The sequence below is a fragment of the Pongo pygmaeus genome, chromosome 13 (assembly GCF_028885625.2).
Source record: "Pongo pygmaeus isolate AG05252 chromosome 13, NHGRI_mPonPyg2-v2.0_pri, whole genome shotgun sequence".
In the NCBI taxonomy this organism is placed as follows: domain Eukaryota; kingdom Metazoa; phylum Chordata; class Mammalia; order Primates; family Hominidae; genus Pongo; species Pongo pygmaeus.
This window is the reverse complement of record NC_072386.2, coordinates 97,898,947-97,970,301: the sequence shown is the minus strand read 5'-3', so window position 1 is coordinate 97,970,301 and position 71,355 is coordinate 97,898,947. Positions and strand designations below refer to the sequence as shown.

Below are 71,355 nucleotides of genomic sequence, written 5' to 3'. Positions count from 1 at the left end.
AATAGAGACGGGATTTCACCATGTTGGCCAGGCTGACGTCAAACTCTTGACCTCAAGTGATCCACTGCCTTGGCCTCCCAAAGTGCTGGGATTATAGGCGTGAGCCACCGTGCAGGGCTTTGTTACCCACTTCTAGGGCCCAAGATAGGGAGAACTGAATGGGTGTCCAGGGGTCTGATTCTAATGCTGCCACTACCTCCTTCTCCAGGCCACTCACAAGTCAGTCATAGGCCAGTCACAAGACCTTTACAGATGGGAGCTTTACAGAGGTGACAGTGACATGCCCTAAAGCATTAGGGCAAAGATATGCAGAGCTGAAAAGAGATTGGATGGCTGTCCCAAAACAAAACTAAACTTGACTCAGGATTAATGTATCTAAAGAAGGAATGTGCCCAGGAGTGGCTGGCGGAGGGTAGGAAGGGAAGGGACTTTGTCAGCCTGGGAGTCACAGAAAAAGCAGAGTTATTTATTTATTTATTTATTTATTTATTTATTTATTTTTATTTATTTATTTTTTCGAGATAGAGTCTCGCTCTGTTGCCCAGGCTGAAGTGCAATGGTGCGATCTTCAGCTCACTGCAACCTCTGCCTCCCAGGTTCACTTGATTCTCCTGCCTCAGCCTCCCAAATAGCTGGGATTACAGGCGCCTGCCACCATGCCTGGCTAATTTTTGTATTTTTAGTAAAGACGGGGTTTCACCATATTGGCCAGGCTGGTCTCTTGTCCAGGCTGGTCTTGAAGTCCTGACCTTGTGATTCACCGGCCTCGGCCTCTCAAAGTGCCGGGATTACAGAGTGAGCCACCGTGCCTGGTCACACCTGGCTAATTTTTATGTGTTTTTTAATAGAGACAGGCTTTCGTCATGTTGGCCAGGCTGGTCTCAAACTCCTGACATAGGTGATCTGCCCACCTTGGCCTCCCAAAGTGCTGGGATTACAAGCATGAGCCATCGTACCCAGCCATATTCATTCATTTATTCAACAAATGATTACTAAACTCTCATCCTATGCTAGGCAGTGTTCTCGGTATGAGGATATAGAGTGAGTAACACACACAGTTGGAACCCTGACCTTGCAGAGCTTATATTCTAGGGAGGAAGTCAGACAATAAAAAAGATAACCAAATATAATAAGTTATATGGCAGATGCAGGTAAAAGATACAGAGAAAATAAACTTGGCTGGATGCAGTAGCTCATGCATGTAATCCCGGTACTTTGGGAGGCTGATGCAGGAGGATGGCTTGAGTCCAGGAGTTCAAGACTGGCCTGGGCCAGGCATGGTGGTTCATGCCTCTAATCCCAGCACTTTGGGAGGCTGAGGTGGGGAGATCACCTGAGGTCAAGAGTTTGAGACTAGCCTGGCCAACATGGTGAAACCCCGTCTCTACTAAAAATACAAAAATTAGCCGGGCGTGGTGTTACATGGCTGTAATCCCAGCTACTTGAGATGTTGAGGTGGGAGAATTGCTTGAACCCTGGAGGCGAAGGTTGCAGTGAGCCAAGATTGCACCATTACACTCCAGCCTGGGCAACAGAGCAAGACTCCATCTCAAAAAAAAAAAAAAATTCATCAAGAGGAATATAGATTTCCAAGTTTGGGGATGAGGAATTGCAATTTTCTTTTTTTTTTGAGACAGAGTTTCGTTCTTTTTGCCTAGACTAGAGTGCAATGGTGTGATCTCGGCTCACTGCAACCTCCGCCTCCTGGGTGCAAGCGATTCTCCTGCCTCAGCCTTCCGAATAGCTGGGATTACAGGCATGCACCACCACAGCGGGCTAATTTTGTATTTCTAGCAGAGACGGAGTTTTTCCGTGTTGGTCAGGCTGGTCTTGAACTCCCGACCTCAGGTGATCTGCCTGCCTTGGCCTCCCAAAATGCTGTGATTACAGGCATGAGCCACTGTGCCCAGCCGGAATTGCAATTTTTAAAAGGCTGACTATGGCAGAAAGTTGGTACTAAGGCAAGACTTGAAGTTGATGAAATTCACTCTTTGGGTGTCTAGGGAAGAGTATTCTAGGTAGGGGAACCCACAAAGGCAAAATATTTGGGGTAGGAGGCCTGGAGCGCTGGAGCAACAGTGAAGAAGTCAGTGCTGGAAGGGACTTTGCAAGTGGGGAGGAGGAGATGAGGTCAGCAGGGGAACAGGGAGCTAGGTGGTCTAGGGCCTTGCAGGCCACTGCAAAGATTTGGCAAGACCTACGGCAGATCCCACTCCTGTTCAGGGGAGAGGGGTCTTCACAAGTGGATTGGTGGTTGTTGTTGTTGTTGTTGTTTTTGAGACGAGGTCTTGTTCTGTTGCCCAGGCTGGAGTGGAGTGGCACAATCTTAGCTCACTGCAACCTCCACCTCCCAGGTTCAAGCGATCCTCCTGCCTCAGCCTCTTGAGTAGCTGGGATTATAGGCAGCCACCACTATGCCCGGCTAATTTTTGTATTTCTAATAGATACGGGGTTTCACCATGTTGGTCAGGCTGGTCTCAAACTCCTGACCTGATGATCCGCCTGCCTCGGCCTCCCAAAGTGCTGGGATTACAGGCGTGAGCCACCATGCCCGGCCACCATTGGATTTTAAGCCTTCTCCCAATGGTGGGATGTACAGGGCAGGTTGCTTGGGACCAATACCTTTGAACAGTGAAGGCCCAAAACTAACCTGCCTGGATTCCAGGCCCACCTGGTAACCTCCAGGTCACACTCTGGCTTCCCAGGGACAGGTCTTCTAGAGGGAGAAAACCTGGGCATTATTCTCACTGTGAAACTTCTGCTTTTTAAAAAAATTTTTTAAACACATTTTTTATTAAATAGGGATGGGGTTTCTCAATGTTACCCAAACCAGTCTCAAATTCCCGGCCTCAAGCGATCCTCCTGCCTTGGCCTCCAAAAGTGCTGGGATTACAGGAGCGAGCCACTGTGCCCAGCAGGATCATGTTCTTATATATCATATTTCATTAAATGCAGCCTCCCAATACATTTTTTTTGAAGACGGAGTCTTGCTCTGTCACCAGGCTGGAGTGCAGTGGCATGATCTCAGCTCACTGCAACCTCCACCTCCTGGGTTCAAGTGATTCTCCTGCCTCAGCCTCCCGAGAAGCTGGGACTATAGGCGCACGCCACCATGCCTAACTAATTTTTGTATTTTTAGTAGAGGCGGGGTTTCACCACGCTGGTCAGGATCGTCTCGATCTCTTGACCTTGTGATCTGCCCGTCTCGGCCTCCCAAAGTGCTGGGATTACAGGCGTGAGCCACTGCACCCAGCTGCCTGCCAATGCATTTTCAAAATTTATTTTAATTGGAAAATAATATTCATAAAATAATTATATATATATTTTATATATGTATTAGAGACAAGGTCTCTCTGTGTTGCCCAGGCTGGTCTTGATCGCCTGGGCTCAGGCAATCCTCCTGCCTCAGCCTCCCAAAGTGCCGGGATTACAGGCATGAGCTACGATGCCTGGCTGTCATTTCTATGTTGCCCTGGACTTCTCTTACATGTCCAAGGCTTCCAGAATGACAGGGCAGTAGCAAGGCTGCACTGTAGAAGGTCATTCGGGAGGAGGTAGAGAGAAGCAAGCAGCATTGGGCCACAGAAGAGGACCTGGTATCCCACGAGAAAAGAGGACAAGGAGTGGCGTTGCTGTCGGGAAGATAAGAGGTAGATATGAGGTGTTTAAAATCTTCTGTTGTGATATATAGACCAGTGGAACAGAACAGAGGCCTCAGAAATAATGCCACACATCTAAACCATCCGATTTTTGACAAACCTGACAAAAACAAGCAATGGGGAAAGGATTCCCTAGTTAATAAATGGTCTTGAGAAAGCTGGCTAGCCATATGAAGAAAACTGAAACTGGACCCCTTCCTTACACCTTATACAAAAATTAACTCAAGATGGATTAAAGACTTAAACGTAAGACCTAAAACCATAAAAACTCTAGAAGAAAACCTAGGCAATACCAATTCAGGACATAGGCATGGGCAAGGACTTCATGACTAAAACACCAAAAGCAATGGCAACAAAAGCCAAAATTGACAAATGGGATCTAATTAAACTAAAGAGCTTCTGCACCGCAAAAGAAACTACCATCAGAGTGAACAGGCAACCTACAGAATGGGAGAAAATTTTTGCGATCTATCCATCTGCCAAAGGGCTAATATCCAGAATCTACAAAGAACTTAAACAAATTTCAAGAATAAAACAACCCCATCAAAAAGTGGGCGAAGGATATGAATGGACACTTTGCAAAAGAAGACATTTATGAGACAAACAGACAGATGAAAAAATGCACATCATCACTAGTCATTAGAGAAATGCAAATCAAAACCACAATGAGATACTATCTCACGACAGTTAGAATGACGATCATTAAAAAGTCAGGAAACAACAGATGCTGGAGAGGATGTGGAGAAATAGGAATGCTTTTACACTGTTGGTGGGAGTGTAAATTAGTTCAACCATTGTGGAAGACAGTGTGGCGATTCCTCAGGGATCTAGAACCAGAAATACCATTTGACCCAGCAATCCCATTACTGTATATACCCAAAGAATTCTAAATAATTCTGCTATAAAGACACATGCACATGTATGTTTATTGCAGCAGTGTTCAAAATAGCAAAGATTTGGAAGCAACCCAAATGCTCATCAATGATAGACTGGATTAAGAAAATATGGCACATATACACCATAGAATATTATGCAGCCATAATAAAGGATGAGTTCACGTCCTTCGCAGGGACATGGATGAAGCTGGGAATCACCATTCTCAGCAAACTAACAAAGGAACAGAAAATCAAACACCACATGTTCTCACTCATAAGTGGAAGTTGAACAATGAGAACACATGGACACAGGGAGGGGAACATCACACACCAGGGGTTCTGGGGAGGGATAGCATTAGCAGGGTTAGGGGAGGGATAGCATTAGGAGAAATACCTAATATAGATGATGGGTTGATGGGTGCAGCAAACCACCATGGCATGTGCACACCTATGTAACGAACCTGAACATTCTGCACATGTATCCTGGAACTTAAAGTATAATAAACAAACAAAACGCTAAAGCAGAAAAATAAATAAATAAAATATCAAAAAAAAAATCCTCTGTTGTTCAGCAGGATCAAGCTGAGACTATGAACTTCAGAGCACAAAACCTTGGCCTTTAGAAGTGTGTTTTTATGTATGGGTAGACCTTTGGGTTCCATGTCCAAAAACAGCAATGAATATTGTGTTCTGTGCTCTGTCTCCGGTTGCCCCACTCTCCCTCAGTGAAGCTCCAGCTGGAAAAGGGACTTTCTTTTATGAAGAAAGAGAGAAGGTGAAACAGTTATAACCTAAGGAAAGTAATTATACATCAGGCCAGAAACACCCCACTGTGTTTCCAAGTGAATGTAATTTTGTTTGAATAAGTTGAACTAAAATTTATTTTGGCTGATCTTGAATTTGCAGAACACACACACACACATACACACAAACCTTCACATGGGAAAAAAAAAAGAAGAAAGACCTCATTTCTTGCTGTTGTATTTTAAGTTTTGGTAAATGTAGGAGGCTGTACTCAAGCCCTGACACTTGGCTACCCTGAGCCTCACCCAGTGCACAGAGGAGTGTGTCAAAACTGGGGCAGGTTCTGGTCAGCCAAGATGTTGGACATCACAAGGAATAGAACAGACAGGAGAAGAAGGCTTCAATATGTCCTAGAAAGAGCTCTAGATTTGCAGAGAGGGGAACCAGGAGCTTGCTGAGTGATCTTGATAAGTCACTTAACCTCTCTAAGCTTCAGGCATAAAATAGAGTCTGTGAAACCCTCCCTATGCGCAGAAGTGCCAGTGTGCATTTAACAATCCAGATGGCAGGAGAACCGCAACAAGGGTACTGCCATAGGTTCCTGGTGGGCTTGGGGGAAGGTACCCAAAGTTAACCCTTTAGTAGCTGAACCATAGGGAGGACCAGGGCACTCCAGGAGAGGAGCCAGTGTGGTGGGGGACACTCAGTGGTCTCAGGACAGTGGCTATTTACCAACTACTACAATGTTGACATAATATCTCAGCAGCAGTTTCAATGGCACAGCTTATGCCAGTGTGTATCACATAAATGGCGCTTTGCCTATGGGCTTTCTGCAAAGATTAAGTGAGATCACACAGATGAATGAATGAGTGGGTGAATGAGTGAATGGGCATCTTGGACTGTGCTCATAAGTCAAGAATGCACTTAAAAACATTTTATTGAATATCTACATTATGGCTGTTTTCATGCCAGACGCTGAGGATGAAAACTCCTTGGGGCAGTACCTGATGGATGGGAAGGGCGTTGCCAGTGGAGGTCACGGTATGAACAAAGGCACAGAGGTAAAAACAAAAGTGAGCAAAAGCAAGCAAACAATAACTACAAGCAGACAAACAAATAAAAAGCAGCCTGCCTTGCTCAAGAAGCCACAAGGTGTCATGGTGCTCAGCATAAAGTTTGAAATTGGAAAGAGCAAGAGATGGAGTCATGGAGGCATAATCAAGACCAGTCTTGTTAAGAGTTGAATGCTGCCATAGAGGGACACCAAGGATGGGCAGTGACAGGTTATTTGCTAACTAAAATAATCAAGGCTGGGCGCGGTGGCTCACGCCTGTAATCCCAGCACTTTGGGAGGCTGAGGTGGGAGGATCACCTGAGGTCGGGAGTTCGAGACCAGCCTGAAAAACATGGAGAAACCCCGTCTCTACTAAAAATACAAAATTGGCCGGGCATGGTGGTGTATGCCTGTAATTCCAGCTACTCGGGAGGCTGAGGCAGGAGAATCGCTTGAACCCAGGAGGCGGAAGTTGCGGTGAGCCGAGATTGCGCCATTGCACTCCAGCCTGGGCAACAAGAGCGAAACTCCATCTCAAAAAAAAAAAAAAAAATCACCTCGGCAGCAGTGTGGAAAATGGTTCCCAGGTAGGGAGGCTGTTTAGGGAATATTGCAATAATCCAGGTTAATGAAGATGAAACAAAAAATAAATTGGCAGAATAAATTCAAAATATGGAGTATTATTGGTTTTGTTTTTGGGGGTTTTTTTAAACAAAGTCTATCACCCAGGCTGGAATGCAGTGGCGCAGTCTTGGCTCACTGCAGCCTTGACCTCCTGGGCTCAAGCGATCCTCCTTCCTCACCCTCCCAGTAGCTGAGACTACAGGTGCACACCACTATGCCTGGCTAATTTTTTTTTTTTTTTTTTTGAGGCGGAGTTTTGCACTTGTCACCCAGGCTGGAGTGCAATGGTGTGATCTTAGCTCACCGCAACCTCCACCTTCCAGATTCAAGTGATTCTCCTGCCTCAGCCTCTTGGGTAGCTGGGATTACAGGTGCCCGCCACCACGCCCGGCTAATTTTTGTATTTTTAGTAGAGACGGGGTTTCACCATGTTGCTCAAGCTGGTCTTGAACTCTAGATCTCAGGTGATCTGATGCCTGGCTAATTTTTGTATGTTTTCTAGAGACAGGGTTTCACTGTGTTGCCCAGGCTGCTCTCAAACTCCTGGACTCAGGCAATTCTCCTGCCTTGGCCTCCCAAAGTGCTGGGGTTACAAGCATGAGCCACACGCCTGGCCAATTTTGTTTTGTTTTTAAGTGGAAGAGTGAGAGAAAGACAAATAGGGTCAAAACTAGGCCAGTGAACACAGGGCTAGAGAGAAAGTGACATATTTAAGAAATTTTTAGAAAGGGAGATCAGTCCAACTGGAAGATTATTTATTTATTTATTTATTTATTTATTTATTTATCTGAGACTGAGTTTCACTCTTGTCACCCAGGCTGGAGTGCAATGGCATGACCTCAGCTCACTGCAACCTCTACCTCCTGGATTCAAGTGATTCTCCTGCCTCAGCCTCTCAAGTAGCTGTAACTACAGGTGCCCATCACCATGCCCAGCTAGTTTTTGTATTTTTAGTAGAGATGGGGTTTCACCATGTTGGCCAGGCTGGTCTTGAACTCCTGACCTCAGTGATCCACTGGCCTTGGACTCCCAAGGTGCTGGGATTACAGGAGTGAGCCACCACACCCAGCCTGGAAGATTATTTAAATAAGAGGTATAAGGGAGAAAGAGCAGTCAAGAGGAATGCCCAGGTTTCTGGAGTGAGTAACCCAGAGGTGACAGTGCTACTAAGATCAGAAACTGAGGGACCCAAGATGGTTTGGTGTAAAAATATTAGGAACATGTTAAGCTGGAGGAATCTCTGGGACATCTAGTACCTGAGCCTGACCCTCGCCCTGCAACATTAACAACAACAAAAAAAATGTGTTTGCTATGAAAGAACAGGAATCAGAGGTCCAGGTTTGAGTCCTAACTTTACAACTAACCAACTGTGGACAATGGACAAGTCAGTTAACCTTTCTGGGCCTCAGATTTCTTCCACTTTTCAAATGTCCATGATGCTCAAGCCAAGAGTTTTGAACGGGAATAAATAGTATATTAGCAATCTTGTTCTATTTCCACCATCTCTTATTTGGTATCCATTTATGTGAATCGAGACCGATGTAAAACATGTTTCTTTTAGTTGTCATACTTCACAGTGTAAAACTGAGAAACAGAGCGGGAGAGAAACAAGAGATGCTGAATTCTTCCTACACATGATACAATAAAGTTAAATAATGTGGGGTTTTAGCTGTTCTCTACAAGAGAGCTTGATTCAATAGCGTGGTTAGCAAGCTCTACATTGGGCCTCTCTCTTTCTCGGCAAAGGCAATGAGATATGTACTTTCTCAAGGGCACCAGCCAACCGCCCTACATCAGTCATTCTCTCTAATGAAGCTCGCTCCATTCGGACCCCATTTTCTTGTACACAATTCATTTTATTAAGTGGCTGCAGCTGCAATTAGGGGTGGTAGAATCCAGGCATGTTTTTGGGTTCGAGATGAGTACTGTGTGATTTTTCAAATACTTTGGGTTTGGCAAAAGCCAAGACACATTCTGTCAAGTTCTTTTTCCCCTTCGTTTTTAAGCCCGTGTGTATTCAAGAGAAATATGGTCCATCTGATTTTCATTCATTTTCGCTTAACTCAACAAAAAGTTCTCTCAGAAGAGCTAGAAAATGTCCAAGCAGCAAATCTAGCCTCTTTAATGGAAGCCTTGTTAGAATCTCTTTCTCTCAACCCCAGACAGCTTGACATTCTCCAAACAGGCCAAGCCTTTTCATTTCTCTGTGTCTTTGTACTTGCTCCCTAAACCTGGAGTGATGGCCTTGCCCTTTACTCTCTTCTCTGTCTATTGACTCCTACTTCTCCAATTCCAGCCCAAAGGCTTTCTCCTTTGTGAAGGCTTTCCCCATTGCCCAACTTGCAAATTCAGCCCTCTGGCCCTCCACATCCGCAGGTTCTGAATCCCTGTGGATGGAAAATATTCGGTGGGAAAAAACAATTAAGAAAACCAACGCAGCAACAAAAAATAAGGCAAATAAAAACCAAGACACTGTAACAACTAGATAGCATTTACAATGTATTAGGCATGGTAAGTAACCTACAGATAATTTTTTCTTTTTCTTTCTTTCTTTCTTTCTTTATTTTTGAGACAGGGCCTTGCTCTGTCACCCAGGCTAGAGTGCAGTGGCGCAATCTCAGGTCACTGCAACCTCCACCTCCCTGGTTCAAGTGATCCTCCCACCTCAGCCTCCCAAGCAGCTGAAACTACAGGCACACACCCAGCTAATTTTTGTATTTTTTGTAGAGACAGCAGGGGGAGGGGTCACACCATGTTGCCCCAGGCTGGTCTTGAACTCCTGCGCTCAAGAGATCACTTCAGCCTCCCGAAGTGCTAGGATTACAAATATGAGCCACCGCACCCAGCAGAGATAATTTTTTAGAAACAACAACAACAAAAATACTACAATTAAAAATAATACAAATAAAAGAATACAGTATAACAAACACAGCATTTACATTGTATTAGGTATTGTAAGTAGTCTAGAGATGGTTTAAATTATTCAGAAGGATATGTACAGGTTATATGCAAATACTATGTCATTTTATATAAGGAACTTGAGCATCCAATCTCCCATGAATATGAAAGGACAGCTGTAATTGCATGATTCTCTTGAGATCCTTTATACTTCACTTGTAGTGTTAACTAGTTCCTGATTCCATTCCGCTTTGGGTTACAGACAGTTGTTGAACTAGGTTAGCCAAGCCCTCACTGATGTCTGCTTCAGTGTTAAGCCCTTGACCTTAATTAAAGGCCTTCACAAGAAAGGGCAGACAAAAATTGGCAATTGTGGTAAGGCTGTTGCCAAAAACATTAATTATTGTGTCTATCAATGTCCCTCTGTGGGCTTACAGGTGAGAAGTGAGCTTAAGGTTTAAGGACCAAAATAGCAACGGACTTCTTCCTTTCTGATAATGAGAGCTACGGAACTTAGCTCGTTCCCTTTTTGTCTTGGCTGCCAGGAAGCTAAGTTGCTAAGATGTGATGCTCAATCATAGCAACTATATCACATGCTAGTTTCCTTCTTTTTTTTAATGACTTGGTTTTCTATTTCTATACTATTAACTTTATAATGGAAAAAAATATATTCTTCACTGTGAGTCACTTCAAATAGTTTGCAGAGTGGCAGAGTAAAGTAAAAATATGAAGAAGCTATTCATGCTGGCTTCATCTGCAGAACAGTTCTTTGACATTTCATAAACTGTTTGAATTTCTTTCTTTCTTTCTTTCTTTTTTTTTGAGACGGAGTCTTGCTCTGTCCCCACGCTGGAGTACAGTGGCACGATCTCGGCCTCCACCTCCTGGGTTCAAGGAATTCTCCTGCCTCAGCCTCATGAGTAGCTGAGACTACAGGAACCCACCACTATGCCCGGCTAAGTTTTTTTGTAGTTTTAGTAAAGATGGTGTTTCACTGTGTTAGCTAGGATGGTCTCAATCTCCTGACCTTGTGATCTGCCCGCCTTGGCCTCCCAAAGTGCTGGGATTACAGGCGTGAGCCACCGCACCCAGCCAACCGTTTGAATTTCTTAGTGTCTATATTAGTTAAAACAAAAGTAATTGTTTAAATGTAACCATTCATAATTCTGACTCTCCCAAGAAGGAGCTAAAAGCTTTCTTTCTTTTCTTTTTCTTTTTCTTTTCTTTTTTCTTTTTCTTTTCTTTCTTTTTTTTTTGAAACGATGTCTTGCTCTGTCACTCAGGCTGGAGTGCAATGGCACCATCTTGGCTCACTGCAACCTCTGCCTCCTGGGTTCAAGCGATTTTCCTGCCTCAGCCTCCTAAGTAGCTGGGACTACAGGCACCTCCCACCTCCACCAGCTAATTTTTGTATTATTACAAAATATGATATGTTGGTCAGGCTGGTCTCAAACCCCTGACCTCAAGTGATCTGCCCGCCTCGGCCTCCCAAAGTGCTGGGATTACAGGCATGAGCCGCTGCACCCAGCGTTTTTTCTTTTTTTCTTTTTCTTTTCTTTCTTCTTTTTTTTTTTGAGATGGAGTTTCGCTTTTGTTGCACAGGCTGAAGTACAATGTTGAGGTCTCAGCTCACTGCAACCTCTCTGCTTCCCTGGTTCAAGTGATTCTCCTGCCTCAGCCTCCTAAGTAGCTGGGATTACAGGCATGCGCCACCACGCCCAGCTAATTTTTTGTATTTCAGAGAGATGGGGTTTCACTGTGTTGGTCAGACCAGTCTCAAACTCCTGACCTCAGGTGATCCGCCCGCCTCAGCCTCCAAAAGTGCTGGGATTACAGGCATGTGCCAGCACGCCTGGGCTTTTATTTATTTATTTATTTATTTATTTTTGAGACAATATCTCACTCTGTCACCCAGGTTGGAGTGCAGTGGTGTGATCACAGCTCACTGCAGTCTCGATCTCCCAAGGCTAGGGTAATCCTCCTCTCTCAATCCCCTTAGTGGCTGGAACTACAGGTGCATGCCTCCATGTCCAGCTAATTTTTGTATTTTTATTTATTTATGTATTTATTTATTTATTTTATTTTTGAGATGGAGTCTCACTCTATTGCCCAGGCTGGAGTGAGTGGCGCGATCTCGGCTCACTGCACCTCTGCCTCCCAGGTTCAAGCGATTCTCCTGCCTTAGCCTCCTGAGTAGCTGATATTACAGATGCACACCACCACACCCGGCTAATATTTTTATTTTTAGTAGAGACAGAGTTTCAGCATGTTGGACAGGCTGGTCTCAAACTCCTGACCTCAAGTGATGTGCCTGCCTCAGTTTCCCAAAATAGTGGGATTACAGGCATGAGCCACTGTGCCTGGCGGCTATAAGCATCTTGATAGCACAGCTTATACCATTTATACTTATCTCTGGATCTCCCATCATACAGCAGAATACCTTCTACATAACTGGCATTCTGAAAATATCTGTTAAACGGATAGGGAAAAAAGTCCACCCAAGTGAATGCAGTCAGTTAGAAGCCAAAGAGAGTCCCAGGCTTCAAACCAAATAATTCTAAATTCAAACCCATCTCTGGCTGGTCACACAGCACTAACAGGGGCAGTCACTTGGATCTATCTGAGCCCCCTTTCTTTATCTGTAAAATAGGGCTGTATCTACTACTGTTTTAGAGTTGTTTTGAGGATTAATTCAGAGAAGACATGCTTAATATTGCAAATTACCTTACTTTTAATGAAAAGCGTTCACAGCAAGGAAAAACAGGCAACTGACCACCACAAGCTGCACCGCTACAGACCATGGGAGGAGGTACACAGTGGGTTGTCATTAGTATGGACAATGCATTCTTTTCAGCACTACAGAAATTGGACAAAATTAGATGAAAAGAGAGTCTCGGCCCAAAGGCAGAAAGACACAGTGGTCTTTATCTGCTAGTCATACAAACCAGCTGTTTAGATTGAAAAGATTTTGCTCAATCACTAAATATAATACATAAATGATGGAAAAAAATAATGAGTTTTTGTTTTTTAACATCTATATTGTCCTACAGTTGTGGTAGAATTTTTTTTTCTTTTTTGAGATGGGGTCTCGCTATGTTGGTCGTGAACATGTGGTCTCAAGTGATTCTCCTGCCTTGCCCCCCCAAAATGCTGAGATTAGAGGTGTGACCCACCATGCCTGGTATAATTTTTTTTTTTTTTAATCAAGGAATACAAATATCACTGATAGGATTCAAGGTGATTTAATGTGGCACACAGGGAAACATTTATTTTAATTGTTATGCATTTATTATATTATGCTTTACAAAACATTGAGCTAGCATATCCAAACTGCAATATTACACATATTATTATTAAATATACTTTAAAGTTTCAAAATATTTTTTAAATAAGTGGATTTAAAGAAAAATATTATCATAATATGACTAATCAACACACCTGTGCCAAAAAACTGAACATAGTTCTAGGATCACGGAAGTTGTGGAAAAGACAGCTTTAACATGTGGGTCTTTTTTTTTTTTTTTTTGAGATGGAGTCTCGCTCTGTCGCCCAGGCTGGAGTACAGTGGCGCAATCTCTGCTCACTGCAAGCTCCGCCTCCCAAGTTCTCGCCATTCTCCTGCGTCAGCCTCCCAAGTAGCTGGGACTACAGGCGCCCGCCACCATGCCCGGCTAATTTTTTTTATTTTTAGTAGAGACGGGGTTTCACCGTGCTAGCCAGGATAGTCTCGATCTCCTGACCTCGTGATCCACCCGCCTCGGCCTCCCAAAGTGCTGGGATTACAGGTGTGAACCACCACGCCCGGCACACATGTGGGTCTTGAGCAACTATTTGATTTAAGAGAAGTTGTGACCCTGGGCCTCTCCATTTCTGGTTCCAAGTGTCTTTTCCAAAGATTTACTTATTCTACCTACACACTCTATGCTGGCCCCCGTGAATTTTATCCTGGTCCACCTGCATACCCTGTACTCTCCCATCTCCGTGGCTTATTTATGCTGAATTTTTTGCCTGGACACCCCTCCTGTTCCCTATCTGCCAGGCGCACCCCAAGCAGAACCAATCCCCTGTGCCCTCTGGGCTCCTAGGCGTCCTTGCACACCCCTCTTGCTAGTATCACCTTGGCACTTTGTATTACAGTTTCTTTCAGGGTTTGTCTCCTAGGCAATGTCTTGTTTATCTCTGTGCCCTGAGTTCCTAGCTGGGGGCGTTACATGATTTTAAAAAAATCATGGAGACCATATTAGATTTAGAAATACAAGGGCCCAAATGCTTGTCTTAATCATTTATCAGCACTCAGAGGTCACAGAGAGAACATGACTTTCCTCTTCCCACCACTCTCCTTACGAACTCTAACTAGGTCAGTTTTCCCTATGATATGCTTTGCTACACTGTGCATCCTCCCTCATAGCAGTGATTGCAGTCTGGTTTTACTTTTGTGATTATTTGATTAATGTCTTTCTTCTGTCAGTAGACTATCAGCTCCTCGTGAGTAGGGATCACATCTATCTTTGTTCGCCATTGATGTTCCGAATGCCCAACCCTGAGCCAGACACATAGCTCGTGCTCCCCAAATATCACACGTGCGCGCAAACACACACACACACACACACACCAGAGCTGGTCTTCTAACTCTTACATTGTTGTAGAGATCATTGTGGAGGCAGATGGTTGAACACAGAGACCTGTGTAAACTTTCCTGTTTGTTTTTCAGGTGGATTACAGTGGAAACACGATGTTGGCCAACCAGAAGGGGAGAAATTCAAAATGGTAAACGGAGCACTCTCACTTGCAGGGCTCTCTGAAGCCTTGACAAACAACACAGAGCCAAAATAAATTTTTTAAAAGTATATCCCAGCAAAGGCATATTGACCGTGTCCTTTCAAGAATTTTCCCAACCATTAGAAAGAAAACCCTTAAGGATGGAAATCTGAAGGGAACTGAGGCAACCAGGTAATATATTATATACGCTGACAGCTTCTTAGAACTGGGAGAACACTGAGACAACAGAAACAAAGGAGAAAGAATCTGTGTTATACTAAAATAAAGGCAAAGCCACTCTAAGAACTGCTTTTGTTTAAGCAGACAACAGATTTTTTTTTTAAAGGATCAAAGCTACTTTACAAGCTCAATTTTCAGAAGAGTTGCAAGAAGAGCTAAGGAGATAGAATGTCTCAGCCTTGAGAGCCAGCTGGTCCACTGCTCTTTACCTTTCTAATGTGAGAATATCTAGACTGGGCCACATGCAGTGGCTCACACCTATAATTCCAGCACTTTGGGAGGCTGAGATGGAAGGATCACTTGAGCCCAGGAAAAAAACATTTTAATAGAATATCTCGGCGAAAGCCTTCCACCCAAAATCAAGAACTGACCTAGCCATCCTGATGAATCCTGACACTCTTAAGCCACAAAGACTGGCTTCTCTCCCTTCTCTTGCTACAGATAAAGAGCCTAGCCACTATGGGCTGTCACAACCACACTTTCAGGAAGGTCCAGAGCTGAGATTAAGTATCCCCCACCTGTCCTGTGTCTAGGTATGAGAGTCAGCACCTTTTATATGTTGGGTCCAAGTGCACAAATGACTATCTTTCTTTTTTGAGACAGTCTCACTCTGTCACCCAGGCTGGAGTGCAGTGGCGCAGTCTTGGCTCACTGCAACCTCCGCCTCGTGAGTTCAAGAGATTCTCCTGCCACAGCCTCCCAAGTAGCTGGGATTACATGCACCCGCCACCACGCCCAGCTAATTTTTGTATTTTTAGTAGAGACAGGGTTTCACCATGTTGGCCAGGCTGGTCTCGAAACTCCTCACCTGAGGTGATCCACCCGCCTGGGCCTCCCAAAGCGCTGGGATTACAGACGTCAGCCACTGCGCCCTGCCAAGAGTGACAATTTTAACGTTGTTGTATTGGTGTATGAGAGCCTCAATCCATTCTGCACACTGTGTCTCTATAGTGAAGTCACAGACTCACAGGTGTACTTAATCTTTGTCTGAGAGTCACCAACCCACCTGTGGACTTTAATCACATATCAAAGTCAATTTTTCAACTTTCCTTTTTTTTTTTTTTGAGATAGAGACTTGCTCTGTCGCCCAGGCTAGAGTGCAGTGGCGCCATCTCAGCTCACTGCAACCTCTGCCTCCCAAGTTCAAGTGATTCTCCTGCCTCAGCCTCCTGAGTAGCTGGGATTACAACTGTGTGCCACCACACCGGCTACTTTTTTTTTTTTTTTTTGTATTTTTGGTAGAGACAGGGTTTCACCATGTTGGTCAGGCTGGTCTTGAACTCCTGACCTCGTGATCTACCCACCTCGGCCTCCCAAAGTGCCAGGATTACAGGCATGAGCCACCATGCCTAGCCAAGAGTGACAATCTTAACGGTGGATTGGATTTGTATATGACAGCCTCAATCCATTCTCCACACTGTGTCTCTATAGTGAAGTCACAGCCTCAAAGGTCTACTTAATCTTTGTCTGAGAGTCACCAAACCACCGGTGGACTTTAATCACATATCAAAGTCAATTTTCAGCTTTCATCTGCCTTCGTGTAGAAGATTCAGAACCTCAACAGGTTCTGAACAGAGCAAACAGCAGACCTAAGCCTCCAAGTGTGTGGTAGCCAAGCTCAGACTACAGCCCAGGCCTTCCATCTCCGCAGCCAGGCCCTGTCCCTGCCTAGCCTGCTCTGTGGCTAGACAAGACCAAATGTTAAGCCTCTACCTCCCCACAACCAGCATGCCAGGCAAAGCTGACTGGCTGCAAGCTTTGCCTTCAGATCAGCCGTTTTCACTCCATGTACGCTCTTCTATGGTTTATTATCTCTTAGTGGCTTTTCATCCCCACAGGAATTCCTGAGAAATCTGCAAATAGTAGCAACTTGGAAAACAAGTAGTGAGTCTCTTGGTACTATCTTTTCTTCAATATTAACTTGTTTACAGGCAGCCTAAACTAATTGTGCTGCATTGGTCTTGAACACCAAGACAACAGTATTTTGGCTGGCCCCAAGCTCTTTGAGGGCAAGAACTATGTCTGATTTATTGGTGAGACCCTGGTGTCAAGGTACATGTCTGGCTTATAGTAGGATAACAAAATAAGAGGCTGTCCGAAACTCACACAAAATTTGAAATTGAAGCCAGGGAGAACTGGGTGAGAATCCTTAAGCAGAAGCTTACAAAGTTACCTAATCTCTATGGGCCTCAATTATTCTCATAATTATTCTCATATAAAATAAAACAGGCAGCCAGGTGCGGTGGCTCATGCCTGTAATCCCAGCACTTTGGTAGGCCGAGGCGGGTGGATCATGAGGTGAGGCACTCGAGACCAGCCTGACCAACATGGTGAAACCCCCATCTCTACTAAAACTACAAAAATTAGCTGGGTGTTGTGGCACATGCCTGTAATCCCAGCTACTCAGGAGGCCGAGGCAGGAGAATTGCTTGAACCTGAGAGGCGGAGGTTGCAGTGAGCCGAGATCGTGCTACTGCACTCCAGCCTGGGCGACAGAGCGAGACTCCATCTCAGAAAAATAAATAAAATAATACATGCCAGGTGCAGTGGCTCACACCTGTAATATCAGCACTTCAGGAGGCCTAGGCAGGAAGACTGCTTGAAGCCAGGAGTTTGAGACTAGCCTGGGAAACAAAGCGAGACTCTGTCTCTATGAAAAATTGAAAAATTAGCCAGGCATGGTGGCACGCACCTGTAGTCCCAGCTACTTGGGAGGCTGAGGTGGCGGGATCCCTTGAGTCCAAGAATTTGAGGTTACAATGAGCTATGATTGTGCCCACTGTGCTCCAGCCTGGGCAACAGAGCAAGACCCTGCCTCTTAAAAATAAAATAAATAGGCTGAGCACGGTGGCTCACACCTGTAATCCCAGCACTTCAGGAGGCTGAGGCGTCTGAGACCAGCCTGACCAACATGGTGAAACCCTGTCTCTACTAAATACAAAATTAGCTGGGCATGGTGACATGTGCCTGTAATCCCAGCTACTCAGGAGGCTGAGGCAGGAGAATTGCTTGAACCCAGGAGGAGGGGGTTGCAGTGAGCTAAGATCACACCAATGCACTCCAGCCTGGGCAACAGAGCAAGACTCTGTCTCAAAAAATAATAATAATAAAATAAAATAAACAGGCCAGGTACGGTGGCTTATGCCTGTAATCCCAGCACTTTGGGAGGCAGATCACCTGAAGTCAGGAGTTCAAGACCAGCATGGCCAACGTGGCGAAACCCTGTCTCTACTAAAAAATATGAAAATTAGCTGGGTGTGGTGGTGGGCACCTGTAGTCTCAGCTACTCGGGAGGCTGAGGCAGGGAGAATTGCTTGAACCCGGGAGACAGAGGTTGCAGTGAGCTGAGATTGCGCCACTGCACTCCAGCCTGGGCAACAGAGTGAGACTCCGTCTCAAAAATAAATAAATAAAAATAAAAATAAATAATAAATAAAAGTAAATAAAGGCCAGGCGCAATGGCTCACGCCTGTCATCCCAGCACTTTGGGAGGCTGAGGCAGGTGGATTGTCTGAGCTCAGGAGTTCCAGACCAGCCTGAGCAACATGGTGAAACTCCTTCTCTACTAAAATACAAAAACTTAGCCAGATGTGGAAGCATGCACCTGTAGTCCCAGCTACTCAGGAGGCTGAGGCAGGAGAATCGCTTGAACCCAGGAGGTGGAATTTGCACAGTGAGCTGAGATCGCGCCATTGCAGTCCAGCCTGGGTGACAGAGCAAGACTCTGTCTCCAAAAAAAAAAAAAAAGTAAATAAAATAAAATAACACGAATAACACCTACCTTATAGAATTGCTGTGAGAACAGAATGAGATAACAATGTATATGGAGCACCAGGCAAAGTCATAGCCCTGACAATGACCATGTCCCCCATCAATGTTAATGCAATGAAAGGATGAAGTCAAAGTCAGATTGGTTCTTTTCTAGGAGATGAGCAAGAAATAAAGAAAAAGAAGTAACGAATGCAATTACCCAGCCTGTGAGTGGTCAGTGTTTCTTTTGCTACTTGTTGTCTGAGCTTACAGCCTTCTTTTAAAGCTGGTCCTGCCTCCTCTCCCAGCTTTTGCTTCATCTCTCAGTGAAGTCATAACTCTGGGCTGACTCTGTCTGTCTATTGACACAGAGAGCCTGTGAGTCACAAATTCAACAGGATGACTTTGCTGCAGGGTGATTGACTGGAAAATGTTCCCTCATCTGAAAAAATCTTTTTTTCAAGCAAATGGACATGCTTATTTTTGCAGCATGGAGTGCAGGCTCTTTATTTATTTGATATTGGTTTCTCGACATTCAAGTTGACCAAGGGAGGGCTCACGATAGTCATGTTTTGCCTTGTGAAGTGATATATACTTCCCCCTCCCTCCCCTTCTCCCTTCCTGCTGACTATTATATCTAAAACAAACAGTCCCAGCACAATAGTTAGATTGCACTTGAATTTGGTGTTTACTTGACATTTACACACTGGCCATGCTGGACAGCTCAGTCATTCCAGAACAGGGCCCGGCCAGCAAGGATTGTGTTCAACCCTGAGCAGGACAAGATCCTGAGACAGCTAGACAGCGTCTTGAGAAAGTGTTTTTGCTGACTCTTATGCCTGAATTACTCTTACACCTGAGTAAGCGTATGTTAGGGGAGAGGAGAGTATCAGAATGTCTTCAGTCTTGCCAGAAAATCTCTCCCTTACCCACGTGGGGCAAACTGGTGGTACCACTCTGCCTCTTCTTAAATCCAACTCGAACACTGCCCAGTGCTAAATCTCCTCAGGACTGGCTGGAGATTACTAATTTGATCAATTTCATCTCCAGTTCCTTCATTTCCTCCTCTGTGTAATAGAATTAATAAACTTTATGTCAGGCACAGTGAATCACGCCTGTGATCTCAGCACTTTGGGAGGCTGAGGTAGAAGGATTGCTTGAGGCCGGGAGTTTGAGATCAGCCTGGGCAACACTGCGAGACCCCATCTCTACAAAAAACTTTTTTTAAAAGTAGCCAGGCTTAATGGTGGCTTCCTGAAGTCCTAGTTGCTCAGGAAGCTGAAGGGGGAGGATCACTTGAGCCTAGATATTTGAGGTTGCAGTGAGCTATGATCATGCCACTGCACTCCAGCCTAGGCAACAGAGTGAGACCTTGACTCTAAAAATTAATAAAATAATAATAATAATAATAATAATAATACCTACTTTGCAGGATTATTTTGGGTATAACATATGCAAAGTATATGGAGAAGTTTCAGGCTTTTTATAGGTTCTCTAAAAGTGTTGGTTCTCGGCTGGGCACCGTGGCTCACGCCTGTAATCCCAGCACTTTGGGAGGCCGAGGCGGGTGGATCATGAGGTCAGGAGTTCGAGACCAGCCTGGCCAACATAGTGAAACCCTGTCTCTACTAAAAATACAAAAAATTAGCTGGGCGTGGTGGCGGGCGCCTGTAATCCCAGCTACTCAGGAGGCTGAGGCAGGAGAATGGCTTGAACCCAGGAGGCGGAGGTTGCAGTGAGATGACATTGTGCCATTGCACTCCAGCCTGGGTGACAGAGCAAGACTCCGTTTCAAAAAAAAAAAAAAAAAAATGTTGGTTTTCACCCTCTTCTGAGGTCCATGCTTCTGGTTTCGAAAGGTAGATGGGCTCCTAAAAGTAAAGTGTCAGGGCCAGGTGCGGTGGCTTACGCCGGTAATCCCAACACTTTGCAGAAGCTGAGGCGGGTGGATCACCTGAGGTCGGGAGTTCCAGACTAGACTGGCCAACATGGTGAAACCCCGTCTCTACTAAAAATACAAAAATTAGCCGGGCATGGTGGTGGGCACCTGTAATCCCAACTACTTGGGAGGCTGAGGCAGAAGAATCTTTAGAACCCGGTGAGCCAAGATCATGCCATTGCACCCCAGTCTGGGTGACAAGAGCGAAACTGTCTCAAAAAAAAAAAAAAAAAGAAGTGATGTGTCGGGGGTTCCTGTGTCATTGTTCTCTGATGCAGGCAAGGAGGCTTGGACTTGGCTAGGAGTTAGGACATGTGTTTTCTCGTCCTAGCTCTGCCAATGTGTGGCATGGGTAAGTTACCTCTGTTCCCTAGGCCCCTTTCATCTGTGCAAAGGGGGGCTTCCAATTATATTCTAATAATGTACAATTGCCATATCTTCAGAGTTTCAAGGAAGTGCAAACTAACTGCCATGAAAGTTTCACCAGCCAAAAGCTGATTATGTAGATGCTAACATTTGAAAGATTAAGATCATAATATTCGGTACTGGTTAGAACGTAAGGAAACCAACGTGTTGATATCTTGCTGATGAGAATGTAAACTGATGTAAATTTTTTGAGGAACAATTTGAAATGGTTGAAATGTATTGTAAATCAATTTCTATGAATTGAGCCTGAGGAAATAAGTGAATAAGAGTACACATGGAAATTCTGTAGTAATGAAAAGTTGGAAACAATCTAAATGTCCATCTAAAGGAGACTGGGCTGGGCGTGGTGGCACATAACTGTAATCCTAGCACTTTGAGAGGCCAAGGTGGGAGGATCCCTTGAGCTCAGGAGTTCCAGACCGGTGTGGGTAACATAGTGAGAACTCATCTCTACAAAAAGTAATGAACCAGATGTGATGGCAAGAACCTGCGGTCCCAGCTACTCAGGAGATTGAGGTGGGAGGATCACTTGAACCCAGGAGGTCGAGGCTGCAGTGAGCCATGAGCCTGCCACTACAGTCCAACCCAGGCAACAAAGCAAGGCACTATGTAAATAAATAAATAAATAAATTTTATTATTTTCACATATGTATAAAAAATGTGAAGACTTATACAACAAACTGAATTGTGGTCATATCTGGAGAGGCAGGCTGTGGATTTTATTTAAAATACACATGTATTAATTTACTGATTTGTTTTTTTGAGAGAGTCTCTATCGCCAAGCCTGAAGTGCAGCGGCTTGGTCTCGGCTCACTGCAACCTCCGTTGCCTGAGTTCAAGCAGCTCTCCTGCCTCAGCCTCCCGAATAGCTGAGATTACAGGCACCCACCACCAAGCCTGGCTAATTTTTGTATTTTCAGTAGAGACGGGGTTTCACCATCTTGGCCAGGCTGGTCTCGAACTCCTGACCTCATGATCCACCTGTCTCGGCCTCCTAAAGTGCTGGGATTACAGGTGTGAGCGACCGCGCCCAGCCGTATTGATTTATTTTTTTAAAAAATAAGCACGCATTTTGAAACCAGAAAAAAAAAATGTACCTTTAAAAAATGAAATAACAGACCGGGCGCGGTGACTCACGCCTATAATCCTAGCACTTTGGGAGGCCAAGGTGGGCAAATTTATGAGCTCAGGAGTTCAAGACCAGCCTGGCCAACATATAGTGAAACCCATCTCTGCTAAAAAATGCAAAAATTAGTTGGGCGCGCCAGGCACAGTGGCTTACACCTGTAATCCCAGCACTTTGGGAGGCCGAGGTGGGCGGATCACCTGAGGTCAGGAGTTTGAGATCAGCCTAACCAACATGGAGAAACCCCGTCTCTACTAAAAATACAAAAAAATTAGCCGGGCATGGTGGCCCATGCTTGTAATCCCAGCTATTCTGGAGGCTGAGGCAGGAGAATCGCTTGAACCCAGGAGGCAGAGGTTGCAGTCAGCCGAGATCAGGCCATTGCACTCCAACCTGGGCAACAAAAGCGAAACTCTTTCTCAAAAAAAAAAAAAAAATATTAGCTGGGCATGGCGGCACATGCCTGTAGTCCCAGCTACTTGGGAAGCTGAGGCAGAAGAATCACTTGAACCCGGGAGGCGGAGGTTGTAGTGAGTTGAGATCGCGCCACTGCACTCCAGCCTAGGTGACAGAGTGAGACTCCCTCTCAAAAAAAAAAAATATTAGCCAGGCATGGTGGCGCGTGCCTGTAATTTCAGCTATGAGCGAAGCTGAGGCAGGAGAATTGCTTGAACCTGGGAGGCGGAGGTTGCAGTGAGCTGAGCTCATGCCACTGCACTCTAGCCTGGGCGACAGAGTGAGACTCCATCTCAAATAAATAAATAAAATTAAATATATATATATATCTCTCAAGCAGTTAGACAATCCATCCATCCATCCACCCATACGTACATACAGGCCCCAAGATTTCTCACTAGCCCCGTTCAGCTGTGTGACTGCTTTTCCCCCAGCCTGGACAGAAGGTTAGAGGTTTACTCTCTGGGGAACTCGATCCAGGGGTTCTGAACTCAGAGAAGCCAGGCACAGCTGAGGATAGGCTACTCAAAAAGCAGTCATACAGCAGGCCTCCTCCTCTGGGTGGGCTCCAGGAGACACTGGCTGACTCCCTTACTTAGCTGCACAACCCTGGGCTGGATTTAACCACTATATACTGCAGTTTATTTGGTTGTTTTTATTTTATTTTTATTTTTATTAATTTATTTTTTTGAGATGGAGTCTCCCTCTGTCGCCCAGGCTGAAGTGCAGTGGCATGACCTTGGCTCGATGCAGCCTCCTCCTCCCAGGTTCAAGTGATTCTCTGCCTCAATCCCAAGTTGCTGGGATTATAGGTGCATGCCATCACGCCCGGCTAATTTTTTTTCGTTTTGTTTTGTTTTGAGAAGGAGTTTCGCTCTTGTTGCCCAGGCTGGAGTGCAATGGCACGATCTCAGCCCACTGCAACCTCTGCCTCCTCGGTTCAAGTGATTCTCCTGCCTCAGCCTCCTGAGTTGCTGGGATTACAGGCGCCCGCCACCACGCCCAGCTAATTTTTTGTATTTTTAGTAGAGACAGGGTTTCACTATGTTGACCAGGCTGGTCGCAAACTCCTGACCTCAGGTGATCCGCCCACCTCGGCCTTCCAAAGTGCTGGGATTACAGGCATGAGCTACCATGCCCAGCCAATGTTGCAGTTTTTTTAAAACTGTAAAATGGGGTTTATGTATTAAACAAGTATGTATTGAGCACCTATTATGTGCCAGCAAACCGTATTACATTCTGTAATAAAAGTAAGTCAGTTACTTCCTGCTGATAGGTCAAAAAAAAAAAAGTAAGTCAGCCAGGTGAGGTGGCTCACGCCTGTAACCCCAGCACTTTGGGAGGCTGAGGCAAGAGGATTGCTTGAGCCCAGGAGTTCAAGACCAACCTGGGCAACACAGTGAGACCCTGTCTCTACAAAAAAATTTAAAAATTAGCTAGGTATGGTAGTACATGCCTGTGGTCCCAGCTACTAAGGATGGTGAGATAGGAGGATTGCTTGAGCCAGGGAGTTCCAGGCTGCAGTGAGCCATCATTGCGTCACTGCTCTCCAGCCTGGGTAACAGAGCAAGACCTTATCTCAAACAACAAAACAAAATAAAACAAAAACTTATGATTAAAAAGAAAGTAATGGCTGCTCACAGTGGCTCATGCCTATAATCCCAACACTTTGGGAGGCTGAGGCAGGGGGATCACCTGAGGTCAGGAGTTTGAGACCAGGCTGACCAACATGGTAAAACACCGTCTCTACTAAAAATACAAAAATTAGCCGGGCATGGTGGCATGCGCCTGTAATCTCAGCTACCCAGGAGGCTGAGGCAGGAGAATCACTGGAACCTGAGGGACAGAGGCTGCAGTGAGCCGAGATTGCGCCACTGCACTCTAGCCTGGGCGACAGAGCAAGACTCTGTCTCAAAAAAAAAAAAAAAAAAAAAATTAGCTGGGCAGGGTGGCGCGTCCTCTAGTCCTGGCTACTCAAGAGGCTGAGGCAGGAGAACCGCTTGAACCTGGGAGGCAGAAGTTGCAGTGAGCCGAGATCACACCACTACACTCCAGCCTGGGCGACAAGAGTGAGACTCTGTCTCAAAATAATAATAATAATAAATAAAAATAACATAAAAAATAAAAAAGTCATTCAACTGTGATATATCAGTTTTTAAAATATACACACACAAAAGAGTATATTTTAAAATATACACACACAGGCAGCATCTCTGCCCCTGAAGCCTGCATTCTAGCAGCAATGGCAGCACCAACCTCAGAGAAGTAATGTGAAGACAAGTGACTTGATGCATGAAAGTACTTATCACAGTTACCTGGTACAGCGTCTGAGAGCAGTGATGTTAATGAATTTGAAGGTCCCTGCTCCCTCCTTTTCCTGGAGGGAGAACCCAGCAGACCCTTTCAGTACCCTTCTAGGAAAGACAAGGTTAGAACTTTGCTAACACTGTCAATGACTATAGAATTCTTCAATGTTGAATTTGACTTTGAAATTATCTTTCGTCCAAGCAAACTCTTGACTGGCTTATCAAGGGTCAAGGTCACTGTCTTTAGGAATTTGACACAGACACAAAAGGCCTTTGCAAGTCATGGAGTGACCCTAGGAAGTGAGATTCCCAAGTTAATGTATACCTTCCCTACTTAAAACAGTGTCTTTGTGAGATTTTCAGTGAGCCTGGTCTTTGGTTGTGGATCTGTAGTGACCCTGAAATATTTTGGGGAAAGAAAATACTGTGACAAAGCATTTCACTCTTCAAACCAAGATATTATATCATCTTCCAGTGCTGAATACTGCAGGACCAATTTGAAGTTATCAAAGGGGGATTAACTATGTAAGGTTTCACTGGTAGAGGGGACACACTAACATTAATGCCAGTATCTCACTTAATGTTCACACTAGCCTTGTGAGGCAGGTACATTCGTAGACTCATTTTGCAGACAAGGAAAGTACAGTGCAACTAGATGATGTAGCTTGTCCAAGGTCACCTGGCTAGTAAGAAGCAACTCAGGGCCTGGAGTCCAAACCCTTGCGTGGCAGATCCCACCTGTGCCCCCAGAGTCTGTGCACTACTCATCCCTGTCATTTCTTCTCCCACAGCCCAGTGAATTCTGTCAAGTTCTCCTCCTTAATTGAGTTACGGCAAGATGGCTCTAAGAATTAAAGTCAGACAAGGACACTCTAATCTGCACTCAGATAGACCAAAGATATTGTCTTGTCTTTAAAGAAACCCAAATGAGCTTCTTTTCAAATGGAAAACTGAGTTTGCTGAATGAAACATCAGAACATTGAAATTCAACACTTTGCTCTGAGAACTTTGTTAGGTAAATGTAGCAATCAGAAAAATTCATCAATAACTGACACCACAGACCAAGTTCACTCTTTCACTAGATTACATTTTTTATTATCAATGATAATGCTGGGAATTCTTCTAAGATTTGGTAACTATTCCAGGGGTTTCCCCCTTTAAGAAGCTTCTGGTCATCCCTGGATATAAGAGGAGTTTGCGTCTAGATTTGAGTTTGAATAAGGCATCACACACTGTATGAGATATTTAGTTGCTGCCAGAACATTCGTTTGGCTTTTTTTTTTTTTTCTCCACATTGGCACTCGCTAGCCCCCTTCCCACTAGCCAGGACATTAAAATTGATTAACAAACACAATGTTTGTGAAAAAAAAAAGTCAACTACAGAGTAATAAAATGCATTCTTAATTTTTTTTTTAAATCATTTCCCTGGCTCAAAGTACATAATTTCAAATTGGCAAAAATAAGCTCCCCTCTTGTCCGGCCCACAGACTGAAAGAGAATTAAACACAGAATTGTTTTTTTCTTGTTTGCATTTCTCAGGGTGTGAAGCATTCATTTTTGTACCTTCAACATTCCTACATTTTCCATAAAACAAAAATGTTACCTCCAATCCAATCTAAACCTAGGGACTTTGTTTTCCTCAGAACGACATTGTCTTAGTCTAAGAATCTGAGGCACTGAGGCTTTTAAATAAAGGAAGTAGAATCTTGGTTCTCTTTTCAGAGATAATTCTCCCCCAGGGGAAGCAGGCAAAACTTGGTAAACCAAGTGAAGAAGAAAATTCCAGCAACAGGTTTTTCTCTGCCCACTGACTTCTTTGCTGGTTCATTTAAATACTTTTTTTTTCATTAAAATTTAAATACTTTTAAAATTTGCTAGTTCATTTACTTTTAAATGTGTTTCAAATGCATATAGTATTGGAGTCATGTTCTATGAAGATGGTAAATGCTAGCCCGTAATTTCTTTTACTAAGGAAAATATTACTGAGATGCCCCCCACTCTTACAAAATGTTTTGTTAAGGGAAATATTACCGAGATGCACCTCACTCTTAAAAAATATTTCTTTTTTTATTTTTGAGGCGGAGTCTTGCTCTGTTGCCCAGGCTGGAGTGCAGTGGTGCGATCTTGGCTCACTGCAACCTCTGCCTCCCGGGTTCAATCTGTTCTCTTGACTCAGCTTCCCAAGTAGCTGGGACTACAGGCATATGCCACCACGCCCAGCTAATTTTTGTATTTTTTAGTAGAGACAGGGTTTCACTATATGTTGGCCAGGCTGGTCTTGAACTCCTGACCTTGTGATTCACCCACCTCGGCCTCCCAAAGTGTTGAGATTACAGGTGTGAGCCATGAAAAAATATTTCTCTCTACTTAAACAGACATTTAAAAATAAGCAACCTGGCCGGGTGTGGTGGCTTATTTATTTATTAAAAAATAAATAAATACATAAATAAATTTAAAAAAAAAAGCAACCTAAAAAGAGGGATTTTTTTTTGTATCCTTTTTAATATCTCAGAACAAGTTGAGGACCCTGAAAAGCTGAATTTAATATATTGCAGTCAGACTACTTCAAAAGTCTTGAAGATAATTTCATTAATTTTAGATTTTATTTTTAAATAGCTTAAAGTATGTATTGGGCCTAAGTTTTTTGAGCTAAGAATGTAACTTAAGTGATCAAACCTAAGGGTTCACGAAAAAGATTCTAATGAAATTTCTGAGAATTGATTTTTAAATGTCTGTGATTCATTTTCTGCTCTAAAAACTTCAACCCTTAAGGTTTGGGTTTTGAAAGGCAATGAATTTGGCTGCAGAAAAGAGTGGACTCTTTCTCCATTTGGTTTTGGTTTGGATTTTGGTTATTTTTGTTTGTGTTTTCAAGTTTGTTTTATTACAATGCCTTGGCCAGCACTGTTCTATTACTTTGTCCAACTGTTTTTGAGAGTACAGTTATGAAGGATTTTATTTCCTTCATAACTTTCTTTGAAAAGTTTTCCTTCATAGAACTTTTCAAAGAAAGAGATGAAGTGGTGAAGAAAGAGAAGGGATGGAAAATGAAGTACCAAACCAACGACCCTCTCAACTAGAGAGAAATGCTATTGACAAGGACCAGGTCCCCCGACTCCCTGCCTCCATCTCATTAATAGTTTGCCAAGTCAGTTTTGCTCTCTTCATTCATTCTACAATTAATGGTCATTGGGCATTTGTCCTGAAGATGCCACAGGGGAACAGGAGCTACAAACAACCAGATCATGCAAGTCCACTGGGTAAACATCATAGCAAGTCATTACACAGCTTTGTTAGAGCTCAGAGGAAAAAGGACTGGCTTAAAAGGGAACTCATAGACCAAGGAACAATTAAGAGGGACTTTTTGGAGTTTGGGTACGATGAGGGCCCTGAGGGGAGAAAGGGCATTTCAGACAGGAAAAACAGCTGATGAAAATATACATCCTGTATTCAGAGATTTGAGAGAACATCCAGTTAAGAGTTTAGAGAGGGTGAGGTCAGTCTCTAGAGAAGATTCTGGAAAGTTTGTATAGGGCTAAGTGTTGGGTACATCAAGCCAAACAGTTTGGTTTTATTCCTCTAGGCAAAGCGGAGCTGTTGAAAGATTGGCTGGTGGGGAGGTGAGTAGAGACAGAACTGTGGTGGTCTGTGAGCAAAATGGATTAGATCTAGCTGGAGAATGCCAGTGGGGCTCTGAGGGAGGAGACAAGAGGACTATTTGGAGTGTACAGACATAATTAAATCTGTAAATGAGGCTAGGCACAGTGGCTTACGTAAGTAATCCCAGCACTTTGAGAGGTCGAGGTGGGTGGATGGCTTAAACACAGGAGTTTAAGACCAGCCTGGCCAACATGACGAAATCTCTATCAAAAAAAAAAGAAGAATCAGTGCCACAAGATACTTGCTACTCGCGAGGCTAAGGTGGGAGGATTGCTTGAGCCCAGGCAGTGGAGGTTGCAGTGAGCCAAGATAGTACCATTGCACTCCAGCCTGGGCAATAGAATGAGACCCTGTCTCAAAACAACAACAACAACAAAAAGCTGTAAATAAGGCAAGCTTAAACCAAAGCAGCCCGAGAGTAGTAAAAAGATAGTGGAGATATTTAGGAATGGAAATGGCTGAGTTTTGTGGATGTCTGGATGCTCAGGTCAAAGAAAATAAGGGAGGAGTTGAAGAAAATCTAGGTTTCTATCTTAGAAACCGGGGAGAGAATGATGAAATTTTAAATCTGGGTGTGTTGCGGTTCTTGATAAGAAAGGGGATTAATGAGTCTACAGTGGATTGCTGAAAGATGAGCTTCCTGCTAATGGATTATTCAAAAAGAAAAAGCACATTAAACGTGCATTATTCATTCATTCAACAAACACTTATAGGGTATTACCATGTGCTAGGTAGGCACTATAATAGGACCTGGGGATATAGCAGTGAACAAAACAATAGCCTCAGCCTCATCATGTTTATGATACCCTGGGGAATACTGGTGATAGTAATAGCTACTATGTATTGAGTGTTAAGTCTGTGCTAAATACTTTACTTTAGATTATCTGATTTGATCCTCATCACTCTAAGAAGTAGGCATTATTAATATCCCCATTTTACAGAAGAGGAAACAGGCAAAGGGCAAAGTGAGGTCAGTAACTTGCCCAGCTAGAAAGCAGCAGAGTCAAGTTGGGAAACACAGGGTCAAAGCCTACTTTCCTAACCTCTAAAGTCTACACAAGACAGAGGGTAAAAAGAAGCTGGCATTCTTATGGTTTTAGATCTAACATTTAAGTCTTTAATCCATCTTGAATTAATTTTTGTATAAGGTGTAAGGAAGGGATCCAGTTTCAGCTTTCTACATATGGCCAGCCAGTTTTCCCAGCACCATTTATTAAATAGGGAATCCTTTCCCCATTGCTTGTTTTTGTCAGGTTTGTCAAAGATCAGATAGTTGTAGATATGCGGCATTATTTCTGAGGGCTCTGTTCTGTTCCATTGGTCTATAATGAGAACACACGGACACAGGAAGGGGAACATCACACGCCGGGGACTGTTGTGGGGTGGGGGTGGGGGGAGGGATAGCATTAGGAGATATACCTAATGCTAAACGACGAGTTAATGGGTGCAGCACACCAACATGGCACATGGATACATATGTAACAAACCTGAACATTGTGCACATGTACCCTAAAACTTAAAGTACAATAATAATAAAATTTAAAAAAAAAAGGCTGGCGTTCACAAGCAGATGAGTGTGGAGGCTGAGAAAAGCTTTGCCACCTTGTGAAAGCTGCAAGCTCCTTTTACAGTTATTTATTAGCAGGGATTTCATTTCAAAGCAATTCGGGTACTTAAAATCATCTCTTGTTTTCACTTTTTTAAAAAGCAGTTTTTCAGGCCAGGCGCAGTGGCTCATGCCTGTAATCCCAGCACTTTGGGAGGCGGAGGCGGGTGGATTGCCTGAGCTCAGGAGTTGGAGACCACCCTGGGCAACATGGTGAAACCCCATCTCTACTAAAATACAAAAAATTAGCTGGGCATGGTGGAACACGCCTGCAGTCTCAGCTACTCTGGAGGCTGAGGCGTGAGAACCGCTTCCATCTCCACCCTGGAGGTGGAGGTTGCAGTGAGCCAAGATCACGCCACTGCACTCCAGCTTGGGCTACAGAGTGAGATTCCGTCTCAAAAAAAAGGAAAAAAAGCAGTTTTTCTTGAGTCCTGTGGCAGTTATGCAGAGACACCCAGCCAGGGTGCAGCCAAGTCATGGGGTGCTCTATGTGTCCAGACCCCATACCCAGTTATGGGTGCTGAATCTTTCATTTGAAACATGGATGCAGCTTCTTCAGCATATCACAGCCCTCCATGGCTCCACATTAATCCCCTAGCACTAATGGTGTTCATCACATCTTCTGCCAACTAATGCAGTTTGTGCTGGAAAAAAAATTATTTTATAACTCCAAGGACATTAATAATTAACTTCAAGTCCACAAAACTAGTAATATCAGTTTGCTGAAATAAAGTCACCAGTGAGTGTTTAATTCTTCTTTAAAGAGTGTCTTCTATTATTATTATTCTACAGTGCAATTTCGTCATCAAAGGTTTACTCAGCCTCATGTTTATAAATTATATACGGCAAGGATTTAAGTCTTCTGGCCCTACCTGTTCTGAAGACAGGGAGGGCCATAACCTCCTTGTCATACAGGGCACCTGCCTTGAAAGATGATTTGTGAACTTGAAGTTTCTTGCTTCTTTTAGAAATCTGGGGTGAATATACAGATTTCCCTTTATGATGCAATCAGAGGAATAACCAGCTAGTTGCCTGCCACGAAGAGAGACTGGCTTTTATCCTTCAGAAGGCCAGTTGGAGACAAGTTCATCTTTTTCAATTGAGTTCCAGAATCTTGTCTTGATTATATGACATAATAATGGTGGCTTTCCAATTCATCCGTGCAATATTGTTTTTTCATTGTGGTGGTTACAGATAGTTTTTTTTGAGGGGGAAGGGCTACTGCCTTAGAGAAATAAAAGTAAAGCAGAAATAATCTAGTGTGCTGCCTACCTAAGTTGGAAATTCCAAGTCCTGACCCACATGTTTACGTCCCAAGGGAGATGGCTGTCAATCAAGGGCTCATCCACTGTTCATTCAGGGTGAGGGACTTTGGCTTTCCTGAAAAAGTGGTGAGTTTCCCATGCAGCCCTCAAATCACAGCATCCCAAGATGTTGCCATCACAATTAAAGGAGTAGAGGAGGAAGTGGCAGGTGTCTTCCTTTTTTGGTTCCTCCGTTTGAAAAGGGCTTAAAGTAAAAATCAGAGTTAAAGTAACTGGCCTGATCCTATGGGGGTGGGTTTGAACTGCTCGAGGCCATAGGAAGGAGGACCTCGGTTTCCCTGCCAAAACACTCTCCTCCCCCAGCTGCAACCCTGGCAGCCCTTGGCCAGAGCCAAGCTAGAAGATGGAAGTCACACTCAAGGGCGTCCGACTCTGGATCTTAGAGGGATTCCTGGCGTTGGCAGGGAGGGCCGAGTCAATTCATTCGGGGCGAGATGCATTCCAAGAATGCTTCTGTGGTCGGCGAGGAGTGGAAAAATCAGGTATCACAAATATTCTGAGGAAACCTAATAGGTACCAGAATCGCAGGGTTCAAACAGGTGACAACGACAAAGGACGCTGGCAACTAGAACTCAAAAAGGGGTGAGTGCACTCTCTGCCCGGTGCCCGAGCTTCCACCCCTTTACCCAGTGTCCCCTCTCTTTTCTTTCCTAGGTTGACACCAGCCTGAGCGCCAGCGTTCACCGGTGAGCGGGCTCCGTGGAGAAGGGGGCGGAGTCCCGCGCCGCACGCCCGAATCCAAAGTAAACACCTCGCCAAACCTACGTTTAGAAAGTGATACCGAACACCACATCACGTTTAAAAAAAAAATACTGTTTGCTGAGAAGATGAGAGCAAAACATTTCCCAGCTGGAAAATTACTGATCACAAACCAAGGGGAGAGTGGCGGTGGGAGAGGCAGCGTTATAAGACTAAAGTAAAGATCGCCGTTTCCTATTCCCTTCCCGGTGGGCAAGGACGCCTGCGGCGGGCTCGGTGTGCACTTTTTGGGAGCTAGGATCCCACCGCATCGCTCCGCTTCCTGGCACATGGTCACTTCCCAGCGAAGTCCCTTTCGGGGGGCCTGACCTACCCGGAGCCTGAGCCGAAGGAATGAGTTGTCCTTTGACCTTTACTGGCCATTTCACCTCTTGATGACTCAGTTTCTCGTCCATAAAGTGGAAAGGAGAGTGCGTGGCTTGAAAAGTCACCAGTGAGTGTTTAATTCTTCTTTAATGGGTGTCTTCTATTATTATTATTCCACAGTGCAATTTAGTCATCAAAGATTACAGGCAGTGGCTCACGCCCGTAATCCCAGCACTTCGGGAGGCCGAGGCAGGCTGATCACTTGAGGTCTGGTGTTCGAGACCTGCCTGGCCAACATGGTGAAACCCCGTCTCTACGAAAAATACAAAAATTAGCCGGCGTCGTGGCGCACGCCTGTAATCCCCGCTACTCGGGAGCCTGACGCAGGAGAACTGCTTGAACCCAGGAGACGGAGGCAGTGAGCTGAGATCGTGCCACTGCATTCCAGCCTGGGCGACACAGCAAAGCTGTCTCAAAAAAAAAAGAGAGAAAGGAAAAAAATGAAAGTGCTTCGAGATGGCTGGTTGAAAACTGTCTCCGCGCCTCACAGTCCCTCTTATCTCCCTCACGCCTCTGAGTAAATATTAAGCCCTTTCACTCCCTTTCTCGCTATTTAAAGTATCAAAACCATAACTTCCCATTCGTGCCTCTTTCCGCCTGTTCCCGGCGGAACACTCCTCTGGCCTTCTCTTGAGGCTCCCAGTTCACGCTGCACACTGCTGGGCACCGCCTCCTCTCCACATCCCTAGCGCCCCCCACTCCTCGGCAAAAGGGCCCGCGAGGAACCGTGCGAGGTCAGGCCGAGCGCCGGCACCGGCACCGGCACTGGCGCTGAGCGGCGAGAGCGGACTCCTGCGAGCGCAGAAAGGGAGGGGGAGATGGAGGGCTGGATGAGTCACGCGGATAATCGAGCTCTTCTCCAGCGCGCAGACAGCGCGGCAAGCGCGTATGCTAGCAGGAGTGAAGACGCGTGACCGTCCTGACCGCTGACCCCACCAGTCTTCGCGGGCTTCGAACCCAGAGAGCCAACAATGGCGGTGAGTACGGCCCTGGTCGCGCAGCGACCGAACCTGCGCCCGGTTCCTCGCGCCCCGCGCTGGGGCGGACGCCGCCGCCGCCGACACCACTGCCGCCGGCGTCAGCTCGGCTCCAGCCCGCCAGCTGCCTGGCTGGCGTCACGGCCCGGCCCAGCCCCGCCCGCGCCCCTCCTTCCCCTCCCCCGCCCCCACGTGCGCCGAGTTTGTTGATTTAGCTGCCATAGCAACGATGGAGGGGAGCCTCGGGGGGGCGGAGAGAAGAAAGGGAGGGGCGGGGCATGGGAGAAGGCGGAGGAAAAGGCTGTAGCGAAGGAAGTTATAAGTAAGGAGCGCGCGCCGGCGGCCGGCAGTTACCCGACCAGAGAGAACTAACGTGTCTGCGGGCGCGCGGGGAGCAGAGGCGGTGGCGGGCGGCGGCGGCACCGGGAGCCGCCGAGTGACCCTCCCCGTCCCTCTGGCCCCCCACCCTCCCACCTGCCCGTGGCCCGCGCCCATGGCCGCGCGCGCTCCACACAACTCTCCGGACTCCGCGCCCTGCGCCGCCGACCAGTTCGCAGCTCCGCGCCACGGTAGCCAGTCTCACCTGGCGGCACCGCCCGCCCACCGCCCCGGCCACAGCCCCTGCGCCCACGGCAGCACTCGAGGCGACCGCGACAGTGGTGGGGGACGCTGCTGAGGGGAAGAGAGCGCAGCCCGGCCACCAGACCTACTTACTCGCCTTGCTGATTGTCTATTTTTGAGTTTACAACTTTTCTAAGAACTTTTGTATACAAAGGAACTTTTTAAAAAGGACGCTTCCAATTTATATTTAATCCAAAGAAGAAGGATCTCAGCCAATTTGGGTTTTTGGGTTTTGGCTTCGTTTCTTCTCTTCGTTGACTTTGGGGTTCGGGTGCCCCAGCTGCTTCGGGCTCCCGAGGACCTTCTGGGCCCCCACATTAATGAGGTAGGTGAGGCGCGCGGCGCTGGGAGCAGGGAGGGGTGAGGACCGGTGGGACGCGCCGGAACGACGGCCGAAAGCCGCCCCTGACTCCTGTCTCTGCGCCCTGCCCTGCTCGCAGGCAGCCACCTGGCGAGTCTGACATGGCTGTCAGCGACGCGCTGCTCCCATCTTTCTCCACGTTCGCGTCTGGCCCGGCGGGAAGGGAGAAGACACTGCGTCAAGCAGGTGCCCCGAATAACGTGAGTATCGTCCCGGGCCGCCGGGACCGCCCGGTGGGTTTCCGTGGGTGTGGTGGGGGCGGGCGGAGCCTTGGGGTCACCAAGAGCCACTGAACGAGGGTAAGAAGCGGCCACCGCACGGACTCCGCAGCCTTCCCGGGATAGCTTCCGTGCCCTTGGCTCAGCTGTATATGCCCGTGGTGCGAGCACTGCGGAGCCGCCTGGGGCGCAAGCCGGGTCTTCACCAGTCCCTGGGCGCGCTGTCGGTAGGGCGGGCGCGCGCGGTCCACCGGGCGGGAGGTGGCCGCGTCCCCAGACACTGGCTGGGCCAGAGTGAGTTTAGCGCGTAGGCGGCCCCGTGGCGAGAGCGCACCGAGAGAGCCTCGGTGTGCCAATTCCGGGGACGTCCACGGGACCTGGCGGGGGGAGGGACCAGCCGCGGCGCTCGCTCACACGCAATTGGGCAGACAGGACATAACACCCGCGATAGAGACGCATCACCTCTTCTCCGACCGGGTGGGGGCCCAGATTGCAGCGCTGGCGCCCTGTGTTCCCGGGTGCTTCCTGCCTGACCAGTCCCCATGTCTGGGCGGTACAGTCGCGCGTGGCCCGCCAGCACGTCAGTATGTCGGGTGGCAACAGGGGACCACCACTGACAGGTCTCTCCCGCCCTGTCCCCGCAGCGCTGGCGGGAGGAGCTCTCCCACATGAAGCGACTTCCTCCGGTGCTTCCCGGCCGCCCCTATGACCTGGCGGCGGCGACCGTGGCCACAGACCTGGAGAGCGGCGGAGCCGGTGCGGCTTGCGGCGGTAGCAACCTGGTGCCCCTACCTCGGAGAGAGACCGAGGAGTTCAACGATCTCCTGGACCTGGACTTTATCCTCTCTAATTCGCTGACCCATCCTCCGGAGTCAGTGGCCGCCACCGTGTCCTCGTCAGCGTCAGCCTCCTCCTCGTCGTCCCCGTCGAGCAGCGGCCCTGCCAGCGCGCCCTCCACCTGCAGCTTCACCTATCCGATCCGGGCCGGGAACGACCCGGGCGTGGCGCCGGGCGGCACGGGCGGAGGCCTCCTCTATGGCAGGGAGTCCGCTCCCCCTCCGACGGCTCCCTTCAACCTGGCGGACATCAACGACGTGAGCCCCTCGGGCGGCTTCGTGGCCGAGCTCCTGCGGCCAGAATTGGACCCGGTGTACATTCCGCCGCAGCAGCCGCAGCCGCCAGGTGGCGGGCTGATGGGCAAGTTCGTACTGAAGGCGTCGCTGAGCGCCCCTGGCAGCGAGTACGGCAGCCCGTCGGTCATCAGCGCCAGCAAAGGCAGCCCTGACGGCAGCCACCCGGTGGTGGTGGCGCCCTACAACGGCGGGCCGCCGCGCACGTGTCCCAAGATCAAGCAGGAGGCGGTCTCCTCGTGCACCCACTTGGGCGCTGGACCCCCTCTCAGCAATGGCCACCGGCCGGCTGCACACGACTTCCCCCTGGGGCGGCAGCTCCCCAGCAGGACTACCCCGACCCTGGGTCTTGAGGAAGTGCTGAGCAGCAGGGACTGTCACCCTGCCCTGCCGCTTCCCCCCGGATTCCATCCCCACCCGGGGCCCAATTACCCATCCTTCCTGCCCGACCAGATGCAGCCGCAAGTCCCGCCGCTCCACTACCAAGGTCAGTCCCGGGGATTTGTAGCTCGGGCTGGGGAGCCCTGTGTGTGCTGGCCCCTCGGGGCACACGGGATGATGCTCACCCCACCTTCTTCACCCCTAGAGCTCATGCCACCCGGTTCGTGCATGCCGGAGGAGCCCAAGCCAAAGAGGGGAAGACGATCGTGGCCCCGGAAAAGGACCGCCACCCACACTTGTGATTACGCGGGCTGCGGCAAAACCTACACAAAGAGTTCCCATCTCAAGGCACACCTGCGAACCCACACAGGTAGGGGGACAAACTGCAGAAGGAAGAGGTTAGCTTCCAGCCCCATAGGCTACCAGTGGACACTCCTCAGTGTCTCGTTGGCTTCCCAGGGCAGTCTATCGCCTTGATCTCAGGGATAACTGGAGAGAACAGCAAACCGGCGCCTACTTTTCTGCCCAGGAGCCTTTTGCTTGATGGATGCTATCTGTGCTTGAATGTGCAATTTTGTTAGGCCTTTAAAAGGCAGGAGATTCCCCGCGGTCTGTGGGCCTCTCCTAGCTTGGCATTGTAATCAAGAAATTATACTTTGCTATGCAAAAGCATGATGCCTTTTTAAAAAAATCGTTTTTTACTGTTCCCTTCCCAGGTTCACCCTCCCTTTCTATTATTTTGAATTCTGGTCTTAACAATTCGGTCTTATTTCTTATTTTTTTATTTTTTATTTTTTGTTTGTTTTGATTTACATTTTTATTTTTTTTCCCCCGCAAGCAGAAGGTTTTATTTTAACTTCAAGAATATGAGGGTCAAAATTGCTGGGGAGATTCTGATTTAGGGTTGTCACTGCAGAGCACTTCCATGTCAATGTAAGTAGGTACCCAGAGTCATTTAGATGCAGCATTCAATAAGGTAAAGATAAAAAAAAAAGTAGCCACCTGTGGCTTTTTATCCCCAGTCGTAGTAGGAATAAGATTGCCTGGTTTGGGCACACTACCAATCACAATTTCCAAATTTCATTTCTACCACTGAGATGTCTTGACTCAAAAGAAACATTAGTATAGGTTTAGGTGGTGTTTGTGTGTTTTTGGTGAAACATTAGTATAGGTGTGGGTGGTGGTTGTGTGCTTAACTGACCCCCCTAAAAACAAGACCAAATACTTAAGACATGGAATGTATTCCTGTTTATGATATGGAATTCAATACAGCCCTTCAGTGGTATAAAGACATCCTGGATTCCTTTAGGGATGGGGGCAGAGTTGGTTTAATATCTGGCCTTCAGTTTTTAAAAGGGGCGATTCTTTGATATAGCAATGGCGTCAATTTTTTTTTTTTTCTTTTACCTTTACAGGTGAGAAACCTTACCACTGTGACTGGGACGGCTGTGGATGGAAATTCGCCCGCTCAGATGAACTGACCAGGCACTACCGTAAACACACTGGGCACCGCCCGTTCCAGTGCCAAAAATGCGACCGAGCATTTTCCAGGTCGGACCACCTTGCCTTACACATGAAGAGGCATTTTTAAATCCCAGACAGTGGATATGACCCACACTGCCAGAAGAGAATTCAGTATTTTTTACTTTTCACACTGTCTTCCCGATGAGGGAAGGAGCCCAGCCAGAAAGCACTACAATCATGGTCAAGTTCCCAACTGAGTCATCTTGTTGAGTGGATAATCAGGAAAAATGAGGAATTCAAAAGACAAAAATCAAAGAATAGATGGGGTCTGTGACTGGATCTTCTATCATTCCAATTCTAAATCCAACTTGAATATTCCTGGACTTACAAAATGCCAAGGGGGTGACTGGAAGTTGTGGATATCAGGGTATAAATTATATCCGTGAGTTGGGGGGAGGGAAGACCAGAATTCCCTTGAATTGTGTATTGATGCAATATAAGCATAAAAGATCACCTTGTATTCTCTTTACCTTCTAAAAGCCATTATTATGATGTTAGAAGCAGAGGAAGAAATTCAGGTACAGAAAACATGTTTAAATAGCCTAAATGATGGTGCTTGGTGAGTCTTGGTTCTAAAGGTACCAAACAAGGAAGCCAAAGTTTTCAAACTGCTGCATACTTTGACAAGGAAAATCTATATTTGTCTTCCGATCTACATTTATGACCTAAGTCAGGTAATATACCTGGTTTACTTCTTTAGCATTTTTATGCAGACAGTCTGTTATGCACTGTGGTTTCAGATGTGCAATAATTTGTACAATGGTTTATTCCCAAGTATGCCTTAAGCAGAACAAATGTGTTTTTCTATATAGTTCCTTGCCTTAATAAATATGTAATATAAATTTAAGCAAACGTCTATTTTGTATATTTGTAAACTACAAAGTAAAATGAACATTTTGTGGAGTTTGTATTTTGCATACTCAAGGTGAGAATTAAGTTTTAAATAAACCTATAATATTTTATCTGAATGTTTTTTTATTGTTTTGTTTTCCTCCTGGAAAAATATGAACAGTGTTTGGTTTAGACACACCGGGGTAATAAGGCATGTAAGAAGAACGCACAAAAAAGCCAACTTTATGTCAACAAATTAAAATACCTTTTTTTATTTGAAAAAACTATTTAGTTTTACAATAAGTACTATCAATATAGGGCTGAGAACTCTTGAATATTGTACGTTTAAAAATTATAAGATTAAAAACCCAGTTCAGGTTTAATCTTTCCAAATGTACATAAAGCTACATGAAAGCAGTTTCCTTACCTATGATTTTCCCAGTAGAAACAGCTTAATCATTCTTAAATTTGCTCAGTTTAGTATGAAAATATTTATGAAATATATACATTTCAGTTTCATATTTGAAAAAAATCTTTATGGTTTGTTTTTTAAAGTAAATAAAAATACAAAAGTTTTCTGTGGAGGCCTGTCCCAGCACCCCTCACATTTGAGTAACAAAAGAACCTTCCCACAGCAGACAACCCTAAGAACGTAGTTCCACAGTGCCCTCCTGAGGATTAAAGGGTTCATTTATGCTTGGTGTGTGTTACAGATACATTACTTCTAGTTACAGCCCTAAAGAGGTCAGAACCAAAGTTTCTGGCAGATTGTTTTAAAGCTAAATCAGTTACCCTGATTGAAGGTGGGAAAACAAACTGAAATAAAATAATTTAAAAATTATTCAAATTCACAAAACTAAGTGTAAAGTTAAATGGTGTTTTTGGAATTTTGTAGCATTTATATTAGAAGTTTTAATATTAAAACTCAAAACTGCCCTGTTAGAATCTGAAGTTCTTGAGGTGGGTGCCTGAGAGATTGAAATTCATTTGGGGCTATCACAAAATGGAAAAAGCATTTGCGACACTTGTTGACACCTTATAAACTTGTAATAGAGACGTGGGTGACTAATACTTATCATCAAGGGGACAGAGCTCACTGCTCACTGGCATTTTCTTTAGACTGCTTATTAACTATTGATTGTATCTAGTGTCCAGAGGTGCGTTTGTACCATGGGTACATTTAATAAATGAAATAAAAAATGGACGTTTATAAGAGGCTTATGGTAGATCAACACAAGGTATTTTCTTTGGCTTTTGAGAGTCCAGCATGACTGGAAAGCATGGCATGTGTCTCTGCTTAAAAGAAAACAGGTGCATCAATAGGATGGAATTCTATGTGGCCAAGAACATATTCAAAGCATATTTAATGACATGGAAAAATGCTCATAGTATGTTAAGTGGAAAAAGCAGGATATAAGACTATAAACAGTACAAATTCAACTGTGTACATTTAAGTGTATGTGTGCTTTGAAGGAGAGAGAGAGAAACAAAAGGAAATTAAGAGAAAACCCTAGAAGGAACTGCCAAAATATTCATACTGGTTTTCTCAGTTTTAATTTTCTTTTCTTTTTTTTTTGAGATGGATTCTTGCTTGTCACCAAGGCTGGAGTGCAGTGGTGTGATCTCAGCTCACTGCAACCTCCACTTCCCAGTTTCAAGCAATTCTCCTGCCTCAGCCTCCCGAGTAGCTGGGATTACAGGCGCCCACCACCACACCCGACTAATTTTTGTATATTTAGTAGAGACAGGGTCTCACCATGTTGGCCAGGCTGGTTTCAAACTGCTGACCTCAAGTGATCCGTCCACCTAGGCCTTCCAAAGTGCGGGGATTACAGGCATAAGCCACCGCGCCCAGTCTAAATTTTCTTTTTTGAAGTTTTCGAACATTCTAAAACAGCTATAATAAGTTTGGAAAACTTTTTCATAAGAATGAAGATATAAATAAAGAGCAATTAAAATAATTTAAACAAAAAGCCCTCATTAGAACACATTATTCTGTAAATTATGTTTAGATTCCTTTAAGTTTAAATTTCTTAAATTTCTGTTAAATTGTGGTTGGTTGCTTTCATAATCCACCTCTGTTATACAGAATCTTTTGGCACACAGTTGGTGTATGAAAATGACTGTAAAATGCCATCTTTATATTTACTAAGTGCATATTATCTCGAATAGAAGAAACAGGCATAAACTATCAAGAATTTTAAATTTATTCAAAATTTTCTGATGTCATAGGCTAACATTCCTCTACGTTAATTTTTTCTTTATTTTTAATTTTTTATTTAATTTTTTTTCTTCAGCTTTTAAGTTCGGGGTACATGTGCAGGATGTGAGGGTTTGTTACATAGGCAAATGTGTGCCATGGTGGTTTGCTGCACCTAGATATTAAGCCCAGCATCCATTAGCTATTCTAACTGATGCTCTCTCTCCCCAACCCCTATTTTTTTAATTTTTAATTCTATTTTTAAAAATTTTATAGAGACAGGGTCTCACTACGTTGCCCAGGTTTGGTCTCGAACTCCTGAGCTCAAGCAATCCTCCTGCCTCGGCCTCCGAAAGTGCTGGGATTACAGGCATGAGCCATAGCACCCAGCCTACATTAATTTTTCTAGCCTGAAAAAGAAAGCCTCAATATCTAAAATGAATGAGGAAGATTTCCCAAAACTGTGACCAAACAAAATACTATTCAATATACACCAACAGCTAAATTATTTACTCTGGGACCTATCAGCCGTGGGCTCCTAGGTGTACTGTCATTATGGTGTTACAGAGCCATTTATACACTATACAATAAAGAGTATCTAATAATTGTGATGCCTGCTTATCATATTTTCCTTACGACACTTAATTTTACTGTTTTCTATTTTAACTTGTGTGCCTACACACACAAAGGATTAACGATGATGTTTCCTACACACATCAACAGACTTTCAGTCCACCTATTTTCCAGCAAAATGTCTCTTCTGATAAAATTCTTTCTGCCTGAAAACGTATTTGACTCTTGCTATCCTGCTTCAGTTTGTGAAACAAAACAGATGCCTTCACTATCTCAAGTAGGATGGTTATGGGAAATATTTCTTTCTCTTCCAAAAATTGTTCCAGGCCGGGTGTGGTGGCTCACACCTGTAATCCCAACACTTTGTGGGGTTAAGGTGGGAGGATTGCTTGAGGCCAAGAGTTTGAGAGCAGCCTGGGAAACATAGCAAGACCCCATCTCTACCAAAAAAAAAAAAAAAAAAAAAAAAAAATCACTGAAAAAGTGTTACAATTTTTAGAAACATGAAAAGCTCTTCACAGGTGGAGATGAATAATTTTTACATATAATTTATTTCCATATAAGGAAGCCCAGGGGAGGTAGTCTTTATGCTACAGAAGCAAGTCCAGAGAAAATATTAAAACAAGCAGCGGTGGTACCTGTTGTACTTCAACAAATGGGATTATCTAAATTTAGCAGCCTGTATCAGCCACCTGTCCTATTAAATGTTCTGGCTTCTGAAGCTCCATTCAACATAAGATACATACATAGATGGATTTGTAGCCTAGATACTCCCTCAACCCACTCTTGTCCATTTCCCTGTCTCTCATACAGACATGAATGCCACCCAGTCCCACATAAACCCTTTTACTTTATGTATTATTCTTATCATTTTATTCATGATTTTATTACATATTGCATTTTATCTATTTGTTTTACTTCTTTGTATTTTCATAGCACCTTCTACAGGCTATTGTATAGTGACATGTTTTTATAGTGCTAAACCGAAGCTATGTCTGCCTCCTAAAGGTTGTTTACGAAACTATCATTCATTGTTCACACGCAGAGTCATTCAATAATATTTCATATAAAACCTCCAAGACCAGTCTACATAACAAATGCTGTAAAAAATATCACGGAATGTTCTACCTGTGGAGGGGGGGGACCACAAACTACTGTTAAAGTTAGAATACTGCATGAAAATAAAAACTTTTTTTCTACATTAAATGAAACTAAAATGAAAGTTGGAAAGTTTCCCTTTGGAAAACTTTACCTTAAACAAAAAGGTGAATCTTGAGTAAATTTCTCACCATCTCCTGAAAAACTAATAAATTCTTAAATCCGTTTGAAGAGCCTGGTGCTTTACTCTCGTGGTCACAGTCAAAACAGAGGGAAAGCAACTGCTAAAATGTTAGCACAGACAGAAAAATCTTTCAGGCTGGAATCAAGGCTACCACAGCCAGTTAACTTAGCTGGGGAGGAACGGGTTCATGGGGTAGAAATATTAGTCAAATTGCTTCTCTGGAGTCATGTGCATCTGGAGCCCATCTTTTTAATTGTTTTCCACGGTGCCCTTGATATAATATAGTTTTTTAAATTGCTTCGGTCTTCTCGACACCCTAGATGAGTCAGCATGTTGTAATCATTCGCCCAAATGTCTTTCTCCACTTGGTCTTTTTTTTTTTTTTTTTTTGAGACGTTGTCTTGCTCCGTCGCCCAGGCTGCAGTGCTGTGGCGCAATCTTGGCTCACTGCAACCCTCCGCCACCCGGGTTCAAGCCATTCTCCTGCCTCAGCCTCCGGAGTAGCTGGGACTACAGGCAAGCACCAACACGCCAGGCTAATTTTGCATTTTTAGTAGAGACGGGGTTTCGCCATGTTGGCCAGTTCTCGAACTCCTGACCTCAAGTGATCCGCCTGCCTCTGTCCCCCAAAGTGCTGGGATTACAGGTGTGAGCCACCACGCGCGGCCTCCACTTGTTCTTAAAGGAAAGGAGGAAATACACAAATTCAATTTAATAACAGCAAAAAGTAAATTCACAGTTAGAAATCCCTTTGACATCTCACCTGAGGATACCTAACACAACATTTTTTTTTAATTTGTATTATTAGTAGAGATGGGGTTTCACTATGTTGGCCAGGCTGTTCTCAAACTCCTGACCTCAAGTAACCCACCAGCCTCAGCCTCCCAAAGGGTTGAGATTACAGGCGTGAGCCACCGTGCCCGGCCTGCTTTTGTTTTTTGTAAAGACAGGGTCTCCCTATGTTGCCAAGGCTGGTTATGTTTCTTTTCATGTCCATTTTACATGTTATAATAATATAATCTAAATAGAGCAGGAAACAAGAAAGTTAGCTTTTTAGAGAGAGAGAGAGGACCAGAAGGTCAAGTTGGGCTATAATTCCTGTCTCACCGATAATATTTGTATCTGTACTAACTGGCACTGGATCAATATATTACTAAATAGTGGCCAAATCCCCATGATACAAAACCAATGCACTCAGGTGCTATACCTATATATCCATTTAAAAGCTTAAATGAGCAAATAACTTTATGGAGAAATTGGAGAAACCCTGGATACACTTGCTGAAAGACCAGGAGATAGTAATTGTTACAAACTATGAAAGAATAATCTCTTAGACACGACAAATAGAAGAGATTTTCTCTGTAAGGATGAGCATGCTTCTTGCCTGCTCCAGGTCACTTTTTGTCAGTGTATAACAATCCCTTCTGCACAGCTCTATGAGGCTTACAAAGTACTTACACCCTACATTACCTCAATCTTACAAAGTAGGGATGGGATTTTCCTCTCCCTTCTCCAGTATGCAGATGAAGAAACTCAGGTTCCCTTTACAGGTTAGCATTTTGCTGTCACTTCTCATTCTTGCTGACATACTCAAAGCTCTTCTCTTCTAATACCTTTGTTTCAGTCTGCTGGGCAGGTAGGGCTACAGGTATAAAGGATCCACCCCAATTCAAAAGGATTTGCTAACGTCCAGGTTCTTCCAGTAAACCTGTTTAAGAGTCAAAAGCCTCAGACTTTCTGTCTCCCAATCAATGTACTATTTTCTTTGTCAAAGTAGACAGATAGGGAAAGCAGTTTCCTGCAGATGTTTCTTCAGCTGGGGCCACTATGCCATGTACACAATTCATACTTTTCATTCTGAAGTTCTTGTTTCTGGCCTCACCTCTAGCCCAGCACATAGCTCTCCTGGTCAAATAGATCTAGTCAAGCCCATCCCCTATTCTGTAACTTCCCATGGTCCCCAGTGCTTAGTGGATATAGATTTAACATGGTCACGTCCCTATTTGTGGCTTCCAGCTGCTTGTTCAAGATCCTATCTAGGGCCAGGTGTGGCGGCTTACGCCTGTAATCCCAGCACTTTGGGAGGCCAAGGCGGGCAGATCTTGAGGTCAGGAGTTCGAAACCAGCCTGGCCAAAATGGTGAAACCCCAGCTTTACTAAAACTACAAAAACTAGCCAGGCGTGGTGGAAGGAGCCTGTAATTCCAGCTACTCAGGAGGCTGAGGCAGGAGAATCAATTGAACCCAGGAGGTGGAGGTTGCAGTGAGCTGAGATTGTGCCATTGCACTCCAGTCTGGGTGATGAGAGCAAGACTTCGTCTCAAAAAAAAAAAAAAAAAATTAGCTGGGCATGGTGGCAGGAGCCTGTTATCCCAGCTACTTGGGAGGCTGAGGCAGGAGTATTGCTTGAACCCGAGATGGAGGTGGCAGTGGGCTGAGATCATGCCACTGCACTCCAGTCTGGGCGACAAGAGCAAAACTCCGTCTCAACAACAACAATAACAAAAGACCCTATCTAGTTCCTCCTTATGTAAACCTGCCATGCTCAACAACTTCTGGTCCTCCAGTGCACATGGCTGTTTCAGCATTTGAAACTTGCCTGCAGATACTGGTCTCCACTGCTTCTGGAAAGACCCCTACTACCTTAACAAAAGCCTATATGTCTCTTAAAGCCCAGCTCTTAAGAATACTCCTCCATTCTATTTAGATCTTGCATTAAACACTTATTCATATGTATTACAAGGTTATGTGGGGTTTTTCTGTGTGTTTTGTTTGTTTGTTTGAGACAAGGTCTTGCTCTGTTGCCTAGGCTGAAGGGCAGCGGTACAAACATGGCTGACAGCGACCTCAAACTGCCGAGCTCAAATGATCCTCCCATCTCAGCCTCCTGAGGAGCTGGAACCACAGGCACGTGCCACTACTCCTGGTTAATTTCATTATTATTTTTCTGTATAGATGGGGTCTCACTATATTGCCCAGGCTGGTCTCTAACTCCTGGCCTCAAACGATCCTCCTGCCTTGGCCTCCCAAAGCACTGGGATTACAGGTGTGAGCCACTGCACCCGGTCTATTATAAGGTCTTATGGGTCTGGCTTCCCCTAAAGACGTGAGCTTCTGGAGGGCACTAGGAGGTTTCTTGATTTGTCCTTGAATACCCTCAATTACTAAACTTAATTGAATAAAAGTAATAATTTACTGAATATTTAGCCAAAATCCTGGGTCATCCAAAGAAAGGATAAAATATCTCCTTCCCCCAAATTTTGTCATCCTGGAGGACAGGCCCAGTGGTCTCTAAATTGCTTCCTGTAGGTCACCTGACATCCATCTGCCTTCCCCAACACACAACAAACCCTTCAAATGAACAAAACTCTTTCCAGAGTCAATCCCAACACTTTGGGAGGCCGAAGTGGGTGGATCACTTGAGGTCAGGAGTTCTAGACCAGCGTGGCCAACATGGTGAAACCCCATCTCTATTGAAAATACAAAAATTAACCGGGCATGGTAGCATGCACCTGTAATCCCAGCTACTTAGGAGGCTGAGACAAGAGAATTGCTTGAACCTGGGAGGCAGAGGTTGCAGTGAGCTGAGATCACGCCACTGCACTCCAGCCTGGGCGACAGAGCGAGACTCTGTCTGAAATCCTGGCATCTCCTTTTTGTGAACTCTTCCTTGCCAAGTGATTCTCTGCATTGACTCTGGAAAGAGTTTTGTTCGTTTGAGGGGTTTGTTGTGTGTTGGTGAAGGCAGATGGATGTCAGGTGACCTACAGGAAGCAATTAAGAGACCACTGGGCATGTCCTCCAGGATGCCAAAATTTGGAGAAGGAGATTTTTTGTTGTTGTTGAGACAGAGTCTTGCTTAGTTGCCCAGGCTGGAGTGCAGTGGCACCATCTCAGCTCACTGCAAGCTCCACCTCCCTGGTTCACACCGTTCTCCCGCCTCAGCCTCCTGAGCAGCTGGGACTACAAGCACCCGCCACCATACCTGGCTAATTTTTTTTGTATTTTTAGTAGAGACGGGGTTTCACCGTGTTAGCCAGGATGGTCTCGATTTCCTGACCTCGTGATCCAGCCGCCTCAGCCTCCCAAAGTGCTGGGATTATAGGCATGAGCCACCGCACCCAGCGGGGAAAGGAGATATTTTATCCTTTTTTTGGATGACCCATTGTGCCTCCTTTCAAGAAAAAAGGTATGTGTACCATGGACATATGACAAATAATGAAGGCTAAAAAAAGAAGAAAAAAATTGCACTTTAAAAGCTTAGGCCAGGCACGGTGGCTCATGCCTGTAATCCCAGCACTTTGGAAGGCCAAGGCAGGCGAATCACTTGAGGTCAGGAGCTCGAGACCAGGCTGACCAACATGGTGAAACCCCATCTCTACTAAAAATACAAAAATTAGCTGGGCATGGTGGTGGGCACCTGTAATCCCAGCTACTCAGGAGGCTGAGTCAGGAGAATCGCTTGAAACCGGGAGGCGGAGGTTGCAGTGAGCCAAGATCGTGCCACTGCACTCCAGCCTGGGCAACAGAGTGAGACTCCATCTCAAAAAATAATAATAAAATAAAATAAAAGCTAAAAGAGGGTACTTTCCTGACCTCGTGATCCACCTGCCTTGGCCTCCCAAAGTGCTGCGATTATAGGCGTGAGCTACCACACCAGCTAAAAGAGGGTACTTTCTTTTTTTTTTTGAAACGGAATCTCGCTCTGTCCCCCACGCTGGAGTGCAGTGGCACGATCTTGGCTCACTGCAAGCTCCACCTCCCGGGTTCAAGCCATTCTCCTGCCTCAGCCTCCCGAGTAGCTGGGACTACAGGCGCCTGCCACCATGCCCGGCTAATGTTTTTTGTATTTTTTAGTAGAGACAGGGTTTCACCGTGTTAGCCAGGATGGTCTCGATCTCCTGACCTCTTGATCCGCCCGCCTCAGCCTCCCAAAGTGCTGGGATTACAGGCTTGAGCCACCACGCCCGGCCAAAAGAGGGTACTTTCTACTCTAGGATATTGAGTGGGCCAGTCTTCCCAAACAGGAAGGTTTAGCTTTGGGTGCTGTGAAACCCTCCCATTTGGTTTGCTCCACTTCAAGCTTGAGACTCTTCTAGTTTGCCTGGATGACAGTAGTTTTCTGACCTCTGAATACATCTAAATAAACTCACTCTGACAGTGCACGGAATTGACCATTGCCCTGCCTTTGAGGCACTGTTACCGCCTCACCTAGGAATGGGTAACGTTGCAAGGACTGAAGCGTAGGTAGCTCACAACTATAATGCCAACACTTTGGGAGGCGGAGGTGGGAGGATCATTTGAAACCAGGAGTTCAAAACCATCCTGGTCAATATAGGGAGACTCTGTCTCTACAAAAAATAAAAAATAAAAAATAACAAAATTAGCCAGGAGTGGTGGCATGTTCCTGTGGTCCCGGCTCCTCAAGAGGCTGAGGTGGGAAGATCCCTTGAGCCCAGCAGGCTGAGGCTGCAGTGAGCTATGATTGTTCTACTGCACTCCAGCCTGGGTGACAGAGCAAGACCCTCTCTCAAAAATAAAATAAAATTACGTAAGATGTTTGAAAAGGAAAGCATCTTCAAGACCATTTAACTCAAGGAAAAGACCCAGATAAAGGACTTGTGACCTTGCCCAGGGTCACATCGAGTTGACATCTGAGCAACCAGCACCTAGATCTGATTTACTTAACAGGCCAACTACCCATGGCTTCATCCTAACAGCCCAAGGGAAGCTTAGAGGAATCAAGATGATCAAAAAAATCTTGCTGGCTGGGCGTGGTGGCTCATGCCTGTAATCCCAATACTTTGGGAGGCCGAGGTGGGTGGATCACTTCAGATCAGGAGTTCCAGACCAGCGTGGCCAACATGGCGACACCCCATCTCTATTGAAAATATAAAAATTAGCCGGGCATGGTGTCGTGCACCAGTAATCCCAGCTGGTGCTTAGGAGGCTGAGGTAAGATAATTGCTTGAACCTGGGAGGCAGAGGTTGCAGTGAGCTGAGATCACACCACTGCACTCCAGCCTGGGTGACAGAGACTATGTCTCAAAAACAAAACAAAACCGAACAAACAAACAAACAAACAAAAAACACCATGCTCACCTTGGCAGCACATATCCTAAAATTGGAACGATACAGAGAAGATTAGCATGGCCCCTTCGCAAGGATGACACGCAAATTCATGAAGCGTTCCATATTTTTCTGTTCTTGCACGGGCTCTTAAGCAACATGGAAATAAGGTTGATGGAAAATAAACATCAGTTTCTAAACAAACAAACAAAGAAACAACAACAAAACAAAAAAACAAACACCATGCAGAAAAGATGGTTTTCAGAGGAAAGTTCTGTTTTTTTGTTGTTGTTGTTTTTTTTCCTTTTTTTTTGAGATGGCAGATGAGGTCTCACTCTGTCACCCAGGCTGAGAGGTGCAATCACAGCACACTGCAGCCTCGACCTCCTGGGCTCAAGAGATTCTCCCTCTCAGCCCCCCAAGTAGCTGAGACCACAGACATGCACCACCATACCTGGCTAATTTTTTTAAAAAATTATTTTGTAGAGACAAGGGTTGCCCAGGCTGGTCTCTAACTCCTGGGCTTAAGGGCCTCGACCTCTCAAAGTTCTAGGATTACAGGCATGAGCCACAGTGCCTGGCCCTGGAAAGTTCTAAATTCAATGTAATGTTGTGCTCTAACATCCAAAAAAGTATATTACCGTGCTTTATCATCCTTCTGTATAGCGCTCTGTTACCGGCCAGCTAGGACAGGACTACTCACTGGTCACTGTGTTCCCTCTAGAGAGAACATAGGAACCATTCCCTCAAAGTGTTATAGTATCATTCTGGCTTTGTTCCACTTTATCTTTCCATGCAATTGATTCAAACACATGTAATCAATTCAAGGATCTACTTTACTAGCCACTGTGCAAAGGGCAGGAGAAGCAAAGATGAGTAAGAATCTGTAAATATGGCCAGGCACAGTGGCTCACACCTGTAATCCCAGCGCTTTGGGAGGCCGAGGTGGGTGGATCACCTGAGGTCAGAGGTTCGAGACCAGCCTGGTCAACATGATGAGACCCCATCTGTACTTAAAATACAAAAATGAGCTGAGTGTGGTGGTGGGCACCTGTAATCCCAGCTACTTGGGAGGCTGAGGCAGGAGAATCACTTGAACCCAGAAAGTAGAGGTTGCAGCGAGCTGAGATGGTGCCACTGCACTCCAGCCTGGGTGATAGAGTGAGACTCAGTCTCAAAAAAAAAAAAAAAAAAAAAAAAATACAGGTTTACAGATACTGTTTCCTCCTGCAACTGCTCTGCAAAGGGCATAAAGTGTAAGTTAAATGAAAGTCAGCATTCTAGCCCCAGTAAAAAAATTGTTACCTTTCTTGAAAAAGTGATACATGATTCTTTGCAAGACTCAACCATGTAAACTACAACAACATATACCACTCTCCCCCCTGCAATTTTCTTGATTGCTTCTTATTATTATTACTATTATTATTATTATTATTTTGAGACGTTGTCTTGCTCTGTTGCCCAGGCTGGATTGTAGTGGCGCGATCGCAGCTCACTGCTACCTCTGCCTCCTGGGTTCAAGCAATTCTCTGCCTTCGCCTCCCGAGTAGAGGTGCCCACCACGCCCAGCTAATTTTTTTGTATTTTTAGTAGAGACGGGGTTTCACCATCTTGGCCAGGCTGATCTTGAACTCCTGACCTTGTGATCCACCCACCTCGGCCTCCCATAATGCTGGGATTACAGGTGTGAGCCACCATGCCCGGCCGATTGCTTATTATTTTTTAGATACATCTAACTTGTTTATCGGGTGCATGTTAAGGCATATTAAGATGTGTTTTTCAGATTCAGCATGAAGGTTTTGGCCTTATTCAAAAATATCACAAAATTCTGTTGGAATTAATAATTTGGTCAGAATGGGTCTTAATTTTCAAACCAAGACACCTTGGGTTGCTATGGATTGGAAACTGCATATCTAGACCACGAGAACATGTGATTTTGTTTTACGCACAATTAACTTTACAGCGAGAGAGCACAACTAACATCACATATAGCTCTCTCTGTGCCAAAGCCCATAGAAACAGAAGAGGCTTTGCCTAGGGGATTCTTTGCATTAACAACTTTGTTAGACAAAGCCACTCTGGCATGGGAATTGGATTTGCAATTTGGGTCTTTGTAAAAGGATTAGATGATCTCTATTGTTTAATGTTTGGATCTCAATTTGCATTTGGAAACACATGACCCCATTGGAGGTTTAGTTCTCTTTTATTTTTGTTTTCTTGTCCCGATACACAAATGATACTATTTGTTAAAAAGTTGATAAAACCGCTTGGTCGAATGGTTGTACTGATTAGGAAGTGTGATACATTGGTCTTCTCTGTGAATGGTGGAGTCTACCTGGGCTCCAGCAAAACCAAGCCAGTAATCTATTTGCCAACTGACAAATAACTCATAGGTAGAGGTCTGCACGTTTCGTTGATTTCCTTAATTAGAATGCATGGCTCTTTGTTAGAGAAAGAAAGCACACAGAGATATGGCCAGACAATGGATCTGCAGAAGGAATGAAAGAGAAAAGCCTCTGACTGCCTGGGGACATATTTGAACACTCCTGTTCAATGTCTTTCTTTATAAATAAAGGTTTGAGAAAGATTATTTTAGGTTTCGGATAACAATACTCTCAGCTGTACACGATGTTTAACTACCTGTCCTTTGGTAAACTTTTTTTTTTGATATGGAGTAGGAGTCTTGCTCTGTTGCCCAGGCTGGAGTGCAGTGGCGTGATTTTGGCTCACTGCAACCTCCGCCTCCCAGGTTCAAGCAATTCTCCTGCCTCGGCCTCCCGAGTAGCTGGGATTAAAGGTGCCCACCACCACGCCTGGCTAATTTTTGTATTTTTAGTAGAGACGGGATTTTGCTATGTTGATCAGCCTGGTCTCGAACTCCTGACCTCAGATAATCCTCCAGCCTCGGCCTCCCGAAGTGCTGGGATTACAAGGGTGAGCCACCACACCCGGCCCTGGTAAACATTTTTTTTTTTTTTTTTTGAGACAGAGTTTCGCTTTTGTTGCCCAGGCTGGAGTGCAATGGTTCGATCTCGGCTTACCACAACCTCTGCCTCCCGGGTTCAAGCGATTCTCCTGCCTCAGCCTCCCTAGTAGCTGGGAATACAGGCATCTGCCACCACACCCAGCTAATTTTGTATTTCTAGTAGAGACAGGGTTTCTCCATGTTGGTGAGGCTCGTCTCGAACTCCTGACCTCAGGTGATCCACCCGCCTCAGCCTCCCAAAGTGGTGGGATTACAGGTGTGAGCCACCAAGCCCAGTGTGGTAAACATTTTTAATTAACATTTGCTTTGAGTACCTTCTCAAATTGGCCACGTGAAGCCTGGAATAGAAACTGCGTGAGGAGGGACAATTTCTCAGATTGTGGGTTTAGATCACGTGGTTTATTTGTTTGTTTCCTTTTAAACGCTTCAGATTCTTGCTCCTTTATCTTTGCCATTGGCCACAGGAAAACATTTTTTGCATGTCAGGATGAATGTACTGGGAAACATAAAATTGCAGTTGCTGGTTGATTGAGCTGGAGGTAGAATAGAAAAAGGCATTCACATTCATTGAACACCTATGGTATGCCAAGAACTCTGCTAGATGTTTAGGAATTTGTTATTATATAACACTGAGGCCCAGAGGAGTCAAGTGACATGTCCGAGGTCACAGAGCTGTGATTGGAACCCAGATGTGCCGGATTGCAAGCCCAGGCTCCTACTGCCATATCACACCATTTGTCAGATAAAGTAAAGCTAACTTCTGCTTTATCTGCTCCTTACCTCCTTGGAATGTGTGTTTGATTTTTTCTTCTGAACAAGGGTTATATTTGGTGCACGTGAAGCTATATGGGCAAGATTGGCCTAACTCATCCCTTTTCTAATACAGGCAAGTAATCTTTTTTTTGAGACGGAGTCTCGCACTGTCGCCCAGGCTGGAGTTCACGCCATTCTCCTGCCTCAGCCTCCCGAGCAGCCGGGACTACAGGCCCCGCCACCACGCCCGGCTAATTTTGTTTTGTTTTTTTTTTTTTCTTTTTTGAGACGGAGTCTCGCTCTTTTGCCCAGGTCTGACTGCAGTGGTGCTATCTAGGCTCAATGCAAGCTCCACCTCCCAGGTTCACGCCATTCTCCTGCCTCAGTCTCCCGAGTAGCTAGGACTACAGGCGCCCGCCACAGCACCTGGCTAATTTTTTGTATTTTTAGTAGAGACAGGGTTTCACCATGTTAGCCAGGATGGTCTCAATCTCCTGACTTCGTGATCCTCCCGCCTCGGCCTCCCAAAGTGCTGGGATTACAGGCGTGAGCCACCGTGCCCGGCTATTTTTTAAATATTTTTAGTAGAGAAGGGGTTTCACCGTGTTAGCCAGGATGGTCTAAATCTCCTGACCTCGTAATCTGCCTGCCTCGGCCTCCCAAAGTGCTGGGATTACAGGCGTGAGCCACCGCGCCCGGCAAGGCAAGGAATCTTATCTGTGGCTCGATTAAAAATACACCACATTCTTCTAGGATCCAGTTTAGATAGTGACTTAAGAAAAGGCAACAGTTTTCTGCATGGTAGCACCCTCATGACCGCTATAAAATCACCAAGAGTAAATAGGTCATTGCCTTTCTTCTCGGGTATTTTGCTCACGGATTTCAAAGCATTTTACGCATGTATTCAATCTATTGAAACAAAAACTAGCAGCCCTTTTTATAGTTGGGCCAGTTGGAAGTACTCCGAAGAAAGAATCTTTTCTGAAGGTCACACACTCTGAGGCCTCCTTAAATGGAGAACGCGGGAGAGGAAGTTCACTCCAGGAGTGGCACATTCGAGTGTTGTGCTTAGAGCCCACATTCTCAGCCATGGCCCATGGGAAACACTCCTGCTTCTCTGCTCATCTTCCAAAATGCTTTGCCAACATTCTCCTAGTGCTACCAATATTTAAAGATAATTTCTTTCCCCTAAACAGGATCTCAGCCTAAAATAGATCTGGGTCTGTGTCACTGGGCATGAACAAATGACTCAGAGAGCCATTTCAGATATCAGAAGCAAGGAAGGCTCTTTGGAGCACCAGCATAGTCTGGGAACAAATGAGTGACAGAGCTGAAAGGTGTTCCGAAGAACATTTTATTTCTTTTTTCTCTTTTTGAGACGGAGTCTCACCGTGTCGCTCAGGCTAGAGTACAGTGACACAATCTTGGCTCACTGCAACCTCTGCCCCCTAGGTTCAAGAGATTCTCCTGCCTTAGCCTCCCAAGTATCTGGGATTATGGCGCCCGCCACCATGCCTGGCTAATTTTTGTATTTTTAGTAGAGATGGAGTTTCACCATGTTGGCCAGGCTGGTCTCGAACTCCTGACCGCAAGTGATATACCTGCCTCGGCCTCTCAAAGTCCTGGGATTACAGGCATGAGCCACTGTGCCCAACCCCAAAGAACATTTTATTTCAAGGCTGCTTTGCACAAATGAGGAAGATGAGACCTCACATCCCCAATAGCTAGGCCACTGCAGAACTTCATTCCAACCTGACATTTCCTGACCCTCGTCCTCTGCCTGCCTGCACATGAGGTCATAGAAGCAAGACCTAGGGGGTCTCCTAACCAAGACGCAGGTGGTAGGTAAGCAGGCAGGTTTTTATGAGTGGGTATGTTTAGCATCAGGGATAGCAGAAGAAAAATGAGTCCCTCCTAGAAAATGTGTTGATTTGGACTATTTTCTACATGTGTTGGGTTTTGTTTATTTTGTTTAGTTGTTGTTTCACTTTTCTCCTTTAGCTCATTCACGTCATCTGCTAGGTTTATATCCCATTCTCTCTGCCCAACAGTAGGACATTGGTTATATAAGTTCTGACATCCCTAGAATGGACTCCTATGTGCCATTAAAATTATCTAGTAAACAATAATAAAGGCCGGGAGCAGTGGCTCATGCCTGTAATCCCAGCACTTTGGGAGGCCAAGTGGGGCAGATCACCTGAGGTCAGGAGTTCAAGACCAGCCTGGGCAACATGGTGAAACCCCGTCTCTACTAAAAATACAAAAATTAGCTGGGGGCAGTGGCAGGTTACCTGTAATCCCAGCTACTCGGGAGGCTGAGGCACAAGAATCGCTTGAACCCGGGAGGTGGAGGTTGCAGTGAGCCAAGATCGCGCCATTGCACTCTAGCCTGGGCGATAAGAGCGAGACTCTGTCTCCAAAAACAAACAAACAATAATAAATAAGGGCCAACATTTAGGAAGGTTTACTCCATGCCGTCTCTGTACTCAGCATTTCACAGGCATTTTTTTTCATTCAGTCCCAACAATAATCCTATAAGGTAGTCATGACTGTTCTCATTTTAGGGATGAGGCATCTGAGGCAAAAAGAACTTAGGTAACCTACCTTGAGTCACAAAACAAGCAGGTGATGGAGCTGGAATTTAAACCTGATTCTACTCAGACCCATATTCTTGAGCCACCTGCTCATTATATGCAGAAGAATGTTCAGAAGTTAACAGGGAGGGGGTGGGGTGAAGGAGAGGAGCTTAGAAAGTACTAGCCAACTCGGTAAAATACATTTATGTTTATGTGTTGGGGGGTATATATGCACTCAGAAAATTCTAGAAGGGCCACTTAAATATCAATTCCTTGAAGCAGCCTTTTCTGACTGTACTAAAAGAGCCCTCCCACCTTGCTCATGTTATTATCTCTTTAACCTGCTTGATGTTGTCTCATGACACTTACCATTACCTGAACTGTAACATATACTGGATCTATTTATTCTCTAGCTTCCCTCTAGAATGAGGAGGAGGACAATGCCTAGGAAACTACCTGGCACGTAGTAGGTGTTCCATAAACATTGTTGATTTGAAAGACTGAACCAAACCCTTGATGTTGGTTGCTGTTGTCCTTCTCCACCCCGCAACCACTGCCAAATGGGAACAACTTAGATTATTATCATTATTATTATTTTTATAAGGCAGCTTCCTGAGCCAGAGTAGGCTCAGAGAGCCTCCCAATTTAGATTCCTGATACTTAAATGGATTGAAAGTTTTTCTTCATGTTTCGTTAAAAATATTCCAAGTGGAAAAAAAAAAAAAAAAGACTGGGTGCAGTGGCTCATGCCTGTAATCCCAGCACTTTGGGAGGCTGAGGCAGGCAGATTACCTGAGGTCAGGAGTATGAGACCAGCCTGGCCAACATGGTGAAACCCCATCTCTACTAAAAATACAAAAATTAGCTGGGCTTGGTGGCAGGCACCTGTAATCCCAGCTACTCAGGAGGCTGAGTCAGGAGAATCTCTTCAACCCAGCATCGGAGTGGCGGTGTCAGGGCGGGGGTGTGGGGGGGCATTGAAATGAGCTGCGATCACACCACTGTACTCCAACCTGGGTGACAGAGAGACTCTGTCTTTAAAAAAAAAAAAAAAAAAGCCAAGCATGATGGCTCACTGCTGTGATCCCAGGGAGGCCAAGGCAGGAGGATCACTTAAGGCTAGGTGTTCAAGGCCATCCTGGGCAACTTTGTGAGACCCTGTCTCTACAACAACAACAAAAATCAAGAACCTAAAATGGTCCACTTTAAAATGCAAAAAGGTAATCTCCCCCTTCCTGGACAGAGCCTTCTCTAGAGCAGAAAGTTCTTTTGATTGCAAAAGAGAAGACCATTGGAAATCTGCTTAGATAAACTTGCTTTGAGTCAAAAGTGAATCATTAATATTTCAACTGCTAATCCACTTAGTGTCCTGTTCACCTAGATGGCTGTTTTGAGCACTCACGTCATGGTTTTTTAGAAAGATAAAAGTTTCCAGTCACCAGATTCAACTGAGCAAGGGTAAAAGACAATTGATGGTAGATGAAGAGATTGAAGTTTCTGAGATGAGTGAACAAACACTTATCTGGTCAATGTGAAAATGAATGAAACATTTGAAATGAACTGATAGGAGTTGGTTGGGTTTTATCCCTATAATAAACTCTTTCCTTTGCCCTCCAAAAAGGATTAGGTCTTCTGTGAATGGGAGATATAACCAACTCATCTCCATCCTCAGGCCATATGGCCTTGACCTTTCTTAGTGACGGCCTAGTCACTTTAAACCATGGGTGGCTGTTGGAGATTTTTCTTGTTTGCAGCCAAGTCCTTCTGAAGGGTGACTTTGGCCCCATCAGCAGCTTCAGGAGCCATCTAAAAGCCAGGAGCAATGCATCCGTGCATTCCCCGAAGCCAAGGGGCTGCTTTGGCTGGCTTCCTTCCCTCTTCCCCAAACAGAACCAAGCTCCTATAGAAAATTCATAAATTCTTGGCAGGAAAGAAATCCTCCCATTGGAAGGAACAGATGTTGTACGAGTAACTTTTGCCATTATACTGTTCCTAATATCATAGTTTTAAAGTGTGGGGGGATGTTAACTTTTTTACAAATGTCAACATGTTCTGGGCAGTTTTTCCATCTCCCATCTGTGGCGTGCACATCACCAATCCTTCTGCTGCCCCTTTTTAAAATTTTCCAGGGAGTAGTTGGAAATTGGAAATATATTAAAAAGTGAAGGCGGAAAATTCAATTCAACAATATGCTAATGTATACCCTAATGCAGAAAGTAATATGCTGTTTCCCTCCCAGTTGTAAATGTCAGAAATATTCTTTCTCTTGCCGCCTTAGAACTTGGAATGGTGTACAGACTTCTAACAAAGTAATTATGATCAATTAACAATCAGAGACTATTGCTGTTACCAGAATTCCCAGAGTGAGTAATCTACTCATAAACCCCCCTTCTAAAGAAAGCCTCCATCCTGCTTCAAGTTCAAGGGGCTTCTAGGCCATTTGCACTTCGTTTACACCTCATTAAACTGCCCACATTATATGCCTGGGTCCCAGGTGACTGTGGGAAAAGATCAGGGTCAGTGGATGCCGTGTATCTAGCTTCCGAGTAATCTTAAAAAGGGTGACTGCACCTCTACTGGTGCTAGCTGGGGTCCCCTCCCCGGGGACAGCGATGCCCGCTTGCGGCGGCTTCTGCGAGGCCCAGAGCGCCAGCTGGCTGTGGCCGAGCCCAGAACACGCCTGATCGCTTTTGGGTTCAAAGTCAGAATCGGGTGAGCGGTCTGGGTGGGATGGGGTGGAGTGGGGTGTGGAATCGCAGCGCAGAAGCAGAGGAAGGTGACAGCGGGGGCGGGGCGAGGAAGCAGCGGAGCCAGATTTAAGTGCGCCCCCGGATCGCCCCGCAGTCTCCGTTCTCAGGCCAGGTTTCCCCCCTTCCGCCAGATCGTAGCCAAACGAGTCCCCAGATCCGTGTGGGGCCTAGTGTCGGAACCCGCACCCCAGAATAGCCCGTTCTTGAAGCTCCGTGCTCAAGTGGAGGTGCAAATGGGAGCGCTCGCGGGGTGGGGAGCGGCTCGGGGGGCACCCACATCCAGAGCCAATCCCATCCCGCGCCCTTACCCGGTCCCCGTGGGCCCCGGTGCGGCTTCCCCCGCATCCTCTCTGGGAGGCCAGTCCGCTCTCCCAGGCGCGGCCAGGGGCGCGAGCGACACAGGAGAGCGTGGCCACCCCTCTGCGCCCGGAACTAGAGGCGGGCGCAGCGCCCGCGCGGTCTGCAGTGCCCCCCACCGGACGGCCCGGCACGGGACGGCTCCGGACCTGGCTATCCGCTCCGCGCCGCCTTTGCAGGCGGGAGCCGGCGCCCCTCCTCTTCCTCCCTATTGAAGCTACAAAAGTTGTGAAATTTAAAATCAAGTCAAGAAGAATACGCTGGCGCTGTCACTGCCTGGCTTCCAGCTCCTGGGGACTGTGGACTTCTCGGCTTCCCTTTGGCTAACGTGAAAATAGACCGGACAAGGTCATGTAACCATTAAGTGGGAGTGTGCAATAACGTGTCTGCTACATGACAAACACTCGCTAAAAGACGGACATTGTTATGATTACTCGCTGGCTAGGCTTTGGCTTCTCTGGAGTGTGCTCCTCTGTGGCAGATAGGGATGGTTTCTACCTTTCCTTTGAGGTAGAAAAGGAACCTGAGCACCCAGCTGGGGTCCAGTCTTGCAGTGCCACTAACTCCATCTATGGCTGTGGCCTCAGCTGTCTCCTTTTTGAACCTAAATATTCTCATTGCAAAATGAGAGTAATCACACTCCACCCACAGAGTTGCTACAAGATGAGAAATGAAGGACTCCTTGTGCGGGGCAAACTCACTCCCACTGTCAGCTGGCAGATCCCAGACCACCTGTATCTGTAACATGTAGCAGGTGCAGTGCATAACATTTGACCCTACTCACAGGCGGCACGCTTTTCTTTTTAATTTATTTTTGTAGAGAGAGGGTCTCCCTTTATTGCCCAGGTTGGTCTCAAATTCCTGGCCTCAACCAAGCCTCCCACTTCAGTTTCTGAAAGTGCTAGAATTACAGGAGTGAGCCACGACCTTCAGGGTCCTTTTTCCTGAAACACATAGTAGGTCCCCAGTGCAAGTCTCGCCCACCCACAGCAGCTAGCCCATCTAGGGTGCCTTTTGCAGCCTTGTCTGTGACCAGGAAGCCTGGGCTGTGGGAGGTTTTAACTGTTGGGATTCTTCTTCCTTCTCTCCCCTTGACACCCCTTCCACAAATGCCTGGGATCCTTTCTGGAAATTGGTGATGTTAGAAATAATAACACACAGTCCTGAGACATAGTACAATGGAATGCACAGTCAGAGGACCTGACTGTCAAGGGTAGCCCTGCTAGTTAGTTCCTGGCTATCTTTCTCCTGCAACCTCTCTGAACTCCAGTACCCTTACCTTTCTTTTCTTTTCTTTTCCTTTTTTTTTTTTTTGAGACAGAGTCTCACTCTGTCACCCAGGCTGGAGGGCAGTGGCATGATCCTGGCTCACTGCAACCTCTGCCTCCTAGGTTCAAGTGACTCTCCTGCCTCAACCTTCTGAGTAGCTGGGACTACAGGCGCCCACCACCATGCCTGGCTAATTTTTGTATTTTTAGTTGAGAGGAGGTTTCACCATGTTGGCCAGGCTGGTCTCAAACTCCTGACCTCAGGTGATCTGCCTGCTTCAGCCTGCTAAAGTGCTGGGATTACAGGCGTGAGCCACTGCACCCAGCCCGGTAACCTTATCTTTCTTTTTCTTTTTCTTTTCTTTTTTCTTTTTTTTTTTTTTTTTTGGAGACGGAGTCTCACTCTGTCACCCAGGCTGGAGTGCAGTGCAGTGGTGTGATCTTGGCTCATTGCAACCTCCCGCTCCCGGGTCACTAGGATTACAGGCACCCACCACTATGCTAAACTAATTTTTTTGAATTTGTGGTAGAGACGGGGTTTCACCATGTTGGCCAGGCTGGTCTCGAACTCCTGACCTCAGGTGATCCGCCTGCCTTGGCCTCCCAAAGTGCTGGGATTACAGGTGTGAGCCACTGCTCCCAGCCGTAATACAATATTTTATGCCAGCAATCCAAATTTGGGGACTGTGTGATAAGGCACCAGCAACTTTGAGGTCCCATCCCGGTAACTTCTCAAGCTCTCCATATGATGAACTTTAAGTGAGAAAAAAAAATACAGAAAACCAGTGTTCAATATTTACATGGCCTCACCAGTCACAGTGCACTTCTGTGTACATTATATCCATTTAATTGTCCGTTAGCCCATTTTCCAGATGAACCTCAAAGAGGTAGAGCAGCTTTGGACACAGTGCTCATCTCTACAACATAGAGTCTTCTCTCAATTCAGCCTTATCTCTATGCTGTTGGACAAAGATGCTGGGTTGGGTGCAGTGGCTCATGCCTGTAATCCCAGCATTTTGAGAGGCTGAAGCAAAAGAATCACTTGAGCCCAGGAGTTCATGACCAGTCTGGGCAAAATAGCAAGACCCCATCTCTATTTATTTATTTTTTAATTTTAATTTTTTTTTTTTTTTTTGATACAGAGTCTCACTCTCTCGCCCAGGCTGGAGTGCAGTGGCACGATCTCGGCTCACTCCCACCTCCACTTCCCGGGTTCAAGCGATTCTCCCGCCTCTGCCTCCTGAGTAGCTGGGACTACAGGCACATGATGCCACCACACCCAGCTAATTTTTACATTTTTAGTAGAGACAGGGTTTCATCACATTGGCCAGGATGGTCTTGATCTCCTGAACTCATGATCTACCCATCTTGGCCTCCCAAAGTGCTGGGATTATAGGCAAGAGCCACCAAGCTCGGCCTATTTATTTAAAAATAAAATTAAAAAAAGATGCTGCTTTCCTAGGTTTGACAAAGTGGGACTTTTCACCGGCCATCTAAGCAAGCGTTCTTTGAGACTCTTTGGAAATGATAGGACACAAACTTTATTAATACAGAACATTGAACAAATTAGAGAGTGTTTACATATTATGACAAGGCATGCAGCAGGCTGTTACTTTACCAAAACTATTCATTATGGGGCCGTTTGTTTAAAGGTTGCCCTGGTGGCTTGGAGACAGTGCCTTTTGCTCTCTGACTCACAGGAAGCAAAAATAAGTTACTATCAGGTGATGAGCATACTTAGAAGCCAAACTAAAAATGAGAGGGTTTATCATCCTCTGGTGTAAAGCAGTCGGCTCCACTTTCAAACTGGTAAATGCCAGGCAGTTGAAAATGTAATATTTTATTTGTGTGATACATGTTGTGTGTGTGTGTGTGTCTATTTTTTGTTTGTTTTTAAGATGGAGTCTCATTCTGTTGCCCAGGCTGGAGTGTAGTGGCATGATCTCGGCTCACTGTAACCTCTGCCTCCCGGGTTCAAACAATTCTCTGCCTCAGCCTCCTGAGTAGCAGGGATTATAGGTGTCCACCACCACACCTGGCTAACTTTTGTTTTTTTTTTTAGTAGAGACCGGGTTTCACCATCTTGGCCAGGCTGGTCTTGAACTCCTGACCTCATGATCCACCCGCCTTGGCCGCCCAAAGTGCTGGGATTACAGGCGTGAGCCACAGTGCCCAGCCTGCGCGTGTTTTTTAAAAAGCTCTTTACTAAGAATTTGCTAATTACAGTATGCTAATTTCTGTGTTTGGAAACACGCAAAGGGATATGATATAATCTCTGTCACCAAAAGGTCCGCAATCTGATAGGAGAGACACCTATATAAATGTGTCTAGTAGTCGCCTCATTTGTAAAGTGGGAACAACCATAGGACCCCTTTGTGGGGAGCTTCTGAGGACAAGCCATGAAAAGCATGGGTGAGAAACAGTTGTTTGGAAGCCTGAGCCAAAATAGGCTCTTACATAGGTAGGGCTTGCATTAGCCCCTTTTTCACATGAAGAAACTGAGGCTCTGAGAGGGGAAGAGATTTGCTGATTCACAGCACAGCCAGCATTCAAATTTAGATCTGATTCTTCTCTTCCCACCACATTACATTCAAAGTTTATGTTGACCAGGCTGGTCTTGAACTCCTGAGCTCAAGTGATCCTCCCACCTCCCAAAGTGCTGAGATTACAGTCATGAGCCACCTCGCACAGCCCAATAAACAGTTTTGTTTTTTGTTTTTTGCTTTATTAGCTTTATTGAGATATGTGTACATTTAGATTGTATATTTAATGTATACAACTTGATGAGTTTAGATATACCCATGATTTCATTACCACAATCAAAATAATAAACATATCCATCTCTCAAAAAGTTTTCTTGTATCCCTTTCTGTGTGTGTAGTTTGTGGACTTAACATGAAATCTTAACATGAGATCTTAACAAATTTTTAAGTGCACAATGCCATATTGTTAACTGCAGGCGCTATGTTACACAACAGTTCTCTAGAACTTACTCATCTTGCATAACAAAAATTTTATACCCATTAAGCAACAATTCCCCAATTCTTTCTTCCCCCAACCCCTTACAACCATCATTTTACTCTATGCTTTTATGAGTTTTACTATTTTAGATACCTCATATAATTGAGATCATGTAAAATGTGCCTTTCTGTGGCTGGTTTATTTCACTTGCATAAGTGAAATTAGCTTTTTATCAGATAAATAGTTTTCTTTTCTTTTCTTTTTCCTTGTGCCTCAGCATTTCTACTTTCTTATGATTTCTGTCTTTTGGTTGATTTTTTTCATTTTAGTTATGTATTGCTTTCATGGTATTATTTAGTGTTCTATCTACGTTCTCTCGCAGCTCGCTGAGCTGCTTTAAGATGATTATTTTGAGCCAGACGTGGTGGCTTACACCTGTAATCCCAGCACTTCTGGACGCCAAGGCAGGTGGATCACTTGAGGTCAGGAGTTCGAGACCAGCCTGGCCAACATGGTGAAACTTTGTCTCTACTAAAAATACAAAAATTAGCTGGACGTGGTGGCACATGCCTGTAATCCCAGCTACTCGGGAAGCTGAAGCAGGAGAATTGCTTGAACCCAGGAGGCAGAGGTTGCAGTGAGCTGAGATCCTGTCACTGCACTCCAGCCTGGGTGACAAAGCCAGACTCCATATCAAAAAAAAAAAAAATTATTTTGAATATTTGTCAGACAATTCACAGATCTCCATTTCTTTAGGGTTGGTTGCTGGAGATTTATATCATTCCTTTGGTGATGTCATATTTCCCTGATTCTTTGTGTTCCTTGTAGTTTTGCATTCCTGTCTGCACATTTGAAGAAGTAACCACCTCTTTCAGTCTCTGTACATTAGGCAGGGATAGACCTTCACCAATCAATCCAGTTAGAGATTCTGGGAATCTCTCAGATCTTTTCTGTGTGTGTGTGCCTACTTTACTCCTCTCTCTCTGTCTTCTGCTGGAGAAGTCTCAGGATTGTGCGCCTTCTCCTGATCCTGCAGTGCTCTGCCAGGTGCTGAGAGCTGTCCAATTTTTTTCCCTGGGGTTATGCACACAGATGCTGGTTGTTGGGTGCAAGCTCTCCTCCTGAAAGAGAAGTCTCAGGACTGTGTGCTTTCTCCCAGTCCCACAGAGCTGAGCTGGCTGCTGAGATCCACTCTGGCTGTAGATATCTGTGCTGGCTGCTAATATTCATATCAGCTGCTGAGACCCACAGGCCAGTTGCTGAGATTTGTGAGCTGGCTGTTGAGATTTACATGTAGGCTTCTGAGAGTCCCACCCCTTTTCTTTGTTCTTAGCTGCCCAAGACATTCTAACTATGTTGATTCCCTCAGACTCTGGGTGAGATAAGACAGAACTGGGTCTTCAGCTCTATAGGGCATTGACCCAGAGACTCTACTCTGCCAATTAGTAAGTAGTGCTTAAACCAGCAAGGTGGCTTTGAAGTTTGTTTAGATAACAGAGCTATTATGACTTTATTTACAACATGCATCCTGAAGTCTGTAAATATGTGATGTCATAACTTATCACATATCATCTGCTTGCTTTGGTGACAGAATAAGAAAATGGCAGACTTGGGTCAAATCTCTGCTCAGTCACAGATTTGTTGAACTCACTGAACCTTTTTTTTTTTTTTTTTAGATGAAGTCTTACTCTTGCCCAGGTTGGAGTGCAATGGCACGATCTCAGCTTACTGCAGCCTCTACCTCCCAGGTTCAAGCAATTCTCCCAACTCAGTCTCCCGAGTAGCTGGGATTACAGGTGCACGCCACCACGTCTGGCTAATTTTTTTTAGTAGAGACAGGGTTTCATCATGTTGGCCAGGCTGGTCTCAAACTCCTGGCCTCAGGTGATCTGCCCTCCTCAGCTTCCCAAAGTGCTGTGATTACAGGCATAAGCCACTGTGCCCAGCTTGAACCACTTTGAACCTTATGTTTACCCTTTTTTAAATGGGCAGTTGGAAGGACACAAGGAAGCAACCAATGGGAAGTGTCTCTGCACACTTACATGTTGTGAATATGAGTTTTGATATACATTTGAGAAGCCCTACTTGACCCTTTCCAGCTCTTCCCAAACACTGGCCTCCAAAGATCCATGGTGCTTAGTCCCCTCTTCATGGTGCTGTGGTTAAATAAATTTGAAACTGGAAGCCTAGACTCAAGTGGAGATAAAGCCAAGGTTAAGGGTGAGACTTTGGTTTAGGTTATGTAACCTAGCAAGCCTGAGTTTCATCATCTGTAAAATGAAGACAATAGGGCTTGTTGAAGGTGAGATCGTTAATAAGAACTAAATGGGATACTGCTTATAAGTGTTAAAACAGTGTCTGCCTCATAGCAAGCATTTCATAAACACTAGCTATTTTTATCATTATTATTAACTAGGTCACATTTCCAGGGTATTGGGAGAAGAAGTACAAGCCAAGGTACGGTTCCTAAATAATGCTGATAACGCCATCTCTAAGAAGAGATTGTTGGAGTGAAGTTCCTAGGGCCTCTGATGCTTGATGATTTCGAGCTTTAGCTCATCTACTCACTGGCCCATAGTCTTAGATTCTAAGGCAAGTCCCTTCCTCTGTTTACAGCTTAACTCCCCCATTCCTTCACTAGTCATTTAAAAGAATTGATCTAGGTCTTTAAGAGCACTAAGCATGCTCTTTGCTATAACTTGGGGGACCTCAAAAAATTTGTCATTATATTTCTATTCTATTTCAATTCCTTGCCCTGAAAGTAGAAGAGAATCCATATTAATTTCACTCCCCATGGCTGCAAGTTGAAAGTTGCAAGGGACCATATCTGGCACGTTAAGATGAGTTCCAGACAGTCAAAACTTAATATGAATTGACTGACAAATTTGGAATACGGATGGTACATAAGACAAAAGTCCCATATCAATGTAAATGTATGAAATGGTAAGTGAAGTTGAATGAAGTTTGATATTCCTATCTTTTGCAAATGCACACTGAAGTATTTAGGGGTGAAAGGCCATGATGTCTGTAACTTACCCTCAAACAGAGTACAATCTTAGGAATAAGTGAATCTGGGTAAAGGATATATGTGGTGACTTATACTATTTGTGCTTTTGCAAGTTAAAAATTGTTTCCAAATAAAAATTTAAAAATAAAAACCTAGGAGCAGTGTGAAGAAGAAGAGGCGAGAACAATCCCTGGACCGACCAAAGCCCTAAGCCCTTGCATCCCGCGCCCAGCACCCACATCCTGCTGCCATCGTCACCACCATGCCCAAGAGAAAGGGTGAAGGGGATGCTAAAGGAGATAAAGCCAAGGTTAAGGACGAACCGAAGAGAAAATCCACGAGGTTGTCTGCTAAACCTGCTCCTCCAAAGCCAGAGCCCAAGCTTAAAAAGGCCACTGCAAAGAAGGGAGAGAAGGTGCCCAAAGGATAAAGGGAAAAGCTGATGCTGGCAAGGAGGGGAATAAGCCTGCAGAAAATGGAGTTGCCAAATCAGACCAGACACAGAAAACTGAAGGTGCTGGAGACGCCAAGTGTAGTGTCTGCATTTGTGATAACTTGTGTACTTCTGCTGACTGTACAGTTTGAAATACTATTTTTTTTTTCTTGAGATGGAGTCTTGCTCTGTCGCCCAGGCTGCAGTGCAATGGCACGATCTTGGCTCACTGCAACCTCCACCTCCTGGGTTCAAGCCATTCTCCTGCCTCAGCCTCCCGAGTAGCTGGGACTACAGGTGCCCACCACCATGCCTGGCTAATTTTTTTGTATTTTTAGTAGAGACGGGGTTTCACCATATTAGCCAGGATGGTCTTGATCTCCTGACCTCATGATTCACCCGCCTCAGCCTCCCAAAGTGCTGGGATTACAGGCGTGAGCCACCACACCTGGCCCTTTGAAATACTATTTTTATCAAGTTTTATAAAAATGCCAGAATTTTGTTTTCCTTTTTTTTTCTTCTTTTTTGAGACAGAGACTCACTCTGTCGCCTGGCTGGAGTGCAGTGGCATGATCTCGGCTCACTGCAGCCTCCGCCTCCCAGGTTCAAGCGATTCTCCTGCCTCAGCCTCGCAAGTGGCTGGGATTACAGGTGCCCGCCACTACGTTCAGCTAATTTTTTGTATTTTTAGTAGGGGTGGGGTTTCACCATGTTGACCAGGCTGGTCTCAAACCCCTGACCTTGTGGTTCACCCGCCTTGGCCTCCCAAAGTGCTGGGATTACAGGCGTGAGCCACTGCTCCCAGCCAACCTTACTTTTTTTTTTTTTTTTTTTTTGAGACAGAGTCTCGCTCTGTCACCCAGGTTGGAGTGCAATGGTGCAATCTCGGCTCACTGCAACCTCCGCCTCCGCTTCCCGGGTTCAAGTGATTCTCCTGCCTCAGCCTCCCGAATAGTTGGGATTATAGGTGCCCACTACCTCACCCAGCTAAGTTTTTTGTATTTTCAATAGAGACGGGGGTTTCACCAGGTTACCCAGGCTGGTCTTGAACTCCTGACCTCAGGTGATCCACCCGCCTCAGCTTCCCAAAGTGCTGAGATTACAGGCGTGAGCCACCACACCCGGCCTTTTTTTTTTTTAAGCTATGCTGTGAGCACACGGAACACTTCATTGTTATTTTTGGGGGACGGGGCATATGTCACTAATAGAATGTCTCTGAAGCTGGATTGATGTGGGGAAAACACGTTTCCCTTCTAGTTTTGAGAGACTTCCTCTTGGCTCCCAGGAGGAGGGACTCCCTGACTTGGACACACTTGGCCACCTTGGCACAAAGCCTTGTGGTATGAAAAAACAAATTCGTTTTTATGTCCTCTTCTTCCTATCCATCTTTCAGCATAGACTTAACTCCCTTAAGCCCAGACATCTGTTGGGACCTGACCCCCAGTCATTGGTTGCCAGTGTGTCAGGCAATCTGGACTTTCCAGTGATTCCATTGAGATGGCACCCCTCAAAAGAGCCGTGGTTCCATCTCTAGATTGTGGATCTTCAGATAAATTCTGCCATTTTCATTTCACTTCCTGAAAGTCAGGGTTGGCTTGTGAAAAGTTAAACAACATGCTAAATGTGAAATGTCAACCCTCATTCTAAACTTTCCCTGTTCAGAGCATCAGATGAAGACTTTATTGGGCTTTATAGTGGCTTCCTGATTTTTGGTAGTCCATTGAAGAAAGGAGTTTGAAGGTTGTTGTATACTGTTAATGATTGTCCACCCATGTCCTGTCTGAAATACCATGATTGTTTATAGAAAGTATCTGTAATAAAGCTGGATACAGTCTGAAAGCATAACAAAACAAAACAAAAAACAAACAAAAACCTAGTAAGGGACAAGGAAGTCATGACTTTCTTGTTAATCCTTCCTCAACTAACATGAGCACTATAAAGCAAATAGATGAGGTTCTGGAGCAAAAGTTCCCAAGCAAATACTTCACTATAAAACACTAAGTTCCGAGGAGCATGCAAATCCTATTCAGGCCGCCAATCACTTGACAGGCTTTTATGCCATATCTTTCATTTCAGCCATGAATAGTTACTAGATAAGGTTTAATTAACCTCTAGGGGCTCACACATTAAATAGCTTGCTCAAGGTTGCCCAGCCAGTATACGTCAGAGCCAGGCTTTGAGTCTAGAGACACCTGTCTTCAAACCCTGTGCTCTTTTCTCCCCTACCCGCAACCCTGTGCCAACATGGGCCCTGCCCTGGGGGAATTTACAGTTTACAGGGGACAGTACATACCTATATAAAAAGAGACGCCAGCACTTGCGTGTAATCATGTATGGGGATGTAGAAGCAGCTGTAAAAATAATGGCATCATTACAGAAGATTAAAACGAAATCAATTTCAGCCACAGTACAGGCTTTGTGTGCTTTCAGCATGGACTCCACAGACTGTATCTGCAGTTAAAAGGAAACCCCCAGGTGTTTTTATTAACAATGTGTTTCAAAATCATATAAACATAAGGAAAGAAATATGCTGGCATTTATTACCACATTTACCTTTTTATATCGTTTCTTTCTTTCTTCCCCTTTTTTTTTTTGAGACAGAGTCTCGCTCTGTCGCCAGGTAGGAGTGCAGTGGCACGATCTCGGCTCACCGCAACCTCTGCCTCCTGGGTTCAAGCGATTCTCTTGCCTCAGCCTCCCGAGTAGCTGGGACTACAGATGCGCACCACCACACCCGGCTAATTTTTGTATTTTTAGCAGAGACGGGGTTTCACCATGTTGGCCAGAATGGTCTCGATCTCTTGACCTCATGATCTGCCCGCCTCAGCCTCCCAAAGTGCTGGGATGATAGGCGTGAGCCACTACGCCTGGGTGTTTTTACATCTTTTCTCCCCAAATATTGTTATATTGCCACATCTTATATGGTTTTGTCTCCTCCTAGGTTTCCTGCAACCTCACTGGGCATTTTCAGAATGATCTGTACAAGTGTTGACTGAATGATTGATTCCAAGTTCCCCCTTCCTAGGATTTCAGACCTCCTGTTGACAAGTGATGAATGGGCCATCTTAATCTTGATTGGATCAGAAAGGACCATACAACTGAGGTAAGAGGGGAGCTGGTTTCTTGAGTGTGACAGAGACAACACCCTGTCCATTCAGGTCCCCTCACCAAAAGCTTTTTTTTTTTTTTTTTTTTGAGATGGAGTTTCACTCTGTTGCCCAGGATGGAGTGCGGTGGCACCATCTCTGCTCACGGCAACCTCCACCTCCCAGGTTCAAGCAATTCTCTTGCCTCAGCCTCCCGAGTAGCTGGGACTACAGGCATGCTCCACCATGCCCAGCTGATTTTTGTATTTTTTAGTAGACATGGGATTTCACCATGCTGGCCAGGCTGCTCTCAAACTCCTGGCCTCAAGTGGTCACCTGCCTCAGCCTCCCAAAGTGCTGGGATTTTAGGTGTGAGCCACAATGCCCAGCCACCAGAGTTTTTATTTTTTATTTATGTATTTTTTTGAGATGGAGTTTTGCTCTTGTTGCCCAGGCTAGAGCGCAGTGGTGCAATCTTCACTCACGGCAACCTCCATCTCCCAGATTCAAGCGATTCTTCTGCCTCAGCCTCCCAAGTAGCTGGGATTACAGGTTTGTGCCACCACATCTGGCTAATTTTGTATTTTTTGTAGAGACGGGGTTTTACCATGTTGCCCAGGCTGGTCTCGAACTCCTGAGCTCAGGTGATCTGCCTGCCTTGGCCTCCTCTCATTGTATTTTGTGTACACAATACTCCCTACAAGGTCTGGAACTGCCCATGACTTCCTCAGATGAGCAGCCTGAACGAAGAACAATTGTCTTTCTGAAACAGCCTTCACGTGGTGGTGACTGCAGCTCAGAGCAGCAATCTCCTTCCCATTCCTCATTGTTTCCCAACCAGTGAAAACTGATAACATAACATTGCCCAATTATATGCCCATAATGTGTTTATATCGTGTGCTCATATGTGCACTTGTATAAAGCCAGGTGTTCATGGGGCCAGACATGCATTATATGCCCATATTGGTGTTTATATATGTACAATTGTATAATATGTAGATTATAGGCACATAGATATTATGAAAGAATGGCACGAACACAAGTAGAAACTGAAGTTTAAATGCTTTTCTCCAGCCCCACAGTAGGTCAGGCAAACCTCTTGAGGGACCACTGCTCCAAACTAGTGATGTACAGTGTGGCAGGCAGGATCACCAGCACTCAGATTGCCTGAAGGCAATATTAAAAATGCACATTCATAACTACCTCCCTCATCCCATCAGAACCTCTGCAGAGAGCCAGAAATCAGTATTTAAAAGATGCCCCCAGGTGATTCATAAACTTAGACATTTTAGTAGGTTTTCAAGACCTTAGGTCTAAACCTGGCATATATATCCCTGGCCACTTAACTTCTCTGAGCCTCAATGTGTTCATTTGTAAATGAAGATAACAAGACCCATTCTCAAGGGAGATTTATGTAAAGGTGCCTATCATGCACTGTTTTTCAAACGTTAGAAAAATGTGGCCTATAGTAAGAAATACATTTTATATCACCACTAGTATAAACATATATCTGTCCATGTATATATAACTGCAATAAATCCTAGAAAGAAATACTCTCAAGCCGTGGCTCCTGCCTGTAATCTCAGCACTTTTGGGAGGCTGAGGCGGGCGCATCACGAGGTCAGGAGTTTGAGACCAGCCTGGTCAGCATGGTGAAACCCTGTATCTACTAAAAATACAAAAATTAGCTGGACGTGGTGGCACATGCCTGTAATCCCAGCTACTCGGGAAGCTGAGACAGGAGAATTGCTTGAACCTGGGAGGCGAAGGTTGCAGTGAGCTGAGATCATGCCACTGCACTCCAGCCTGGGCGACAGAGTGAGACTCCGTATCAGAAACAAACAAACAAACAAACAAACAAACCCAGAAACAATACTCTCACCCTTTCTATTGGCAGTGCCCCCTGAGAATTTCTGATTTATTCTATTCTGATTCATTTAAGGAAAAAACACTGCTAGGGATCCTGGGTGACTTTTCTGAGTAACAGCTGGCCTTTATAAAGTTCTTGTGCATACGTGACTTCACTGTAGTTTGGATCTTCACAATAACCCAGTGAGGTGAGAGGTAAAAACTGGAAGTTCAGAGGGGAAAGAGGGATCTATGGATCTGAGAGTGGGATCTATTTTGTTTTTTTGAGACGCAGTCTCACTGTTGCCCAGGCTGGCGTGCAGTGGTGAGATGACTCACTGCCACCTCTGCCTCCTGGGTTCAAGCAATTCTCCTGCCTCAGCCTCCTGAGCAGCTGTGATTACAGGCATGCACCACTATGCCCGGCTAATATTTATATTTTTAATAGAGTTGTTGTTTCATCATGCTGGCCAGGCTGATCTCGAACTCCTCACCTCTAGTGATCCATCTGCCTTGACCTACCAAAGTGCTGGTATTACAGGCATGAGCCACTGTGCCCAGCTGGGGCTGAGGTCTTAACCTGGGCCTAT

General features: G+C 45.3%; 1 protein-coding gene, 1 long non-coding RNA gene and 1 other non-coding gene across 5 annotated transcripts; 2 read left to right on the top strand and 1 right to left on the bottom strand.

The window, feature by feature from the left end:
• Positions 1-29,619: 29,619 nt before the first annotated feature.
• Positions 29,620-38,754, top strand: KLF4 (KLF transcription factor 4). 2 transcript variants are annotated; one of them, XM_054501915.2, is made up of 7 exons: positions 29,620-31,515; positions 31,753-31,931; positions 32,104-34,497; positions 34,613-34,733; positions 35,396-36,368; positions 36,468-36,632; positions 37,678-38,754. In XM_054501915.2, exons 3-7 carry the CDS (start codon positions 34,493-34,495, stop codon positions 37,851-37,853), a joined length of 1,440 nt encoding a protein of 479 aa, XP_054357890.1. In that variant the 5' UTR covers positions 29,620-31,515; positions 31,753-31,931; positions 32,104-34,492; the 3' UTR covers positions 37,854-38,754. The 2 variants fall into 2 exon arrangements, with proteins under 2 accessions (XP_054357890.1, XP_054357889.1); XM_054501914.2 differs by lacking the exon at positions 31,753-31,931 and having other exon boundaries at positions 35,396-36,632.
• Positions 38,755-38,873: 119 nt separating this feature from the next.
• Positions 38,874-58,245, bottom strand: LOC129044007 (uncharacterized). Of its 2 annotated transcripts, XR_010123356.1 has the most exons (4): positions 58,114-58,245; positions 52,041-52,259; positions 48,774-48,889; positions 38,874-43,350 (listed from the first exon to the last, which is right to left on the bottom strand). It is a non-coding gene; the product is annotated as an uncharacterized LOC129044007 (long non-coding RNA). The 2 variants fall into 2 exon arrangements; XR_008504587.2 differs by lacking the exon at positions 52,041-52,259.
• Positions 48,766-48,872, top strand: LOC129044845 (U6 spliceosomal RNA). The gene has a single exon (XR_008504820.1). It is a non-coding gene; the product is annotated as a U6 spliceosomal RNA (small nuclear RNA).
• Positions 58,246-71,355: the final 13,110 nt, after the last annotated feature.

What these genes read in the sequence shown, in the direction of transcription:
- KLF4 (XM_054501914.2), top strand. An exon ending in AAGCAGGTGCCCCGAATAAC is followed by an intron (nt 34,734 to 35,395) that starts GTGAGTATCGTC and finishes CTGTCCCCGCAG; the next exon opens with CGCTGGCGGGAGGAGCTCTC. An exon ending in ACACCTGCGAACCCACACAG is followed by an intron (nt 36,633 to 37,677) that starts GTAGGGGGACAA and finishes TTACCTTTACAG; the next exon opens with GTGAGAAACCTTACCACTGT.